The following is a 66,001-nucleotide window of genomic DNA, read 5'->3' on the forward strand; positions in this document are numbered from 1 at the left end:
ATATTAAACCGAATTGTGCTGAAATTTAGTACTGGTTTGCTATGGCGTCAACTGTCGTAGTACGTAGAATGGGTACCGAACACAAAGAAGTACCTGAGACCTTGTCACCGATCTTGCTCCCTTTCCTTGTTCTCGCCAGTTTGCTCTTTCAAGCTTTATTGTCCCATGCCGACGCCAGCGTTAACGAAAACACTCTATACGGATCAGAATTTTGAGGTGTGCGTGCACTGTAAAAGTTAGCAATCTAAATCCAACCTTAGGTGGAGAAGCAGTAGGCTCCTTCCAATTCAGTGAATGCCTCAAGAGGTCCAATTCGATTGAGACATCGACAGCCACCCGTGTATAACTTTGGCCCACAACGAATTCTCTGCTAGTCACATACACACAGATAGATACGACCGCGCATAACCAGGATAGCATAACAGACTTTGCCGTATTACTGCTGGTGCTGCTTCTCGACTAAGTGAAGACATCTAGCTTTTAAAAGCACCCACAAAGTCCATCTAACCAACTCACGGAGCCCACAATTGTGCCCGTCCAAATTGCACGTCTTTCAACTACATCGCGAATGAAATCGTCCATTGCTACGGCGACTGGATTGGGGACGTCCGACCGACGCCGCTACAGCCGCAACGGAAAACCGGATAACTTATCGCCACGACGGGGTCCATCCCCGCGCCCACGAGAATATTAATTTGAATTTACCACCGAACTGTAAAGCCCAGCACGTTCGTCGCCCTCGCGTCAGTCTGTGCCTAGTGCGCCATGACGATGGCCGAAGTGCCGCCGAAAAGGAACGTTGCTGAAAATAGCGAGATCGAGCAGCTTTCCCCTACGTTGTGTTGTTTCGAAGTCACATTACTAAAAGCTAACCGACGGTCGAAGGAGAACCTAACGCTAGCTGCGTACGCATAAGAGAGGAGTCGCTGGCTGAGTCGAGATTTAATACCCCGATTTCAAAAGCCAATACTTGGGAATTTTTATTGACAGCTTCACTGCCTTTGTTGGAAATATGGAAGAAGAAGTATCAGAAAAAGAGGGAAGTTTGGAAGCATAAGGGCTATGAACATTCTTAGCGCAACTAACCGGAAGGCTGGCAGAAGGCGCAGGTCGACCCGTATCGATCAAAGCCCTTAAACTAACATGCTTCTTTGAGTCGAGCGAACGAAGGCCACGAGCTTCCTGATATTTGAGTTAATCAAAGGCTTCCTTTAAGAAGGGAAAGAGAAAAAAAGATTTGATGCTTGCCCTAAATATCTGCAGTGCCTACACAACTAGATACGGTATTCGAAGGGTATATTAATCCCACATGTTATAAAGACAAATACCCTTTTCCGCCAATCTTCAGGTACTTCTTTCAAAAACCTATACTGTGCATGCATACAGACAGAGGCATTCGCAACCGTATCTTAACCTGTGTAATTAGACAGCCAGGTTTAAACAGTATTGCCGCCGAGAGTTACTATAAGGCAAATGGCGCAATTTGTGTATATTAGGAGATTAACAGAAGTTTACAAAGCTGCATCGTCGAAAGGCCTAATCCAGGTGCGACACACTTAGAATCCCTTGACGAACACCCCTTCCATCCTTGGGGGTATTTCTTCTACCAGAATTGCATTGGCACTGGCTGCCGTTTTTGTTCTATACGTGGGCCTGCCTTTTGCTAATTTCCAAGTTCAAGTTTAGCTCTGCCCCACTGGACAGCTAAAGAACTGAATCCATTGTTGTATGCTACGTGTGTTGGAACCAATTTCTACACGTAGCAAGACCATATAATGAGTAGTTTGGAATGCGCACGAGGCTTAATGCAGGGATGAAGCTTGTAGCGATCGCCAGCTACGATAAGCACAATGTAGCAGATGTCGTTGCAGCTGAACCGGTGGAAATGAGTTTACGACGTAGGATTAAGTGAGGTATGGTAAACTGCTTTGCCCCACTGTCGTCTTCAGGGGTTTGTCCATGTTTCGAGCTTACATCCGGTATCGCCGTTAAGCATTCTATCACTCATTCCAGAATGAGCGAGCCATAGCAAATAAGGCACTGAATCCACTTTACAGATCTGTATATTGAATAAATGTTGAAATCCGAGCTGACTTCTATGCGAAATTACGGCTAGTGATACAAATAATATTTTTTTTTAACTATTTTAGCCTACATATGTATCAATATAAGTGAACACATCGGATTTCGGCTTAACAAAAAAAAGATATATATATATATATATATATATATATATATATATATACAGTGTTTGCTACTAGATTCAAATTGCACCTATTGCTTGCCTGTCATAGCTCGATGCGCGTATGTAACATCTTGTTTTAAAAAATTAGATTTTCTTTAATTATGTGAATTTTATGTTTTTGTTTCCTGTGAGAACTGCAGCTTTTATCGCAACTCCTTAAAAACACATGTTTTAATTTTTAAGATAATTTGAGATAAAGGAGTTCTATTCGACGGCAAAAATGCCTAGGAAAATTATGACAGAAATTGAAAAAAGCCAAACGTACTAAATAGAGGGTGACAACACCTCATGCGTGGTTTACGATGAGATTAATCTAATCCAGAACACTATTTTTTTTAAGTAATCAGGATCACACAATCCTAGAACAAATACTAGAGGTAAGCCTACGGTTGGTCATTTTATGGTCTTTTGCCAGCTAAACCTTCGTCAACAAATCAACCAGTCAATTCGTTCAAGAAGAGAGGTAAGTGTAAAGTAGTATCTGCTTATGGGCGTAATTGTCGCGTCCGTTTAACACGTATGCCCGAACATGTGCCAGTACCCTGTAGATTATGTTACTCAAGTCCGACACTATTTTGCCTTTGTCTTTATTGCAGTTACTTTGTCTAAGGCTTTTTACGTAACATTCGAACGTAACTACTTGACTGAAAGACATTTTGCGCAGTATAGAAATCTACGCGTATTCCGTAAAATCAAATTTTCGTAGGTAACCCATCATACCTCAACGGACACTAGTGTCTACGAGAGGCTTAGAGAACAACTCAAGTAACGTGACATACTGAAAGGAAATAATCAGTTAACCTGTATAAAACAAAGAATTTCCAAGCCTTCAATGACGCCTCTCAATGAGAAAAAACACAGCCACTGAAGGTCCGAACGGTTTAATAAGCTGAATGTACTCGGAGGATTTAATAGCTGACTGAATGTGACAACAAATCTTTCATATATCTGTTGTTTTCATGGGTCTGATTTGCTGACATTACGAATAGATTAGTTTTTGCTAAGTATTGATCATGTTATATCACATATCCTTGAACTGCTAGGATAAACTTAGCAGATCTGGACCTAATATGGGTCAAGTGCGCGTGTAGCTATCGTACTTTACTGTTTATAGACGTAAAGCTTCATATAAAAGTGATTTTCTATAAGTCAAGTGTATAGCCTTAGTGGTCATCGAATACTCGTGTCATCTTTTCCTATACTGAACGTAACCTGATGCTTGAATCTCCTTGTTCTTTCTAACATAACATACGCTTTGTTATCGCATCAGCTACTGTAATTCGTAGGTAATGCAATGCCGTGAGCGGCATCGAACGGGCCTCTCTCTCCGTTCTGTTCTTCGGTGTTGTGTATTCAGGCGACCTACTTTAGTACAGCTTACCGTTGGCGGAATAACGAAACACATTTGACGCGCCATCTGAACACCTTGCAGCAGCAGCAGAAGGTGGACAAATTAGGTCCCGCTTTTTCTATTTCGTCCCTCTCTCTCTTTCTGTCTTTGTCCATTGTTAGTGATTAGCATGCGGGACATTATAAGGTCGTGCATGAGCCGCCCTGCTAGACCGGATGCGGAAAAACGTGTTTTTTGATGAGGCGATGAACAGGAAACGGGTCAACTTGAAGAATAGCCTGACGGCTTATTGGCGAGCGGTGGACGTCGTCCTGCTCCTGCCGCTTCTTCTCCTGCTTGAATACGCTCCCTCTCGCATAATCTCTCCTCACGTAGTCTATCGAATCGAAGACCAAACCCTTCTAGCTGCAATTTAGCTCAGTTCAACGGTCACTCGACGACCTATAGAGCGTACGACGGTTTTGGTTCGCGCTGTCCTGCTCATCTGCTGGTTCGCTGCCTATTCAGACGACCGGTCGTGCTCGAACGTCAGTAGCAACGGCCGTAGGAACGGCAATCGCAAGCAGCATACACAGATGCTCGGAGAGGAAGATCCTAGCTAAAATCGAGCGGTCGCGATGCGGCGGGCCTCCGCTGGCCAGCTCTCCATGCCCCTGAAGAACAAACTACCAACTGTATTGGAAGGTATTAGCGTTTGTTGTATCTTCGGTATGTTCGAAAATCACTCTAGCCCAGTCTAGCTCAATTCGAACCTTCGTGACCGCCACGGATACTGCTGACGCTTCCGGCGTGCTGCTGTCCGGATAACGAGTTGGGAAAGAGCATACCGATGACGTTGCTGTACTGCTGCTGCTGCTGCTGCTGCTGCCTCTGCACCTCACCCCCACCCCTTGCCGGCTAACGAACTAAGCCAGGCAGCAGAGTCCCCGAAGCAACGAAAAGAATGATGAAGCGAGGTTCGCTGTAGTAGTGCTGGTCACGGTGGCGGCCATTGGTAGTAGTGTCAATAGGGAAGCTTGGACCGGGGAAATTGGCAGGAAGGGAACGTTTAGGGCCCGGGGATGAATGGGTAACTGACGATCGCTGAGGGAGTGAGGGCAGCAATAAATGGACGAAACGGTTTTCTAGAACAATGCGTGCAAGGCTGAATGCCATCGGCACTAGCGGAAAGCGTTGTTTGCCGTCCGACAAATCAAGTGATCAATTATTCAGAATCATCGCGAACGCACAAGCTCGAAAGGGCCGACTGCCTGTCTGCCTGACAGTTATCCCTAGTCATAATCTTCGTCCGTGTGTTGTATTCTGTTTATCGCGGGGGTTGAGCGATTCCAGAATAGGGATGGGCCACGAAGCAGGCTGGGAATAGCAGAAGGTTTCTGGCTTCTGCGGTGGACAGGAAAGCGGATGCAGAAGCACAAATGGCAGCGTCTCGAACGAGCGGAGTTCGCCTCTTTCGTGTGAGTGAGTAGAGAGACCATAGTTGCTGCAATTAGAGAATGTGTGTCGGGGCTACGAACCGTATTCGGAGACCCCGAAGCAGGAGAACGGTAATAACAGCAGCAACGGCAGTAGAAGGACTAATAATATTATTAAGAACAATCATAATCATTACTACCACTCTTTTGGTTCGGATGATGTCGCGACTGTTGCACATGACCACCAACCCCGTTTTCTTTCCTAGAGGGCATTGCAATGCTATGAGTTTTGACTTGTAATAGTCTGTAGTAATGATAGTGATGACTTTTAGCAGTTCTCTGTTAGGGACTGCTTGAATGAACGATGCACTTCGTGAAAGCTGTTTTGGGAAGCACGAGAGGTCTGCGCCTACGGAGCATATTCTAAAAAGCGCACCAATTCTGACCTCAAGTTAGGATAGCGAAAAATCAAAGAAAAGAAAAAGAAGACATGAGACGATATGGATAGCATACATTATTTACGCACTTGACGATTTCGTAGCTTTGCTAGTAGACGCAAGCTATAACGTAGGAAACATTTTAAGTCTATCATTAATGAGACTCCAGCAGTAAAGCACATATTGCAGAGTCAAGATCTTGCTTCACTGAAGCATTTGCTTGCGTCGTACGGGAACTAAGTTACGTACGTCGCGCAGATACCACTAGCTAACATAACATTGCGCATCATCATACTTTATATATATAGAAAATTGACTAATATATAGAAAGGGCCATTTAAAGGTTGTCTGTACCTAGAAACGGGCTTTGAATTTCAATGTATTCAATATGAATCGATGTTTTTTCGTTCATATGAAAAATGCGCCTTACCTGAAGAGTGGTGTCAACCCATTGGTGAGCGAAGTAATGGGAAAATAGTCGCTCGTAGTGCTGGAACTATCTTTCAGCCGTCGTCAAAAGCTATGGCTAAACATAATATCTCCAAATTCATTAAGAATCAATATTGATAAGTACATTACTTATTATTTAGTCTGTCCCGATGAAACGAAACCGCTACATGCTTAACACAACGGGCATCTGTACGACATTTCATAACAATATACTAGTCAAATTAAAGCTTTCATGCCTATTGTTATCTAGGCCACCGTTGCTGATGCTGCTTTTCTAAAATAATGTCAACAAATAAACCCTTTGTCTGCTTAACTTTTTTCCTATTAAATAGTAAACGTGCCTTAGTAACCTTGTACGTGCACTAGTATTTTGTAGAAGAGTCGAATAATCAGCAGAGCCCGGGGCACACGAGTCACTTGGTCAGTCTTGATGGAGTCACTACGGCGCGTAGCATCGAGCGCGTTCCCTGGCCACCTATGTCCTGACTTTGTGACTATTCCATTTTTCGTCCTCTCCAGCTGTTTGTGGCCTCCTCGAAAGAAAGAAAAGTCAGCCCAGTAGAGATAACGTTCCATTTGATACGTTACTTGATTCGAACCGAATAAACGAATTGAAACAGCACCAACGAAAGAGAGCACAATAAGGAGGTCAGGTTTTTTCCCCTCTCTCTCTCTCTCTCTCTCTCTCTCTCTCTCTCTCTTACTCTCTCTCTCTCGTCGTTTTGGCCACAGCTTCAACCAGCGTAGACCATCGCTAGCGCACATCAACCGTTAGACCAGAACTTTACCGGTGACGATGTCCTCTGGCTCATTTCAGTTCCTTACCAGAATGAACGGCCCACATTCAGCTGCTATAGAGACAATAGGCTTTAGTACCTAGAAATCAAGGAACGATTGAATATGCTGGACATGTACCTAGACATAAGGGAACGACACATAGGACGGCGGCAATGAGTACCAATTGAGATTAGTCTGGACAGCTGATAGAAAGCAGCACCCGTATGATCTTATCCGCGTAATGTGCATGGCACCAAACTATACGTAAAGATTTGCCTACCATATGTAGGACACGACCACGACGATACAAATCAGTAGCTTAGAACTGTCGACGCATAGAACCAAATAGACAACCTTTTTGACCGTGATCGCTGTTAAGGTTAGCATTTCGCGAGCTGAGTCGGAGTGTGCACCATAGCTAATTATTGACCGATACTGTGAAGACGACAATCGTACTAATGTGCGATCACGCACTTGATTGTGTTTCACCGCTGTCGAGACCGTGCTGGTTAGCGGCTTTAAATATCTCTCTGGTTGTGCACTGTTCTTACGCCTTTAGTCAGCCGGCTTCAGAATGGGTTTCCGTTTATTGGGGTAAAAAGAGGGAAACGAAAAGGAACACAGAGGAGTGGAATGGTGAATAAGATTATCCCTTTTTCTCAATCAGTTTGTCGTCTCAGACTAGCGGCCCAGACTCAATCAGTGTCTAGTAGTCCTAATAAGGCTATATATAAGATCGAAAACAAGAGCGTTCGCCTGTGCCAAAAACGACCTGGTCGGTCTCACGCCATTCTGGTTGTAGGCCAAGCAAGCACTGACGATGTGACAACTGTTGCAGGCTGCGAGTAGTAGTAGACACACTTGTAGAGATGGGTTAGTACTCGTCTGCAACATGTGCCACGGTTCGTTATGCTGCTGCTGCTGTTGCCAGCGCCAAATGTAACAACAGCGACGACAACGGCGACAGCAGCGACGCGGGCTTCGACATGCTTCCAACTGCTAGACCATTTTTTCCTTGGTGCATATATTATGTATGTGTTTATAGGGATGTTGGAAATGTGTCTACGTACTTAATATAAAGGCCGAGACGGGCCTTTAGAAGTAACCCGATGGCCAGCAGAAACAGCAGTTCAACTCAAACACGCCTCAATGACTCGTCCGTGTTTGTGTTCAGCTGTTCTGTCACAGTGTTCTACTGCTGCTTCGAGGATTGAAAGGGCAGTTGAAAGGTAGATCGATAGGTGGCCTGCCGTGCGCCTGAGTGCAATGTGTCATAACACAGAGAGCAGCAAGAGTATGCGCGGCGGCGGAAGCCGAACAACTATTGTATAATGCATAAGCAATAAAATGCTGAACGGCCTAGGGATCGTCAAATGATCAAAGCAATAGCTGCTGCCTTCGCAGTCGGTGCGGCTGTTGATATATGGGCGCGCATTGAAACTAACGAACGGACATACAAACAGATGTGCAATAAAGAAGAGACATAAACGGTAACACATATCGCAGAAAAGAAAATCGTCTCCCACCGACTTATCGAGCAGCTTCTATAAGGTGGCAGTGTGTGAGAGGTGTCCGATCGGGCACTGTGAGCCTGAGTTTGGCCATATATTTCGCACTTTGCGTCTATGGTCGTGTGTGTGCGCGAGCGTGTTTGCCAACAGCAAAGGAACGTAATGGCCTTTATGTGCTGCTACCGCGAGACCTTAACGGCAAAACGATAGTTATGACGAATATTGGACATGGTGAAAGCTGTCCAGGCATAAAACCAACGGTGGCTACTGCTGTTTTGTTAAACGCTCGCTAGCTGCCACTGTGACGTCGACTTCTAATGAAGGCTCACTGAATTTGGCTTCATCTTCAACTGACGAAATCCTACCCAACGACGAATCAATACAGCAAGCACTACTACTGTGGCAGCGGCGTCATGCAGTGACCGTGGATACCTGCCACATACCTAACAGTCCTCCGCTGCCCCTATTGTGCTGGTGGAAAGGAACGAGGGCCGTAAAGTACGACGCTCATTTCACGCACCCATCGGCTATATTAGTTGAGCGACGCAAACTCTGTCACACTGCATTAGCTGCGTCGGTAAATGCATTCTTTTTCGCGAAGCGGTAGATGGCAGGTTCGTGTATCTGTAAGACACCTGCAAACAGTAGCAGATAGAGAAGGAACGAAAATGAAATAGAAAGTCATTAATGGATAGTTTCTCTTGTGCTTCTTAGTCGTCGTCGTCGTTCTACTTCCCGTTCATTGTCAACCCCCCATTTAATAGCTCAAGGAAGCATCGTTATTAAAGGCAACGTATAAGCGAACAATGAAATCTGAAATAACTTCGAGAACAATCCTGCGTCGTAGACTTGGCGGCAAAGCGAAAAGAAAATCACCACTGTGAAACTATTGTGGTACATTGATACCATCCTTTCTCAACAGGGTTAAGCATATCGTCGACCGAAGGACAGATAAGCATATATATATAAGGTTGAACATAGCGATTGAATAGGATTGTTCCAAGTGTTCAATACACTGATATTCGGGTCACATAACAGATCGAAGGCTAGCGTCTAAGCAAAAACGTAAACATTAGAAGGTGATGACGACTGCTGATCTTCTTTTCTTTTCCTATTAAAAGATCCTTGGCACTTGAGGCGTTAGTTAGTTATACATCCGATGGGACGAGGTTGCTAAGAACACGTGTGTAGCACGAACAAAGATCGTCACACATGTTTTTCCACAAACTGCTGACTAGATATACTTTTGAGAGGGGGTATTTTAATGTCTGTTGGAATCCAATAATCAATTACTCATTTACGACTAGGTCAAAAAGGTATCAAGGATTTGGCTTTGCTTTAACTGAACATGCCTCGATCGCCTAAATCCCAGAGTTCTCTTTCGAAGAACCTCAGCTGGATTTTGCGTATGCGCACCTCCGCCTTCTCCACTCATTGGAACAGTTTTCGAACCCAAACTACAGATCTTCGGAAGTTAAGATAATCAAGTTTCTTTGCAAAAAGTTGGTGGAAATTATGAAGTGTAGTCCGGTGCATTATCGTGATAAATATCACAAGTTATTCTTGCAAGGTTTAGGCGGATCTCAACAGACAGGATTTTTCAAGCTCCATAGAACTTCTTGATAATAGTACTTAATGATAGTGAACTATTCAGCCTGAATTTATGGTGCACAACTCTCAATAATTGAAAAATCAGCGAAAAGAAGCTCGGCTTTAGACCCTGGCCTCATAACCTCCTTCAGCCACGAGTCAGTTGAGACTCTACGTATATACGTTAATAAAACGTGATTCGTAATAAATATTTTTCTTGCGATAGATCCTGCCCAATGATATCAGCGCGTTCAAACTGGAACGGGGCAAAAATTATCTAAAGACGTATTCCAACTCGAGTTACTGTCCAGTTCTCAAGAAATGTATTATCTCTCATGTATGATTTTTAAAAAGCCTATAACTTTTAAGAAAAACTTTTATAATGACTGCTGTGTAATATTCTTTTGAAGGAAGTCATGTGGAACTTGTGAGTTGCACAGTCGAACTTTCTCTGCGTATAGCTCAGTACGTTAATTTCATACCCACGGTATTAGAATTGTTGCAGGAACGAAGCTGAATTGTTGAAGGAACGAATTTGATAAATAACTTGCTAGACGACGTATGGATCTTGTTTTTATATACTTAATAAACGATGAAATTAATTGAACTTTTATTAACAATCAGTGTACATTCAATATGAACTTTATCATCGCGCTGTTGACAGCAAATATATATATATATATATATATATATATATATATATGAACGCTTATGCATGTATATATTCCGACGATGCTATTAAGAAGATATTTGTTTTTTTAAATAAATTGTGTAATCGTGCCATCTATGGCTAGCAATGGTGGAATTCAATACCAGCTGGAATCTATACGATAGCCTCTTTATATCACATCAACGTTCCACTGTGGACTGTGTTCATTGGGACACATTTTTTGCTGGGTAACAGTAAGCAATTTTGAATCACTTTTTGAGCGCTCAGTGATGCCCTACACTTGTTCTGTACTAGCATGCATAGAGGGCATCGTGGAAGCTTAAACGACGTGCTCGTTTTGGGCACCAAGGGTGTAGATACAGATGTGCTTTCCCGGTGTTCAAATCTCGCCAGCTCTCCTCGCAGTGCTGCTAGGTGTTTGTATGTACATGATATTCACGTCACGAACTCGAGTCGTTGCATTTCTCGAGATCACCAAGCTAACGCTTCTGGGTTACTGTAGACAATTTGACTTTCATCGGGAGATAAGGAACCACATTGATGAAGTAACGCAAATAGGTATAGTGAAATATAGAACTGGGCAAGAGAACTCTGGGCCGTCGGCGACACGGCCCGCAGAAATAGTGCCTGCGCCTCAAAGGATTTGCCCACATACGTGGGCGGTTCAGCCTACCTATTCAGCATTGGCTTCTTCTGATAGTGGTTCGCATTTGCAGCAATAACTAAAAAGCACTAGCGGAGTAAACGCCAGGAAGAAATCCGCCAGAAAAGCCGATTAGGAAAAGGGACGTGGAATGCATTGTGAAGCGAGTACAATCTCATTTCGCTTAGGACAAATGCTCACTACATGGTAAGCTATCTCTTGGTGGTCCACAGTATCAATTCGGCCGCTTAAAAGGTAGGTAACGGAGATTAGATCGTGATAAGCTCGAAACCCTTGCTGTTAATAATTGCTTATGAAATTAAGTTACATAACAATATGCTAGCATGTAGTAAAGACAATTTCTTTGATGCGTTTCCCATATGAGCCACTTATCTACATCATCACGGTTAACGTCGTTGCTGAACTATACCCGACGCTATATATAAGTATATATTGTTGTGCTAGCTCACGTCGAACATGTATCGATCGAACTGACGTATAGAGCGCTCTGTTCGTTCATACTCAGTCAAGGCTAATATTTTACAGTATCATTGACAGAAAATCTGAGCTCAGATATTCCTCAATAACCCCACGTTGCTTGCAGGTATACTGCTTCAGGGAGATCAAACGGTTGCATCTATGTATATTCTAAACTTAACTATAAAAGTAACATTTCAAATCCACGACCGCCATGTTGGTTTTCTCCCCTATGTTTGCCTTCAGAGACACCCTTACTCAAACATAAAACTTATATGGATCATTATTAAGGACGATGGGTGGATTTACGAGTCAATACAACGACCAAAGTCAGTTAGCATGTTGATGCTTCTGGATAGCGTCGAATTATCGCATAGAATTGTTTGGTTAAAGCATTTTACAATGTATTAAATCAAATAATTAGCCAATGACGACGAGTATAATAACAACAATAATAAGATCATTATTATTTTTATAAAGATATAATTTCAAAGTTAAAGGTTTTTAATTATATTCACGTGGCAGAAGATACGCCGGAAGTGGGCCCGGAGGACGGCGTACTTGAGCACTGGGCAAATTTAGCAATATCATGATATATTGAGCTTCACACGGGGTGAACATCAGTGATGAATTTGACATAAGTAAATTTTGCTTATTTGTAATTTATACGACTTACGCTCGAATACAATCAATTCAAATTATTTTTAAAGAATACATCCTCTTTCATACTGATTTTGTAGGAAACTTGTGAGAACTTGTGTTTTACTAAATGACTATTCATTATTCGTTGATGTCTTTTATCCTTGAAACTGTTGCTACTCGATTAGGGATCAATTTTTGAAACTGGTCTCGGCGAAACATCACCAAAGCGATGGACTTTCAGGACAGGTAATACCTTATGCAATAGCATTTTATTGCGCATAAACGGACCATGTTGTTCCTTTAGGTCATCTGTTTTCTTTGCGGAAAAGAGGAAATCCACTGACCTTTCGAATATTACTCTATTGATCTAGCCATAAACAATAATCACGTTAGTTATCATTATAGTGTCATTTTGAATATTTTGCCATATTTGAAAAAGTGGCTCATTGAATGACTGTTAAAAGTCTCGACTTTTTAGAAATCCTTCCGCCCGTAGAAGAGCAATGAAAATGCAAATCGCAGAAAGATGCACGGTAAGAGATTGGTCGATACCTATTAGCTTTTGCTGGTTGGTGGATTCTAGCTAATGTGGCGTGAACGATTCACTTGTTTTGGGATGCAGGCGAGAATAAAACAGTCGTCTATCCATTTTCCTTGCTGCTCTTCGCAGGCAGGGAAGACAGAGAAGCTAGCTTGAAAGTCCAAAAAGGTACAAGCGGTGACTACCCCGTTCGCTAGAAAATCGGCTATTACTATCGATTTGGCGCTTTAGAGGATCAGCCTGTGACGACCATCCTTGTATACAAAACCTGTGTGCTAGAAAAAACACTTGGGACAATTTGGTTAAAGGTCGAAATCTGGACTAGGAAATCAATTTAGAATGTATGAAAGCTTCCGTTCGAAAGGACCTAAGCGCGCTAAGGCTAAAGCGTAAAAAATCGATTTTTTAATGCAAAAAAAAACAAGCCAGCTGGTCTTCTTTATGCCAGTACTACTACACTAGTGGACGTAAATTGAATTTGTAAGCTTAGCTTGGCCGATCTCGCCTTTTAAGATTCTGCGATAGTAAGATGCATTGAAGTTAGTCTAGCTCCTTTGCACTCAAAACCCTAATCTTGGCTAGGTTTGCGCTTTTTTTCTAGCTGATTTTTGGAGAGAGAAATATACCTATTCATATATATATATATATTTGTGAAAGACTCTTCTATTAGGTAACCTAAATGGGCTTACCATACTTCTTTAAGAGAAAATGTCAGTTGGATATACCTATGTTGTTGGTTCACACAGCCTCACGAGGTAAAGCTATATGGGCCAGGAATAAAGCCAGAAATGGGACCACCAATGGGTTTGTGCGGAGAAGTCAGTGATTTAACAAAGTTAGGGGAAAAACGGCTTTTTCCTAGGAAGAAAATCATTTTTAGACATTTAGTAGCAAGTTGAGCAGGTAAAAAAATTTAGCCTTTGAATCGGACGGAACTGTGGTAAAAAAAGGAGCTAACTGTCTTTTATCGTTCACAGAAAGCAACATAATAATTAGCTATTCCCTATTGTGCTACTTTTCGAAATTTGCACAAGGACAAAAATGCAGTAACATGAGTTGCACTCAATTTCTTGGAAAGTTTGACAGTATCTAAACTTAAAACCAACATTTTTTTACTAGAAGAAACAATGTTGTGGTCCATGTGAGTCCTGTCCGCCATGATTCCTGTCTGATCAGTTTTTATAGCTTTCAAACATTACCAGCGAAGCTGAGCCGTTCGATTATAAATTATATGCTTTGTATTATTATTATTCACTTATAACGTAACGTTAGGGTAGAGCTGTTGCTAGGAAGAAACTCACTAGAATTAATTCAAAATTCCCTCCTCTTGAAAAGAAAGATTTTGTTGTTCGAGCCGCACCCTCTTCTTGGAATTGATGCCTTTACTTCTTAAGTGTTCATTTGGCCCACTTTCACATACTTCTACATGCGATAATTCAACGAGGTATTACATATACAGTGAGTGGGAAAATTCTAGGAAATCATAGTCACTCTACGTTCTAACGCTGAAATAGTTACTTACTGTTTCTTAATGTAAAGATATTGTTTTGTTAATTACACTTTACGCTGGCCGGGTGACGGGCGCTTCCAAGCGTCACTGGTTTGTTTGGACGACACTTAATTGTGATGATTATTATTACCCTATTACTATCTGTTCAGTTTATGGTTGCTTGTTCAGCGGCCTTTGGAAGCGGCTGTGACGTTTTTTGTATCCTATTTGGCCATACACACATACGAAATCAATGTCCGGAAATGAACGTCTCTCATTGGATGATGATCTTTCACGAGACACGATTCCATTAGATATTGATTTTTAGTACTCCCCAATTCGAGGAATGATTGGACACCGTTAGATGCATTACATTTAAAGAGTAACGGCCAAGACCTTATTTAATGCGACGATCGGTATTTGTTAAATGAGAAGTACTATTCATCGATTGGGAGAGTCGTCGTACAATATTTTCGAAGAGGAATAACGGCTGAACTTACAGGAACTGAACAGTACAAAAAACAACGGATATCTTCATGTTGAATACGTACTACGGTATATCTCGGACAGCGTTTTCACGTGACGCCCACGTATACGCGACTCCACACGGTCCGGATGGAGCACGCTGTGCCTATCCAGTGGTGAAGTCTGAAAAGTGTCGAGCCTTTCTAGCTTCGACGTCTGCGTCAACCACTAACTACAGTAGAGTCATATCGATTAACGATGTGTACTTATGTTAGTATGTTTTGGTTATTGAAAAGGACTCCGAGGAGTAACTTAGTTTGCTGTTATTTCACTGATTCAAATAGTCAGATGCACCGATTCATGATAGTCAAATGCACCGATTGAATTTAGTATATATTTACGTAATTTTCGACACAAAAGACTTTTCAATTTTTTTCACGCGTTACTGTAACAACTTGTTGGATGCACACGGTTGTAAGTTTGCTTCGAAGTTAAAAGTTACATCACAGTGAAAAAAAAAAATACCTCAACTTGTTCCAAAAAGCCACCTTTGTGCTTCAACATCGTCATCGTTAAGCTAGCGCCTTTCAACTTGAGCAACTGCTGGGAGAGTTCATTGATCCTAAAATCTTGGCCTTTCGCCTGTAATTGAGTAGTGTGCATATGCGGTACTGTAATGCTTATGTTGGCAACTGATAAAAATCTGTACATTGACGCTCCTACTGAGGCCTCTTTGTCGCTTAGTCACTGTAAAGTTAATCTTCATTTTTGCCTGTTTAGGCCAAGCGAGCGAACAACGCATCTACCACTGTCCTCTCGTATTTGTTCGTTCATATACTCGTGCTTCCACCAACCGAAATCGCTTTCTTTAAATGGCAGCGACCCCTCTCCAAGTTGGCGTTCGAGGCTAGCTGTTACACAGATCTTGGCGCTCTGTTTTCCTCCAGTAGCCTGACAACCGTAGCATCCACTTCCGCGACATATTTCCGATCGTTTGCCAAATTTCGTCTTTCTCATGTTTCTATAATGTCCTTTTTCCTCGTCGTTCTTTTTTGTCTCTTATTCTATCCGTTGACATTTCGTAGTACCGCTACGACACACGGCCACATCTTGGCTGACGGTCGCATTTCGCTATAAGACAAGCCGATAAACCGATATCAGCTTAGAGAACATCCCTTCGCCCTTCTCTCGTACGCTTCTGCCAGGCTTTAACCGCACCGGTGAGCAACAGCAGTAGATGCGATGTTTCTCATAAAGCGACCAGTGACGATTTCTTCTTTCGCCGTATTCCTGCCAGTAGCTAGCAGGCAAACCAGTAGCAAACAACAAAGGTAACAAACTGCGGACAAACCGAGTACCGGACAGGTCCCACTTTCCGTGTTCCTTGCACCCTTCCTCTACGAACACGACGGCGGTCGCGGCAGCTGTAACAGCGTCGCCAACGGCGGCAGTAGCTAGTATCTGCTATCCATAGAAATTACCATAGAAAGAAAGCAGGAAGTTTTTTCGTCGATTGCGCGCTTCCGTCATACTGTCACTGATTCGTTCACTAATGTTATTCCCCCCCGCGCCCCTCCCCCCTCCCCTCCCCTCCCCTCCCCGGTGACAACCACTGTCGTTCATTACTGCCGCTAACATACCAAACTCATGTTTTGTACTGACGCGCTCAGACACGAATTCATGCGCACGCCACGCGGCTAGCTAAAGAAAAATGCGAGTGGTCATAGCCTCATTTTAGCCGCCCCATGATTCACACTGGCGCTGATGGTGGTAGCGATCGTGTCGGAAACACATAGACAGTATTCGCAGTGGTAGCAGTAGGACTGAAATGTCCAGGCATTGTCGTTCGTTCAGTTAAGCTAGCCAGCGGTCCGCTACCACAATCCTTTGACTAAGTGTTGTTTACGCTATGGTTAAGCTTAGACGACAGCGACTGCAGGAAACAAAACGTAGATCTAGGCTAAATCGCACTAGCGACGTTCAGGGCCCAACGCCCGCGACAGTCAACTGGTCCACTGATTCGGCAGTTGGCAGCGGCGTCGCCAAATTGCTCGAGCTTCTACTGCCCCATTCGGGAAATACGAAGAGCAGCGGCCGACGATAACATGAACGCCAATGACGCACGTTTCACGTGCTCTGAGATACGTTCCTTCTCTTCGACTCTGTATGTTTTGTCATGACAATCGCCGCTGCTTTGCTCAGAATAGCAGCAGTGGCAGCTGTAGCTTTACCACAGTAGATATTCCGTTTCAGATATGATCACGCGATCTGGCTGCGCATGACACTGTGGTCTATTAGCCGGAGGGAGAAAGGACATGGTGCGGCGCGCGTCATGTAACGGTCGGTAATACTAGTCAGTATTGGTCGGTATACATGGATAGACAGGTTGGTTTGGTAGCAGGCACCCGGAACCTACCTAGTCATCTGCCTATTTCAGTTCTTCTAACGAAGCGCATAAGAGAGAGAGAGAGAGAGAGAGAAAAGACGAACTAATGATGCACAAAACACCACCGATGCTAGTGTTGCCCGTAGTACTGCTGCTGTGTAGAAAAGAAATCACTAGGAAAGCATTAGCAGCATATGGAAAGATGTCAAAACATTAGACAAGCAAGTAACGTGGACAGCCGCGCTAAATGGCAGTTATGACCTGGTCATGAAACGCCTATCCTTTCCGTCTAAGGAATAACGAAGCAAACCTGCCTTTAGGCAAGTGCATAGTCTTATGCACGTAGACTATTCGTGTGTTTTCGACGAACACTGCCTGCACGCAGGCGCACATTTGGGAAACACTGTTGAAATCTTACAATTCTAATGGGCGTATTTGGACGGGTGGTATCCAAAACGACCAATCAAGTCAGCAGCAACGGAGAACGTCCTATGCATGCGTACGATGGAACGTTATAAGCGACATTTGAGCATGAAAATCGTGCAGGCGACTGTTTGTGACCTTTTACGTCCATTTGGCCTCAGGCTTCTAGCAGAGAGCTTATGCAAGCTTTAGGACACAGCTGCACAATATGTAAATAGCTTGACATAACCATATTTTAGATAGTAACAATAATGATATAACTTCTTGTTTTTATTCCCCTGTCATATGTGTATGTAGGTAGTAAGTAGACAGTCTAGATACGATAAACTCTTACTTCATCAAACCTCAGTATAATTTAAAGTCGTATAGAGGATAGCATGCAGATTGATTATGAAAAATCGTATGATTTAAATTCTTGTTTATAAATTTTATTTACAGTTTATAGAACTATAAAAACATCTATGTAGACCAAAGCGCCAATCTTGAGCAGGCAAAAATTGTCACAGCTACAATACGTACTTCTGAATTATGATTATTCACGCGTTTATTTTCAAGATCTGAGCAAAATTATGAACCGTACAAAATAGCACACGCTGCGAACAGGGTACCTTCGACTTTGAAAACTGGTCAAAGACCAATTACGTAACAAAAGCGTGTGCTCCGACTTTTCGCCTTTGATTCAACGTAGTGTTATAACCTAGGTTTCAGTGGTCTGGCTTAATGCTGACTTTTCCGAGACCGAAGTCAGCGCGCCAGGACACAACACAACATATTACACCTAAGTTTTTTTTTGCTGTGAACGGCAGCCAGATTTTAATAAGCAGGGAAACCTCTTTTCACGTAGCCTCAGATCAGGGATTCACACTGAATATTCGTATTAATCCAAGATTGTATTTATCATCGACGCCCTAATAATTTTATCTGTTGACCCCCTATGCAGAAGACGTTCTTCATATGCGCGTCTAGCTGCTCGTGCTCAACTTGACGGCGGCCTTTAACGTTTACTAATTGTCCTAAGCATCAAAGAGCGACGGATAGGAGCGTAATATATCCTTGTGCTAATATATAATTTAAGCGGTTTTTCTACTACACCCGTTCATAATAATTATGTACAGGGAATAATGTCGCCAGTTCACTATATCGGCTCAAATATTGCCCCTGTATGTTGCCCTTGGTTATGAAACATTGACATGGCTATCGATAAGTACAGAATTGCAAACAGATTCGGAAAAATATGCCGAATGTTTGCGTTCGGGAATTGGTTTCCTACTAGCGCATCAATCGAGGTTTTACGCGACTCAACATCTAGACACGAATACCAAAATTGGTGCAGGTACCATTTGTTGAACCCCCAATTGTGAAGGCTTTCTGCTTTGTTAAAAAATACGATTTTTGTTGATCGCAACATGAGAAATGGCTATTCTAGAAATCGCAGGTTCGCAGCCTCTCAACAAAGTAACAGCCGCAATTCTATTGGCTTTATCTAGTTTCTGACCTATCGTTTTCAGAAAGTGATTGGACGAAATAAGTAGCAGCCAAAAATGTTTCCTTATTGATATGTCATTCCCTTCAGATTTGCAAGCTTTATAAGGATAGCGACACACTTTGAAAAGCTGTCCCTCGTTCCAGTCACAATCCTTGAGCTGAGGACATTGGTATTGATCGTCCGACTAAAATTATCGCTAATCGTTCGGCCAGACTGGAGTGATATCAGATATTCTTCTGGCGCTCTGTGTCAGGAACCTTCGGCCATTTCTCGCTTTTATCTTGTCGCTTTTTCATACTTCGTCGGTGAGCCTTTGTCTACTAATTTTACGGCATGATGCCCAGTGAATAATTGTAGCAGTCTGGCAGCAGCTCCTCTACATGCTCTGTTCGTAGACGTCCGACAAGCGCTCCTGTTCAGTACTTGGGCCTTTCTGATTTTTCCCTTGCGGTCAACCAATCTTTCCTCAGTTTCTCCAGGTGATTCTATTAAATTGGCCACTGTCGGTTAGATGATTAGACTCAGGTATAAATAACTGTGACGGGGAGCCACAGCAGCACTTAATAACAGGCGATTTAGTAGTAGGTGAGATAGAGGAGTGTGACCATGGTAGTTTTTCCGGAGAAGAAGAGGGCCTTCATAGGCGGCCGCAGTGGCAGTGGCAGTGGCAGCATCAAGAACAACTAAGACTGCCTCTGATGATAGGCCCTGTGCGCTCCAATAGCGGTTAGCGTGACAAGCCGTGTTAAGCACACTCACGCTTGCAGAATGGCCGGAGGAAAGAACTACTGCAAAGCATGTTGACGGCCTTAAGCAACACAACGTCCTACATGCTGCCCATTAATTATCACGTATCACAGACAACGTCACGTATAGAAAACGGCTTAACTATAATTTCGTTTTATGATTGGAAAAATAGAACCAATGATGGTGTGGCGAGCAGATGCTCGTAGATTATATATAAAAAATGAGGGGCGAAAGGTCTCATACATTCGAAGAGAAGAAAAGTAATGATTTTCTTGATGGTTCGCACCAACAAGTCTGTTTTAGATGACAGGCAAGAAGAAAGGACATGTCGTGTGGCAAAGGGTTAGCGTTTAAAACGTAAAAATCACCATCTGTGTGACGCGTGTATGATATGATACAAACGTAAAGGACCGACACCGTTTCATCAAAGTCAGTTTCGCTAAGCCATAAATTTGGTCGCACCACTTAAATAAAAAGCTCTATTTCTGATTAAAAAAAAACACTAGATTCGCTCCTAAACGCGTGTCTTAGATTTGCCTTCTTTCGTCGTGAATGCGTTTAATTACATTTTATGAACGAAATGCCGCCCTGTCACAACGGAAGCCCGGTAGTTTATCAACAATAAGAACAGCTAACAACAACAACTAATAGAAGAAGAGAAATTATAATAGTATATTATTAATTGGATATTTCAAAAGTGCCCCTCTAAATTTGTAGTTCGATGTACAGGTCCCCAATTCAACCGTTGTCCTTCACCTCTTCTCTAATACATGCGTACAGCTCATCAAATCGTTCCTATAAGTCGTACGTATTTCGACCTAGCACGGTTGCTGTGCACGAGCTAAGTATCATAAAATAATTTTTATTTAAACCCGACTGCGCTCCAGATAGTTCTGTTGCATTGGCGGTTAGGACTTTTCATTATACGCATTTTTCGTTATCCGCAGGACCCTGTTCTGTCGAAGCAGAATTTCGAACAGTGTATCCCTGTATAAATAACCTTAAAACTGGGATTAGGGGAGCGCGGTGGCTGAATTTCAATCAATTCATTGAAATTGTTTTCCTCTGCCTGCTTCAAATAGGCAATATGGGCACAGGGCTGTTACACAATCGATGCAGACATACGCGCAGGGAAAAGTATGCCAAAAGGAACGAGTCAATACTAATATCTAGCAGATTCCATTTGTGGGCTGACGGTGTTACAAACAGACCCAGAGTACATCTTTGTCGTACATCTGAACATGCGCGATACACATATTCAATTAGCATAGTAAAGCGATCCGTGGATATCTGGTTGAGGAGGCTCGTCTAATGGTATTAATAGCGAAACTAGAAATATTAAGCTGGCTGGTTGGAAAAGAAAGGCCGTAAAACAGTATCCGTACTGCTACTATTACTTGTAATTGCGGAGAACTAGCGCAATTGAATTCGATCTACCAACATCGTCAGCTCGATATAGACGCGCCTTTCACGGCAAGGCACGTAAGCAGGCTGTGAACTTATCAATAGAAAGGATAATTGTGCGTTTGGCTGGAATATAATTATATGAACCCTTACAAGAGGTGCTTTTCTGTGGTTGTTTTACTGGCGTAAAATGCAAAGCATATAGTTGATCTTTGGTACTTTTTGGCGCAAATCCTATTACTATTCTTGCGGTTCAATGCTTTATATAGTGCAAAATCAGATAGGCAGGTACGTTTAAAGTGTTCAAGGCTGTTCTATGCGTGCGGCGGCATCCCGTGCATAGCTTACTGCGCGGTGAAGACGTTTCCGGCCCAGGATAGCTAAAAGATACATCTAAACTAATTAATTAACTAAACAATTAAAATTAGTTTAGAGTTTTAGTCTGAAAAGCGATACTTTTGTTGTTTACAAAGAAGCACAAGGTAGCATAAAATGTAGAAATATTGAGTGTGAGAACGGACACTTCAGAGTGGGTAGATGAATTTGGTCTTTTTCCATTACAAAACCCTGACCCAACCTGTTCCGTATCGAACGGCCAATTGCGGTACGTTGTATACAGATTTGCTGCAAAGCACCTTCAGAGCCCATATAAGAGATTGCTGTTAGCGTCACATTTAAAGGCTTGCCAAAGGTTCACGGCACTGGGTCTTTGAACGCAACTCTAAAATCCCGAGAAAACGAAACCGAATCTCAAGAGTGACGTGTCCGCTATTGAGTGCCGTTCTGACTCATAACATAATAAATGCTTTATAAGATAAAGCAGCAACATAATAAGAGGCACATTCATGGCTCAGGTTTTATCTATTGTAAAGAATGCTAATGTTTTCTCCGAAAGTGACATTCTTCATTCTACGTCACGTCCATAACACAACTCCGAACCGTTCGAATTTACTTTCAGCATGGGCACTGCTCCAACAACACCAAAATTCAGTCCTAGATAACAGATTAATACGGGTTTCATTGAGTCCAAACTATAGTCCTGCTATAGGTGCTGCTTCTGCTTACGACGCTTACAAACGCCAGCTAGAAGGGCAGCGTAACTAGCACAAGACATTATGAATGTTGTTACAGTCTGCTAGCGTACTCAACCCTCATGACACCAATAATGCATCCAGAGTGTCCGGCGGTTCAGGAGGCGCGAGTAACTGGCTGTCAGACAGAATGGGCAGTCGCATCTCAAAGGAACGCAAAAAGAAGGTGGGGTGCTTTAAGAGGGGAGAAATAATCAAGAGAGTCAAGCCTCTCGCGACAGAACCGAACGGTGGAGAGCACACTGGTGGATGCGATAGAATAACACTAAGGGGGCGGCAGTAAGAGCAGGAGAACTGTCCCATTTGCCGCCTCAGCGCGTTCGAGGAAGTATCGGCAACCGAAGCAGCGCCCACCAAACGAAGGATATCGCGGTGCACTCGTGCGGCCGAAAACTCAGCGGGTGACGAAGACCCGAAGGACAATGACTCTGGCCAGGAACGGCTGCGATAAAGAAGTGTACTAGCGACGGTGGCAGCAGCAGCGTCTGCATCAGCTACAGAAAATGGAAAACAAGCAGCTAGGAGCATTCGAAAGTGGGGAGTCACAAAAGGCGGCAGGAAGACCAGTTCGAGAGGTAGTCGGCTGAGGGGTAGGGGCTGTTCGAGCATATGAAGCAGCATGGTTCACTGTTTAAGAGAGAGAAGGAAAGCCAACTCGAGCAGAACCGAGAAACTCGGTGTTTAGGTAGACGGCTTGGAGGCAGCAGCGGTGGAAGAAGCGGTATCCAAGACACCGCGAGGACACCGGAAAAGTATTCACTCTTGAGAAACTACCTGGCTGGCTGATGGGTGTTTAATTCAGGTTGGACCGAAAAAGAATTGCGTATAGTTACGCCACTGGCTGCGTAGGCCCTCATTGTCTGTCATTCTTGCCGTCGCTTTCCGCCAGCTCGAAACTAGCGTTCCACGTGCTCATAGACTAGCTCACGATGACTACGTAGATTAGAGCTGCGCACGAATGAGGACCAACAGACATAGAGGTCGGAAGGAGCAGAAGAAACTGTTTCGGCATACGTAATATCGCTAGTGAACCGCAAACCCTTACTAACTACTCCGAACGCGTCAACAGGGGCAGTAACGGGCGGCCGCGGACGGCAAGGACAACCGTTTTCCGCTTTTATATAACTGAATGCCAAGGCCGTCGCTAGTCCATCGTAGACGGATTATGCTATTCCACATAACGACCAACTTTTCCACCTGAACAAGTTAAAAGGTTCACTGAACGGCCGAAACAGCTGTGCCTGAATTGGTGAGGCCACTATGCATAGTTTCATTCGGCTGATGATTGACTTAAAACTCATGCAAAAGTGTGCATGTGTGACTTAGCAATGTTGTAGCAATATGATGAAACGAATTAAATCAGCGGCCTGACACAGCACGGGTATACATGCCTAAATATTAGTATATTTTGTATCAGGTCCAATAACAGAAGTATCCTTGAAAATATAAAAGCTATCGATTTTGTGTTGAGAAATATGGCAGATAATAGTTAGTGTTACGGGTAACACAAGACGTCCATAGAAAATTAAACAGAGTATTCTTTTATCGGTGCGTACAGAGCGATTTTGAACGATTGTTACGTAAAAGCAACCCAAATGTTGGGGCTACTAAGTGACAGTAAGGATAGTAAAACACTGCAATAATTGGACTACAGGTCCTGTTACTTCGACTAATGGCAATAAGCTTGGAAAGTGCCTAATTTGGTCCTGTTAGTTACTAACTGATGAACAATTCTGTTGTTCAATGTGGCCTGCTTTCTAAATTTGTTATCCTCTGATTAATGCACTGATAATGACGTAGTTTAACGTAGAACGATCGAAAAAGTTACTCAATCCCGAATCGTTCACTCTCTTTTTTCTCTAAGTTGCACAATATATAAGCTAAGCGAAATTATGTTTACAAACATAACTTAGATGAAATCAAAGTTAAATTGGAAAGCCTTGACGGGGTCTTAATTAACGTGCGATTCGTTTTTTTTTTTTTACAGACACACGTTTATTTCGGTTCGTTCCTTTTCGTTTTGATATTTCATGTACTATCCATATAATTTCAACGTAAAAGACGCCAAATATCCGGTACGGCGGTAAGTTTGTGTAGCTCTACGTGTGCCTTCTAAACGCCCATTCGAATTGATTCTGTTCTGAATTGGTTCTGTTGTTTTCGAAGATTCTAATCGCACTTTATAGTCTATGTAAGCGTCATTGACTCAAAAAAAAAAAATAGGGAGTGGACGGAATTAGTTTTTGCCGGATATAGGTTACATGTCTGAACTACGACAGGAGAGGGAATCATTATTAAGCATTTCAATTATAAGAGCTGTCTAGAGCAAAAGGCGAGAAACGACCGAATAGCTAACTGTTAAACCCGTAGATACGTCTACTGGAAAGCTAAAAAATATAACAGACTCGCTAGCATTGGATGCGCTTGTTGTGACAAGCGAGTTGAACGAAGCCCGTGTAGAACGATCGATTCGTGCGCACAGCAGAGAACTGTAGTCGGGGGGATATAAATTTCTACTGTGGTCCTTTGTATCTGTGTAATGACTGATTCACTTCACAATAGCCATAACGTAGTACTAAGTATAAAGAAATTATCAGTTTCTCCCTATAGTTTTACATTTGGTTGAATATAAGGCCCGAAGTGTTTATCGGGAAGGCTTCGAGCGCCTTATGCGACCTGTTAAATATGCTACGAGCTTTGGAGCTAGTGACACGAGGTGATTCTCTTGTAAACTGTTGGAGGCAAACGTAACTTGAAAATATTGAGACACTGTATCATTTTCAGTGATGATTGATTACTCTAATAAATAACATAACACGCCATGATTTGGCCACTACACTGATCGGGCTTGTTAGCTAGTATTTCTAGCGTAGCCTATCCTGGTAGTGTAACTAAAGGCCCACTTATTTTCGTTTACGATCTGTTGCCTGTGAATGATAGACAATCTGAGACAGTTACGACCCCATAATGGGCAACATGGGTATCGTCGTTTTTCTCTTGTAAATTTTCGAACAACACGTTAATATGTAGTAATTCTACACTTAAAAAGGTATAGAGTTGCCTGACAAACACACACACACACACACACACACACGACTATATACCATGTTAACTAAGTCCCTCGAACGTCAATGATAACTGTATGCGGTTGTTTTTAACAAAACTCTTCCTTCGTCTTTCTTCATCTAAAAGAAACTCTATCATATATATATATAGCGCAGCATCTTCTATACGAAGGTGACATGCGTACGGCAGAGACGTAAGCGTATCGTGGCAAGCAAAGCTGCCCCAACAAAGTGAATTGGGAGAAAGCAATCACTTCACTTGCACGAATTTACCGTTACCCCTTGCGACCCGGACGACTAGCGGAAGTCGCTGCAACAGCTTCTGTTTAGATTGCTTCTTTATACCCAGCGTCACTGAGCGACACAGACGGTAAAGGCAGTGGTGACGGAGTAAGCACGCCGTCTTTGCCTACAGATGTAAGAGGTTGTGGTGACTGTGATCGCAACGCTGTACGGCAATCAGTCTGGCATTACTCAAATAGACTTTCACATCAGCCGGCAGCACTAGCATAAGAATGATGAAGAAGCTCACTCTGCCCAGTGACTCGATCACAACTTTAGCTCTGACCTTAACAAGTCACGGGGTCGGACATCCTGGCTTCAGATGGCAGTCTACATTAGTCTATGAGCGCCGAGGGTCGATAGCGACACGAGTCGGCGTGGAGTCTTGTCGCATGGGGAAACAAAAATGACACTATAGTGGCAAAGCCGGGAGGATGCGGGCAGTACGCCACGCTGCGGAAACATCAGAGCTTGTGGGACCTCGGGGTACCAAATGGGAATTGGGCCAATTTGTTGAAAAGGGGTTTCGTCTACGCTTTGTTGCCGTACGCCTTATTTCTTTTTGCGATATAGTCACATGTGGTGAACTAGCAAAAAAGTCAAAGTCATGCACGTCGTGTCTCGTTAGAAAAAGAAAAATCTAAATAAAAATGAGCCTGACGGACACCCAATAGACGGGCACTTTTCTGACACGACTCTGCTGATCAATGAATCCACAACAGTTTTATAATAGCTTGCCCATTAAACGCCTCCAAGTGCTTTTTATATGAGCTCGCATCGTATGCAGTGATAAAGTCAGTGCTGCAGTTAGTGCAAGAGACCTAAATATAGCAAGAAATTTAGCAAGATTTCGGATTCTAGCAAAGAATATTAAATCTTAATAAGAAATATTAACTCTTCTTTTTTATTGTGAAATGTATCTGTAGTGTTCACAAAATCAAACATTTTCTTCTAATTCTGTTTGATTTGTTAGAATCAATCTGACAGGTATATGATCATCCAAAAACATAGAATCTTGTCAAAGTACTCAGCGAACAAAGTTTTCAGCGCTTGTAAATGCGAAACAAGGATAAGCAACCCTCACCAAATACTGCGTAAGTGTATATTTAACTTAAGAGATCAAATACTAACTTTTGAATTCCGATATAGAAGTGAGTATCGCTCGAAGTACATTTCCTTCGGATTGATCACGAGATTTCTCAACTTTCAATCTATATTTTTAAAACAATCGCCTAAAATGAGATCCGCAACACCGGTGTGCGCGCAGCGTTTGTGAGTGATTTTATTTCAAATATTGTCGATTTTCCGAAATGTGTCTTGTAACTTCAGATATGGGGATTTTATAAAAAAAATATCACGGAAATAAACATTTTACAGCCTTCAGGCTCGAGCGTAGCTTTCGTCCAGACCAAACGATGTAGATCACCTCAGTTATTGGTTGTTACTGGTTACTCTTGTGCGTGAAGGCGACGATAATCGTGAAGAAAGACACGGAAGAGTTATGATATACTTTTTTCGTAACCGCTAGTTAGTAGCCCCAACAGGCGCACCTTTATACCCTTCACAACAGTACAGCGTCATTAAAGCTAATCGCATGCGCGGCTTTTATCTTGCTGGCTATGTTGTGTTTTGCTGGCTAACAGAGATGGCTCGCTAGTATCGTAGCTGAGGTCATGGTACAACCCAAAACGGACAATCTTGTACAGTTTCGGTCGATCCCGAATCAAATCTGTGCCGTCCTTTACGGCGCATGTGTTCCTCCCATCCCATATGTTTTACCTCACCTCCCCGTCTTCGTATCGTCGCTATCGTTATGGCCCATCGTCGCTCTGTAGGTGTTCTGTTTGTGTGTATAGACGGGGGTGCAGCCGTAGCCTTCTGTGAATCTTCTACGCCCAGTTATAGCCTTTTCGTTTTTGTATGAATGTTCTCCCCACGACGGGCCTGTGTACTCAACTTCTTCGTTGCGTCCCTAGAGAAGAGGTTATTTACTACCAATATACTTAAACACGTACACATATAATTTTTCATTTCTAAACATTTATATACTTGGACAGTGTAATATTTAGCTAAGGTGGTGTTCGAGCTAATAGAGAAAACCAACTTGAAAGCTTTTTTTAAAATCCGCTTAGCTTCCCCAAAACTGTTCGTCGCCCACTCATGTTATTGTTCTACCTGCCGCTCTCCGCTTTCAATTATCTTGCTGTCGTCCGATTTCTTAGCTTCCTTTTCTTTGTTTTGCGTCTCGGAATCGTTATTGAAAACAGTTGTTGTTACCGCCTCAGCCATCAGCTGCTGTGGGATTAATTGCTTAACTGTTTGGCTGTCCGGCCTATTTTTTTAGACGAAATCGACGCTGTTGGCCTTGAACGTGAGTTGCATTTTATGTTGCACTATTACTCTGCATGTGATCGATTTATGGACGACCAGGGGAGAGTTGGTCGTCTACGTGGTGTGTCACTTTTGTGCGAGTTTGGGCCTTTTTAGCCAAACGACTTTGAGCGACGATAATGCTGTTGACTGGTCGTTCTCACCTAGCTAAACATAGAAATTCCGCTATTAGCATCCGGTCGTCAACAGATTTTTTGCCAGGTTACATACGCAACCTCTCATCAGGTCGGATCAGAGCTTTCGTGTCATCTCTTATGTGCCTTGACAACGAATGAACAGGCCGCAACAGCAGTGGCAATGCCACTTTGAGGGGTCTCTATGAGATTCGGACTAAGTATGATATTATGTCACCGCATGAAGCTAGGGGCAACGAAGTATTTATTCGAGTTCAAACAGTCGTTTAGCATTGCTCTGGGCTAAGAGTAAAATGCTACAGTTTCGCAAACTCGCTTTATCATACTATACAATATATGCCCTTATAGCGTGTGTACCATATGTTCTATGTAGGTAGATGGGACCGATGGTTATCTACATTTAGACTTGATCACAGACGTTTGATAGCAGTATAGTATTGTGCTACCAAGAGGGGTGAAAAGGCTCGGCGTGTGCCCCAATATTGCCGAAGCCCGTAGAATCTGCACCTGTTATGAAATGCCGAAGTTTGAAATAAGCGTATATATCCTTGATGCAAAATACGCTGACAGCAAATTGGCCACCAAAAAACGCAGTGGATCTTCGCATAAAATTTCTCTACGACGTTCCCTAGCTGAGCTGTTCTTCCTATCGTTATTAACTGTATAGGATGGAAAACTTGTCAAGTTGAAAGGCTTTCTTCACAGTAATTTAGTAAACATACGGAAGCACATGGATCTTTTGCAGACTTTCGTGTACATAATCCTTATTTATAGCTCATAAAAATACATTAATATTCCATGGTACATTTGATTTTCCCTTCACACCTATATTGACTAGGCAAGACCACTTAAAGACCTTAACATTTCGATTTGGGACGAAACATCAAAATTTGTCTGTAGCTGTTTTACTGCTTTGTTCTTAGATATTGAAACTGGCATACACGATTCGGCAAAATTGAAACCATAACGAATATCAATGATGTAGAGTATTTTGTTAAATTTCAGTCTGCAAAAAGTATAAAACAATGTTCCACAAGCTAATTTACTGGGACTATTATTTTATTTTATCTTATATTTATTATTGTTATTAGATATTTGGCCATATTCGACAAGCGATTCTTGTCAGCGAGGCCAAAACTGCAAAAAAACGAATTCATAAGCCGCTCTCGTCAGATCTAGGCAGGCCAACGTCAGTTGACCTCGAACTAATGGCATCTTGCGACCTCAACTCGACCGTTTCAGCACGAAGCTAACTTCTATTAGTTCAGAATCACGAGGATTTAACCGGTCGGTAAAATGGGAGGGTTATGGGTCTCTTAGTAAGGCTGGAGCGTGTACGTTATGCCTAAATGATATACGGGTCGGGCAGCTGTTGTGCACAGACCAAGAGATTTTGCTAATCTAAAAAAATATATTTAGTCTTGAAGTTAAACGGTACTAAAAAGCATACGAATGCTAAATTTATGTTTAAACTGGATGTATATCCTGCTGCTACGATTAAATGTAGCCTGTTATAATTTCCTTAAGTGCTATTTAGAAACTAGATATATTAGGGTATGAGGAAACGTTTCTAATATTCGAATTCTTGGGTTTAAAAAAAAATAAAGAACATTTGGAACTTCTGTGTGATTCCGAAAAAGACAGAAGGTGATCTTAAAGAGCAGAAGTTGAAAACAACCATACACACCCCGTCTCATATAGTTCCGTTTTAACTATACTATCTTATACTATACTATCTAAAAAATCCAGGATATCGTTAAATGGAAAGTTTCGGCCATAAAATCGGACCCAACGCTATCTGGCGTTTTTCACACCCTTCACACCTTAAAAATTAGGGCATAAATGATAAATTGAAGCAATAAGGAAAGGGAAATTCAAGCTAGGCTTCAACTAAGCTCAACGACGAACAGTCGACGCGGGTCCCTTTTGGCAAAAATGTATAGCTTCGCACAAAGAATAAAGCTTTTATTTAACGAACGACGTTCTCATCGATTTAATTAGTCTCGTGTGTGAATCTATCTCTACATACCCAAATGAAGTGCGTGCGTACGTACGTGCGTGCGTGCGTGCGTACGTGCTGCCCTAATTAAAAATCATTTTATAGGGATGGGGAGAACAAATGTCTTAGCTGAACTGATGCGTGTTATGCTCAATGGCGGCTCATTTCGATCGAGTCTATCGCTTCTAATCGATAATTAATAAGAGTCTCTGTGCTTTCATATGCCATATGGCAATGACAGTTTTCAGCAAATGTAAGGCTAATTTATGGAATTTTATGTTACAAAATTTGATCATAAAGACTGCCACGTTATCTTTTTGTATGTGACTACATATGATATAAGGTATACATTGAGTCAATAATTTCAAGCTGCCTATACATACAAAAACTTGGCAACGGGCTTTTAGTATACTGATAGTCTTGCAAGCTGAGTATTTTTATTTGACATACATTAACGTGGTGCCAAAAGTACATACACAAAGCTCCTCTTGTCTCAGGATTTTGAACTGGGAAGGTTTGTTATATTCTACCGAACCTATTTTCTGTCAGTTATCATATACACATTCAAAAAAGATGTGATTTAAACATTATACGAACCTATCTACTGTTGTAGAAAACCTGAAACTAATTATAAGACTTAAGCTAAACAAAGTCTCGTAGAAAACCAAAGCGCAGTTGGCACCCTTCTTGGATCGGTACACTACAGTATGCGGATATGTCTCAATGCAATGCTAGGCACTTTTCGCAAAGGCCCCCACTATTGATTCAGTCATTATTCTAGCGAATTTAGCTCTGCTAGTTCTTCTAAACGAAACCGTAAAAACCCTATCAGCTATATATGATGATTTCCCGGTCAGCGTCGGTCGACGACGGCTCAGCATTATATGATTATCAACGCAAAAGATAAGCTAGGAACGTGGAAAGCCCTTTGAAGAAGACGTATCTCTTATTTGCCGAGCGATAATGGCAAAAAAATATAGTTCTCTTCCTTAGAAAAGAGCGAATCTGTATGAAGACGAGGACGAAAATTAACCTATCTAGAAGCAGTAGCAGCAGCACTTGACAAATTAACCGGTATCAGTAACACAGGTTCCACGGTAAAGCCGGTGTTCCTCGACCATCTCAGCGGCATGGGTGCGACGGGCATGCTAATGGCATGAAAACAGCTAGAACAAAGCTGGGATATGGAACAATGGGTACGGCCAGTCGAAGAATCGGACAAAAAGCGATAACATTCTCCTAATATTGTTATCGAAGAACGGTCTTACACGAAAAGGGGGCCAATGGGAATGTAATGTACTAACAATAATGTGATTACGGTAGAGCAGTAACAGGGAGCGAAGATTCGATGACGAAAATCACAAAAACCTATTCGCTCGTATTGTAAGAGTATTGTAATAAAAAGGGCGCTCCGTTGTTTTGCAACTCATTATGACGACAAGGCAGCGTTGCCCACGGCTGATGTCTTTTTCAGTTACTCGGCCTTCCTCTATTAGAGCGTTTCGACGAGTATCATTTTCGGCAGTATGCATTTTCACAGACTACGCATAAACATTTCCTGATCGTCTACTAAAACGGTGTCGGGCAATTTTCTGCCTAGCAGCCGAAGCAAGCAGTTATTTTCTTCTTGCCATCATCAGCAACCTGTCTCCTTCCGCGTTCCGTTCGTATACTGTAAGCTGTCTTTGTCAGCTTTTTAGCATTGCCGTAGAACGGAGGACCACTGATTTTTGTCTTCTTTATAGCAGCTCTCTATTGGGGAAGGAACGACAATTACTGGGCAGGATGCATGCACAAGTTTATCACATTCTATTAAAGTACTCCCATTAGTTCACCGTGGGGACACTTCTAGGTCGCCGTATTTTATTGTTGTTGTGCAGTAACATACGTCTTTCGGTAAGTCTTTTACTGACATCCTAAGGCTGCCGGCCATTTTCTTTTTGTATAGTTTCCCCTACGCCAGCTTTTCTGTCAAAAACCTATGGATATTTTTGTGTTCCAGTGATGTAACCAACTGTATTGCCCTGAAGATCAACCTTCATAAAGAGCAATAACAAGTTCCCATAGAGGCTTGACTCACAGATAACAGGGTGACGTGATCGTGCACGCGCCTCTATTTTACTTATTGTTCGTAAAGATTAATTGTTCCCATAGAGAAGATCTCTGACTGCTACTCTTTTACTCCATTTGCCTACTGCTACTTTTCGGAGAGAAATGATAAGGTCAAATCGCTATGTCCGCTGACCCTCTCCAGTCTGTGTTATACCTATCACACATAAAGGGACAGAAACGCCACCGTTGGCGACTTTGCCACGTATTCTGTGGTAACATTTGCGCGAGTGCCTGTATATGCTGCGCATGGTGAAGCTCGTGAGAGTCCCTAGTGCGAAGGGCAATGCTAACGGTGGTTGTGGTGACGGCGGCGGCGTCGGAAAATAAACTGGGCGCGTAAAGGGCATGTCTGCGAGAAGCAATCCTGATTCTTCTTTTCTCTGTAGCGGATGTAGCAGCTGCCATGCGAGCCCCCCGAATAATAAAACGGGGCAATCGTCTGCTCGCACTCAGCGACGAAGCGTGCGCTTATTCCTATCAGTGCCTTAGGTAGCGCAACAGGGTGCAATGGAGAGAAGAATAATGATAGAAAGATAGAGAGAGCAAGAGGGAGAAAGATAGAGATAGATGGATGGATAGATAGACAGATAGAGAAAGAAAGAAACAGAGAGAGAGAAAGAGAGAGCGAACTTATAGGGCAACGTATAAAAGTGCGAGACACAAGTGAAAGAAGCAAGAAAGGCAAGAGAATGGGAGAAGTTGGAAAGTCATTGCTGTCGCATGTCTGCCGGCTGCTCTCTTTATTGGCCGGCTTGTCAGTCTAAGTGTTTGTCGTCCCGTTTCGTGCATCAACCGTCTCCATATCTCTCCATTCTTAAAACGATGCTGAAAGAACAAAAGACAGAATAGGAACATCAGATCTAACCAAGCCATTAGCATCTGTAGGGGTATATGCAGCCATTATGTCGAGTTCTTGTAGCAGGATCACTATCAGCGGAACCGGTTGGATGGCGTCATCCCTTTGCCGAAATATTACGTAAATCGGGTAGCGGCTGGTGGAAAAAAACAAACAATGACAGCCGCGGCCGCCTGATAGATGTGGTGAAACACTGTTTCGACTGGCTTCTTGACGAAAGGTGCTCTGCCAGTACTGTTCGAGTTTACACGGAGGAGAGACACCATCTCGAATGAGTTCATGGTTTGGCATGCATGCAGCCATGGTGGCATATAAGCCGGTGGGTGTATGTGCATGCACCAACGGCTATGACGGGACGTGCAACAGAAGATAGGCATATTGAAAAGTCTCAATTCACACTAGCCAGTAAATAATTTAAGACGTTTAGAATTCTGTAGACAAATGGATGATGGACAGAGCTGAAAGCTATACAAAGAGAGGCAGAGCAAAAATGCTGGAATGATATATGAAAATTTACTGAGGATGGTTAAATATAAGCGGTATAGTGTAAAGGATCGCGAAACTTGCATACTACCGGCACTTGCTGTCAAGTTCATATTTATATGGAATTATAGGTAGGAGGAAAAGAATGTAACAACAAAGATAATTATGTGAAAATGCTCATTGCCTTCTTCGGGAAGACCTAACCAACTTGTCAGTACATCTAGTCAACGAAAGTGTCGTTTAAACAAAGCATTTGGGACATTTTCACGATATGACTCAATGGTACTCAGCTCATATCATCGACATCATGTAGTAGTTCACATACGTTTAGTTGCCAACGGTGTCCTGCAGCAGTAAGCGTGTCTGTGGCGAAATAAAAGTGATACATCAAAAATGATTTTACTTTACTACTAAATGTTAGTTAAGATGACCCATTTTTCAAGGTTCGTAAGGTAGCGTTAACCCTCCATAAGTAGCTTTTCTATAGTTAATGGTAAGCTGTACATGTGATCGTGCTTATCTATAACAACGATACGCTCGAAACCTCAGCACGCGTACTGCTCTGTTGGTTCTCCCTGCAAGAACTGCGCCAACAGGTACGTGGCAGGTTCCTACATATCCGTGCTAGATCCCTGCCTTTGGACGGCGCAGGAGGTGGTTTGATCCTTGAAATCTGCGGAGCCAATTAACCATCGAGTTGTCACTCTGTTGATCGTTTTTGCGGTGTATTCTTTCGTTGTAAAGACTGCGTGCGCGCTATGTCGAAATCTGCCTTCCTTGAGGCTGCAGGCATATGTTGACTTTGCTCTTCCGGAGATGACGCCGTCGAGGACGGCAGTTTCTCCAGTTCGTCGGTTCGGATCTGCTGCTGTGTACTATTATATTGCCTAGTAAGCGCTCGCCAGTCATATTAGTTTGGCGAAATGACTGGTTCGTTAGGCAGTTGACTTTCATCCATCATCACGGTTTATCCCCAGCTTCCCAAGCCTTCTTGCCCTTCCAGCCGAACATCAGCCTACTTTTTAGCCTTTACAGGTTTCCCCCGAGTTGATGGCTGCGATGAAGGTGGCGTCAGAACCTCTCCAGCATAAGAGCTGTCGTGATACGTTATTCCCGACCCAGTGTCCAACAGTAGCAGCGATAGCCTACGGAAGGATCAGTAGTCCAGTCCGGAATAGTAGGGCCTGCAGCCTCAGAGCTACAGGCCCAACTATTAAGGCTTTGAGCATCATCGACAAGCTGGTGAAATCAGTGGCCACGAGCGGCTGTGCAAGATCTGAGGGAAATCTCCGACGGAACGAGCCCCAAGCAGTGAGTATTAAGTGAAATTGGCCCAAGGACCTCTGAAGGCCAAGCTGTGTATGCGGTTTACCGTCGAGGACCGGACAGGCCAAAGTACAAGCTGCAGCAGTAACTCACAGCAATAAATACCAGTTACTTAAATCTTTCTTGGAATAAAGTATCGAAACGACGTTTCAGTCCTTTTAACATCTGACGTTGGTCCAGATTAAGATGTATTTTCCTACGTATACCTTTTCCGCATTGATCTGTTTTAGTAATAACAATATAATAATTACTATAAGATTATGGCTATTGTTGTTATCATACTCGTCGCTAAAAGTTCAATGGAAAATCGGCAAAATGGTGTTGTCGACCTATGACAACGATGATGATGGCAACGATGATAGAGCTGTTGTCGGTGTCTATTATAATACTAACATCGATATATATATGATACTTCTACTACGATAATTGAAAAGCAAATGGGAATAGCTACATACAAATGTTATTATTGTTATCCATTGTTAGCTTAGGCCCTCATGCAGGTATGCGTATACAATTCTGAAGAAAAAACCTATAGCTTTAAAAATAGTAGATTTTCAGCTGCTGAAACAAACGTCGAACGTAGAAAGTTAATAGACATTTGTGTACAAAAGATAGTATAAAGTTCATGACGACAACGTCACTGTGATGCGAAATGTTTTTTTGCAAGGAAGGCCTGTTATGTATGTCGAATTTTCTGCTATTTTTCGCGACGCGCCGATGCAATATATCTGTCTATGGTTTTACCCTGTTTAACATTGTTACAAAACCTGTTTTTGTCTTGTTATGTAAGTTTGAAAATAAATCATCTGATGAGGTAACATTGATAAATAAATACCAGAATTGTATTAATAGCTTCGTCAGATTGGATTCAGCTGTGGTCGCAAATATTATGTTCCTTTACCTAATACGCCTCATCTTATCAAATCACCGTAAACAGTTACGTTCATATTGTGAAGATTCTATACCCAGTGCGAGAAGATAGTTTGTATACCTTATAGCCACGATCAATTGCTGCTTTGAAGACCGTAAATGAATTTTGAAACAGTTGTTAAACAATGAAAAGAAGAAGCCGAAAAACTGGCATTTAGTAATTATAATAATAATAATTGTTTATCTTATAATCTTTAATTATGTGTTAACATACCTTCTTCCACCTGTGCTTTACTTGGGGGTGTAATAATTTGCAAAGTGTGAACTCATGCCCCTTTACATACAATGTCACAGGCATGTCAATTTTAGATTCATCAACACGAAATTGCTTTCGCTGAAGCTTATTTCAATAAAAACATCTTCCCTTGATCTTCGATTCATAATACTAACAACTCTACCACTTGTTCAAGGGTCTTGTAGATATGCACACCTGTTAGTTAGCGACTTGCGACTCATTTCTTCAGTTTGGCGTTTCACCACCTCATGCGATTCAAATTTGATAGCCCTTCTTTGTTGAGTATGATCTTAAATATTGAACCTTTTTGCTCTTACCGTATCACGAGGCCATACGGGTAAAGCAAGTTTTACAGAGGAATATCAGCCATAGGTTGTTTGAAATTCAGATCGAGAGAACTCATGTAGGTTGAATGATGGCATTATATTGGCACCACTGCCGCGTACATTGATATGCAAAAGTAGTGACAAATGGTGCACTACCAAGGAGTTCCATGGTTGGGCCTGATCGTTCCAGATTGAACCCAAGCGGTAAATGAAACTGCACCAAAGAGAGAGCAGACAGAAATCCTTTTCGATCGGCCTTTCAGGCTGAAACGAGGGACAACTATTTTACTAAGCAGACGATGAAGCTTCCGTCGGAAAAGTCAGCCATAGAGAATACGCTTGTTTGCTATTATATTGCTACGGCTGTAGCAAAGTCCTCGACCCTCGGTGCTTAACTGTTCGTTGGTCCATGCGGATAGTTCTACATTAGTTGAAATAGGGTACAGTAATTGCCAATACCTGCAGCATTAGCAGATATGTTGCCGATGGAAGGTTATCCGACCGCTTTCCAGCACCGGACGGCTCAAGATAGCCACGTCAGGACCAACCAAGAGCTGCTGTGAGCTAAGAATTTAAGGGCAAATGGCTTGTGTTGTACCTAGACGACCAGATTTTTAAACTAAATGAGAATGCAGGGTCGCCGGCGTTTAGTAGCAGACAAACGTCGTCAAACCTGTAGCCATCTGCAAGACAGTCGCAGGCAATGGCGGCGACGCCGGAGATGGTAGCTCTTTCACTAAAGACAGAAACGGGAGCGGGAGCATTTCACGCTCGATATGTCAATGAATCACTTGCACATAAAACCTGCTCTTCATTCAGCCCGCCCAGACTTTAAAGGTTATAGTTGGTGACGCTGTTCTTCGCCGAGCATGCCTGCCTGTCTGTCTACGTTCAGCGCTTGCGCTGTTCTGTTTGGAAAAAGAATATTGGTTTGAACGAAGGCACGCCATTTAGCTTTCCTCGCTCAGTGTTGTCATTACGTGGTCTACTTCCTCTGTCGTTTTTATTCCCTCTTTGGACTGCAAACTAACTAATATGGCGGATAGGTTCGCAGCGTTGGTGCACGGTGGAGGAAAGCCGCGGCCAGTCAGCAGTGGAGCTATATGGCAAAAAGGAGAACAAGGCGACAGGTAAGAAAGTATAAAAAGCTGCTCGTTGGGTTCTTTTCGGCGGTGCGACCACTGTATGTAGACCAATAATAAGCCGTCAAACAACCTCTTTTGGAGAGAGACCGGACTACCAACCGAAGAAGCGATTACCGTCACAGATAACCTTATCGGGCAACGAGTCTCGGCACTACGCGCAAGAACCTACTAAGAGAGGCAAGTCCCCCGTTGAACAGAGGAAAGTGGAACCAATTCACCAAGATTTGTTAGCTTAGAGATGTAGGTGGTCGGTTCCGACGCTATCCCGCTGGATGGAGCATTGCCTGATAGGCAAGAAAGGACCAACCAATTAGCTGGATCCTATCAGGAGCCTACGTGCATGGACAACATGGGGAAGCCAAGTGGATGCGGCCACGACACAACCCAACGGCAAACAACGCAAACAAGTGGGCTTTATCTTAACATATTGCGTTGGCAGCACCCAGTGGTTTCTTACAGACGCAGCTATCTCGCTTCTCCTATTTTCGTAAGTCCTTCTTGAAAGACACCGTTGCAGTGGTGGCCGCTGTTGTGCACATAGGCCGCTTTGTTCGGCTGGGTCAGCACTCCACAAGGCGACGGCGTTCTCCTTGTTGTCTATTACGTTAACCAGCAGCGCAACGACAAACTCGGTGGTCGACTGGCAGCGTCTATTTACCACTTACACAGTTGCAGTGCCGTCGTTTTACAGTGGATTTCCGGAGACATCTGGCGTCAGACACGGAAGAGAGTAATTCGACGAAGATTGCAATAGAGGCAATCCCAGCGGGAGGTAACGGATCAGACTGTCACCATTGACGGCCGGAACTACAAGCACAGACGCGGGCAACGCTAACAGGCTTCGACAGCACTAGACGACAATGGACGTTGTCAAAGGTAGCAGATGACGCGTGTCCACGCTAACTTGTCATTTGTTTGACCGTGACACCGTTACTGATGTCTAATGAAGCCTTACGCCAGGCGAACACGTCAGTCGATGATAGATATATATCAGTGAGAAGGCGACCTACTCAACATGTATTTGTGAGCGTACGTAAGTGTATTTGAAACGTGACTATCTGTACATAGTTTGTCTTGGGAAGATGGACACCGAGTAAAGTGAGCCGCTATCGATTAAAAATGTAGGCTATGGCTTGCTCACTCGCAGTTCATCCGTCCTGGCATTAGGATCAAGGAACAGGCGGATATTTGAGAGTGCCTGAAGTGAATTAAATTTGTCGTTTTTCCTCTTTGGCATAAATGGACCTTCTTGAGGAGTGGACCTTGCGGTCGCAGGTGTTTCGCCGCCGCAACAGCGGTATAAGCAGTACCAGCTATCAGTCCGCGTCTGCGTGTGTCGTTGGGATCCTTCTTAGTCACCACGAAAGGACCGCATAGCCTGAACGTAGAAAAGGTCATTACATTCTTTCGAAGCAAGGGAGCAATAAAAACGCAAGAAATTAGTTTCGTCATTTTTGCCTTGGCAGACGAAAAAATTAGTAATTTTGCATAACGACCTCATTAGATTACACGTAGACAGCGTTCCACCGACAATCTCGCTTGCACGTAGAGGACGCGTTTTCTTTCTGCTTTTTGCTTTTATTCTTTCCATGTCTCAGTCGGGCAGTCTATTGCTATATTTAGCTTTTCCGAACTGCCTGTGGCATTATGGCTCTCTTTTGGTTACGCTTAACTGTTTAGAGGGATTTGCCAACCAAATGAATGGCGAATAGGAATAGGCCAGTCGAAACAGGTTGAGCGAATCTACCAGCGGGAAAATGCGAACTAGCCGCCAAAGATGACGAAGACGTCTCCGTAGGGTCGTCCTTGCAAGCGCTTGTGATCGTCGTTCACAGGCGATCACACGCACTCGTAAAGACGAAAACGGGCAGTGTATCTCTCTCAAGCCATACACGCGCGTAATGCACAAAAGAATGCATCGTTGAATGCGCCGGTTCGATGCTGAGGACAAACGGCTGCACGATCGCAGCTGTTTCACTTGGGTCATCGTCGATAGCAAGAAAACCAGCCACGGCAGGGTAGGCGGCCCACTAGTTCTGGCCGAAGGCTAAGCGTGAGACACCGGAGACGACGGGAGCATCTTTCCCATGGCAAGCGATACAACGAATTACACCAGAGCTAGTAAGTGACATGGTAAATTGTTCCTGCTTATATAATGGTGTTGTACGGGTATGCATATTGAGTTCGCCGCTTTCTTCGCACAGTAGCTTTTTCGCAGACTCTTTCTTTCTGTCTGTTACGGGTACAGTTTTGTCTCTTCCCAGCGCCCGTCTTGTATCCCTGGTTGTTTCATTGTGTACACCTATTCAAGGCTTCTGCTTGCTATTACGTTCCCCTCAGCGCGTCAGCCCCATGTTCCTGAGGAGAATAAATGTACATTTCTTCGTTCAAATGAGTCGCTGTTGAATTTGAATTGCGTTTTAATTTCTTGAAATGCGGGCTTGGAGGGGGTTATGGACGAGTAAGCGTGTGTTCTCTTCGCCTCGTCGGGGTCGTCATCTGGGATGTCGATGTCAGCCCTTGCTGCAACTGCCGTAGCTGCTAGGTTGATTGCCCGTTGCCAGAAACGAACGGCCTGCGGCCAAGGGACGGGGCAGGCAGAAATGGAGGTGGCGATGAGAAGAAGACGGAGAAAGGAATTATACTCAATGGCCATCTAAAGCTCATTTCAGCGCCTGACAGGGATGTTCGAAGCTAGGCGCTCAGCGCTCCTCGTCCGCCAAGCGTTTTAGCCGCAACAGGAGCGGCAGGGTGAACCCGCTTCGTGTGGCTGTAGTCACCACGACCGATGCCGCAGGCGTTGCTTAAAGAAGAACAGTGACAACTAAAAGAACACTAGCAGTAGCATAGCAGATCCTCACGGGCTTGGCGCATAAAGACCACATACAATGAGTGCCATCGCCGAAGCACAATCGAGTGTATTGTGACCGTCACTGTGTTTCCACAGGTTAAAATAATAGAAGAAAGTTTGGCTTTCGTCGCGAGACGCGCCAGGGCTCCACCTCATTTTTGTACAAAGCTAAACGACAGTGCTTGTTTTGCTTACTATCGTTTCGTGCCTTAGAGCCGTCGTGCTGGCCCGTGATTTTTTGCTAAAAGCTAACAGGGCAGCGACCTTTGAAATAACAACAACGACGACGACGACGACAATGTCGACAAAACGCAGATTACCTTGAACAACTTTTTCTCGCGAATCTGCAGCCGACGCTCTTAATTTCTGCAGCGGTTCGGTAAAGAAGACAAGCAAGTAACGGCAGGCAATGGGAAGCGGTACGTTGCAGTACAATGGGAGCAGTTTCTAGCATGTAAACCGGCTGGCCTGAGCAAAAAAAAGTAAAGATTGCTTTGAAACGCGCATGCGTACCAAGACTGTGCGCACTCCGAACAGATCGCGGTGATATGAATCGAGAAAGGGTCAGGAACCAGTAAAAGAAAAAGGAAGATGGAAAAACAGACAAAAGTCGAAAAATACGAAAGACGGTGCGGCGAAGCTTCCTATCATTACCATTATGGCGTCATCGTCGACGAGGCTGATGTGCCGTAAAATAGCTCCGCTGTTCAAGTCAATGGACAATCTTTTTGTGTACGACGGACAAGCGGGACGTGTACGTGTCTTTTAAAGTAGTAAATCGCCGTAACTTGCCCAAGGAAGGCCAACATGAGCTTAATCAGATAGGGCAAAAAAGCACAGGAGCAAAAAGGCCAGGCGGATGGACGAGGTGTGCGTAACTGCCCACGTTTCGAAAATTTAGGAGCCGCTTGCCGATGGTCATCGAATCCTATCTGAGTTGCCACTAGAATGGTAAAAGAGTCAGAGGTTACCACTTTGGACTGACGATTGGACCGCAGAACGCGTGCATGGAAGAACAGACATTCGGCTACACGCAAGCCACCCGCCTCTTTCGATTCTTTTTGTATAAGTTTCGTACAGATTTGATTGACGGGATCTCTGTAGAGCTGCCTAAGATGACTGGGCTGGCTAGTGGCCAGCGTGAAAGCAATATACTGGTCTGGAATAAGCAAAATAAGCTAGCGAAAATAAAATTTCACTTTGCAAGATAACCCCTTCCTTTCTTTCGCGCCCTTTTTCTATCGTCTTCGAATCTGCAAAGTCCGGTAAAAGTCTTGTGCACTCACGCTTGTATGAAACTCCGACCACAAAGTACCAGGACGAGGCGAGAGTAGATTCTGACGAAATGTCATGAATAGAAAAGAAGCAACGAACGACTGCTACGTCCTCACTTAATGCATCACAGCGTACAGACTGCAGTGAGTACGACGGGCTATGAACGAAAGTATGTTGGTTCCTTTCCGTGTCCGTGTTATAATGCCCTAGCCCATGAGCCGAACCCGAGCGTTCAGAAGTTCAAAAAGAGCCACTCAGACGTGTTTCGTAATTTTCAAGCAACGAAATAAAGCAGTTGTATGGCTTTGGGACACAGTGGGGTGTGGCAAACGGGACGAACGACTCCATTGAAGAAAACGGCACGCGTGACATGCACGTAAGGAAAGGCAGATCGGCTGTGGGTTTGAAGCATGAAGTTATAACACTACCAGTCGCTGCGTTCCCGCTGAGAGGAATAGGACCTGGCTATACTATCAGCTTCCCTGGCAACTAACTCAGTGGCTGGTTCGTTCGTTGACTGCAGCGGGCAGGCTCTATGGCAGTCTCGATTGAACAAAAGCTTTAACACAGCACATTTGCGGATTAAGGCTTCGTAAGGGATGTTATTCTGTAGGAAAAGAGGATGCGACACGTTTCGTCAGGATTTGCGCTACATCGTTTATTCCATGGTGCTCGAACGCATCCCCGCTTTTTGTGTTGGTCCTGGCTCTTCGATAACATAGTGTGCTTTCACCCTATTAATCGGAAAGGAGAGGTTTTCATCTATCCAAACGAAAAAAAACCTGATAGTGACTACCACTAACGATCGCCTGGCTCCAAGTCAAGAGAGGAAAAAAAAGTTGTTACCGGCCCGCTGCATGACAACAGCAGCCGTTGATATTTCGTCAATCGAACAGCCAGATGTAACCTGTGTTTTCTGTGGACAGCAGACTGTGTTCCAACTAACGCCACAGCAGCGCCGACATCGCTAACAATAGCAACGGTCATCTTGGGAAAAGCCTCGGCCACCCCTGAGGCTGTTACTGCTTCTCTGCTCAACGACTATGTTTACAATCGATGATGTTAAAGTAGTCAAAGCACTAACATAGATTTCTATCTCTTTCTCTTAGACAGCCAGCGAAGAATCGTATAAGGGATCTGATACCGGGTGTGTTGCTAGCAAAGTTTTTGGCGTCTTAAATTGCGATATGTGTATCTGACAATCGTATATATGCGTAGATGCAACTATACTTATGCTTCTTACATATATATAAATCAGACATAAGTGAGCTGTAAGTGAATATTATAATTAGCTATCTTTTGCCACGCCCTAAAGTGTGGCATAGTATGCTGATCACGGCATTTCAAAACTTGTATTGAACGTTTCAATAGTTTGAAAAAATGCTTGCGATATCGTTTTGATAGCCGCTGAGCACAGGCATTCATAGAAGCAGAACTATGTGTAAAATAAAACCAGCTTTTGTTATCGGTTATCTTGCAAATACCCCCATGTCTGCTGACTAAATGTATTTATATATGCGTTACATTTACAGTAACCCAATGCAAAAAATTAGGTTTGAAAATAGCCACTGCTCGGAAAAACACGTAGTGATGTTTGTTTCCAACATGTCATCTTGACAACCAATACGCTCTATAAGGAATCCCACAGATCGAACAATCGCGCCAAATTCCGGCGCTGCTTTCGTGTTAAATATTCAAAACACCCTCGTACTTTTTTCACGTAGTGATAGCGATGGCCTATTAATGACGAGGCAGAATTTTCAGGAAGCGTGAAGACGTGTCGAACAATATTACCCATTATACCCATCTGCCCACCTATTATGTAGTTATACATATTGCGGAGTGGGCAGATCAGTGTCGTCGATGCGGAGGTGTATCACACCAGACGATAGTTCGACCCTTGCTGCTACAAAGGATGGCTTTGAACGGTTATCATAAAGATGGCCCGATGAGCGGAAGAGTGAAACTGGCTCTGAGACATTTCTCAACTTAGGCTTTCCTGATGGAATCCTCCTTTCGATGACGGCGGGCCGATGATGGTTGATGGTGCTGCCCGCTGATGGAGGGTTGTTGAGATGTTGAGCCATCATCGTGCAGCCTGACAAAGTTTACCCAACGCAGAAAAACAGTCCGACCAACCCTATCACCGCTGCTGACCTTTGCTTCGAATGACCATCGCATAGCCGTACGGGTAGGCAGGCCTGCAAACAATGCGTCATGACTTCGGGCACTACGAACCATTTACGTATCGTCCGGCTTTCATCGTAACAGATCATAGCCACGGACTACGCGACGGCTTTGATACGACGGCGGCAGCGTGCTAGATCCAGTTGTAGCTATTCAACGGAGGAGAATGAAAGACGTTCTTTTCCCTGTAAAAAGCCTGCTATGTCTGACCTGTCAGCAACTCTCTTTCTGCTCCGAGCTGTACATATACCTTGGGACAAATTGTGCACTGCATCGACATGGATGTGGGTTAGATTAGGTTGAATTGATTAAGCTACTGTCTCCATTGGCCAACTAGGCCATTTGATGCCAATGAGTTACCATAGTGAGTGAGCTCAGCCGAAGATTGAAAGGAATAAGAAACGCAAAACGAAAAATAGATCTGGAAAGACTATCGCTCTACTAATCCGACTGTTTGCTTCCCACCTGCTTTACCCATGCTTGCTTATTGGCCATACAGCCCTGTGAAACGGATGCGTTCGATATGGACGCGCTTCAAAGTGGTCGCAGTGCGCTCAGTCTCACAAGAGAAGAGTAACCAAGTGAGAAAAGTGCTGATTTTTGCCGACGTATTACTGATAGTATTGTCAAAGCGTACTGCATAGACGAGTCATGAGGGAGGCTGGGGATGGCCCTAAAGCGCTTTCGCTTCCTCGAAAGTATCGAACGCTGACCAGGGACTATAAGGCCTCTTGGGTCGTGATGGAAGGTTCACAAGAGCCGCATGGCCGAGGAGGCTCTGTCTACTGCTTCGTGCAAAAAAAGGCTCAAGTCTACAAAAACAGTCAACATTCCTTAAAGTAATTATGCGAATAGGTTATCCAGAGGTGCAAAAGAGTAGGCAGAGAAGTGCTTGTAATGCTAAACTGATAAAGCTGGGTTCTTGTGGGATACGCTTGTGGGAATAGGCGCATTACTGTTATTAGATTTGTCAATACTGTTCTCATATTAACTATTTCTATATACTAGGCGTTGTTTGGCTTCATTTATATATACTTGAGAAGTATGAAACGCGAGGAACGAGGCTGGAGAAGAGACATCATCGAGGTTGCAAGGATGACTTCAAAAGTCTTACTTGAAACTTGTGTGTCAATAGTATTAGTATTAATCTTTGAGAGGCTCAAAATAAGAAAAAAAAACAAATGATATTTTTTTACATACAGAAATATGAACAAAAGTGAAAAAAAAAAAAACAAAAGGCTGTTGCAGTCTTTTTTCTGTACAATGTTGCCAAAAATATATCAATACAGGTTAGCTCTCTTTTGGCTGTAAACCTGATTAGTAACACAACCATACATTATCTTAATTAGCAAAAAAAAGGCCATCAATAGCTCGGCTTAAAGGGTAAATGAATTAGGCAAAGTTATTTTCTTTGTAGCAAAATTACTTTGACAGCGCTTACTGCCGTTTAAGGCTAATCGAATCACATAAACGGTCTGTTTGTGTTAAAGATCCAATGGCTGCATTTTTCCGATGGCAGTAGATATGATGACTAGTTAGGACGGACACTGCTCTCTCTCGTTTCACTGTTTGCAAGCCTGCTCCCACTTACCACCGCCGCCTTCGGGTTCGATGAGCGCCAGCAAGTGTCTATAGACGGAAGGTCTAGAACTGAGGCGGCCACAAGCATGCAGGGCGATACAAGAAGCAGCAGTAATGTTACAAACGTACAAAGTAGCTTTCCCACGCGTGAGCGTCTAGCAGCTGCTTCTCCAGGTCTGAGTGTCCAAAGCGAGAGCAGCGGTGACGGCAGCAGCAGGAGCAGTACGTGCGTAAGCAGGATAAACCGACTCAACCGCGTGCAAAGTGCTTTCCCATAATCGATTGCTATGTAGCTGCGTTCAATGACGCAGGAATGGATGCCATCCCAACATGGGGCCTCCCGATGGCTCTCAACCATCACCATCTGGCTTTACGAATAACCCCTGCTGCAGCAACGTGTACATCTCTGTATGCTGACTGGGACGTTAAAACGGGTAAAGGAGGGAAGGAGGTGTGACCACGTCGCTTGTCGGCGGACTATTGAGAAAAACAAGAAAACTCGTTTCTTTGGTAATAGTTTGTGGCAGAATCAAAGGATAAGGTTTAAGGACAAAACCTTGCAAACAAAAAGTCTGCTTCAGTGAATTAAACTTACACTGGACTAATATAACCGTACGTAATCGCTCATACATGTATCCACGTATAGTCACCAAATACTTGTGCAGCTACCAGATGTTTTCAACTACATTCAACAATAGTCCAGATCCGTATGGATGCACTTTCGTTTGTACTGATGCCCAGACGTTTGAAGTAATGCTAATTATGCCAGGATTCAAAACTCGAAGCACACATATAATTCCGAATAGTAGGAGTAGGGGACAAAACAATTGTAGCAGAGTCTCTAAATGGACCTGAGTCAATGCCTAAATAGACCTACCGGGATCAGGTTTGTAACTAATGCTTGTCTGAAATATCGGTCTAGTTATAATGCGCCCCTTCCATACGATTGATGATATCCTTGGAAAACTCCTTAAGTTAAGGGCAAGTAACTTTAAAAAACATTGTAACCGTCACCAGACTCAGTTGCGTACAAAGGAGTTACTGACCTGGTAGACGTTAGCCTAGCAGGCATACTTGAACGAAACACTAGGAAGTAAGACGTGGTAATAAAAGGTGTGGGACTTGAAATTTGCAAGTGAACCCACCACAACCGACTTCTACAGAATTACCTATTCGTTATCCTTGGTCTTAAGCGCCCGAGGATCGAAGATAGTTTACCAAATAAATTACAGTTCAGCTCTTTGAATTGCAGTGTAGGATCGCGGTTAATAGCTATTCTTTAAGCTCATTTACAACTTTAACGCGTGATTGAATGGCGTTAATTGGAACCGGAATTTAAATAGAGGTAATGTTATAGCTCTAGGCGAATAATATTAGAATGTATCATTGAGACTCTTGTACGTATATACTTTTATAAGGCATTGTCTAGTATATTCCAATGCCATAAAGGTCTTGAACTTGGAAATTCACTGACGTTTGTAAAGAAGCTGAGTCAACGGCTACCTTGTTCACCGTTAGGTATAATTTCAGTGGGGTAATGGTGGGTAAATGTAGTTAAGCAATGAGATGATATTAAGAACTCGAAGAATTAAAAAAAATACTGAGCCTCGTCTAGAAATGAAAATAGTTCGCCGCTAACGCTCCTTTGACGCCTGGAAATTGTAATGTAATTTTCCGTGTATAGTTATCTAGTGAAAACGCTGCTCTTATGAAAATCCGTATTAACATCCCTGTGCGAAACTTAAAACGCTAAATAAACGAATCTGCTGTAACGTACATAAAAAGTAAAAGAGCAATAAACAAAGTCGATACGTATGTATTGGTTTGTCCTGAAACTATCCTGAAATTTGGCGGATCAAACATTTCCAATAACCTTTTACGTATACCATTAACACACAACATCATGTAGACGTTTACATCAAGCCTTTGACTGAGAAGCACCCTGATGCAAAATAGATATTTTTTATCAAATGGGTCTAGGGCGAATACAAGTAAATGTGGTGTACACTGCGGATATTTCTTACTAGCAAATGACCGTCGCCATAGATAAGGCATGGCATAGTATTGTGCAACCTATGTCGTTCGCCAGAGAAAGATCAGGCGGGATAATGAAGCTAGACAACTTTTGGTGGCAGTGTCAAACAAATTATGTTGATGTGCATGCTAGCAGTAAAAATCCGAGGTATTTGTTGTGTGTCGCCCGAGAAAAAACGGTCAGTGACTATACTTTGAAGAGCGTTATGGATACCTAGCGGAGCGATCAGCAGTGTGCAGTATGGTTACTGAACGATAATGTCTGATTTAATCGTCACGCTTCAATTGAGGCTTGAACTGGGAAATAAAAAACTGAGCAATGGCTTCAGCACTCGTATCCTCTAGATTTAGGTCTTCAGGATTTCGATCGTTTTCATCCGTCAAAAAAGCCATTGCACACAATTATTAAGAAGCTTCAATGTGTATGCAATAAAGAAATGTATACGTGAAACATAAGGACTGTATACTACATGGACTAGCTAGATTCTTCGGTAGCTTAATAGTATTCATATCATATCATATTCTCTTTCTCAACTTACGTTATGTACACGCTTTAATATGCACATCTATAATATCTTTATCTACTTTATTATGATCACGCATGCAGCCTTTGTCCCCGTGGGTACGATCCATCTATTCCCTTACTCAGCATTTCCTGTCCCCTGGGGTAGTGCGTTTTAAGCACAATTTTACTTTCGGCTTGTTGCTTGTTCGCGCATATGAATTGGCAGACGGACAACATGCTCTTACTGGCACATGAGTCAAGCGTTTTAGTGTGAAGCCCTTCCCAGCCACCAGCTAAAACTGCGCTACTAACCCATTGAAAAGGCTCACGAAGGGGGAGCTTCCCAGCGAATCTTAAAACTGGTAGAGTCGAGAAGCAATTCGCTTACTTCGTACGTTGACATCTCATGTTATGTACCTCAAGCAGTGACTCCCTCTTTCTTCCTGATTTCAGTCTTTCCATTTATCGTTTGCGTTCGGATTTACTACCTAGCGCTTCACCCAAGTAAACCAAACCGCTAAAAGCAGGACGCTCGATCAGGCTAAGAGATGCCGGTCTGTCATTTTCATTGACGAAAAATCAGCAGGCACGGCAAAGCCAGAGGCGTAGCGTCGTGACGCAACGGTCGTAGTTATGGTAGTACTGCAAGGATTACGGGACAACGGCAGGATGCACACAATTCTATAGAGCTTCGAATATGAAGAATGAATCGGCCAAGACAGACGACCACCAGCCTCTGCTCCTATGGCTGCTGGCGCTGCCATCGCAGCTACGGGTGCCTGCTGTGCTCCTGCTGCTGTTATGCTAAAATATGTTCAGCAGGCCAAGCAAGGCCGTACCAGGCAAGCCTGCAGGCGACAAACGACCCGACCTCCTCGGGAATCGACATCCCGCTAGTAAATCGCGAGTGGCCGGGTCCATGAGGTTAAACCGTATGTGAATAATAGGGATAAGCGGGGAGTCAGAATAAGAAAATCGGGCCGCTCGGTAAATGAGCAAAGTTGCATTGGGTTCGCAACGTCTATTGTATGCACATAGGACACTGCTAGTAGACCCTTAAAACCGTCGGACAACTCTAGTAGTAAAGATAGAGCCGGCAATATTAAAGGTGTTGCAGTGCTGTGGTTTGCTTTATGGAAGATAAAATGTCTTTAAACTGTTTTGGAACGATCGAGCAGCTTATGAAGTTCGTGCTGCTACTTGATGGGAAGCCTGCAATAGAGAGAGTTTGAAGGGTTTCGGCGCTACAAGAACGAGACAGGTCGTCATCAGACGCGATCATAGTGTCACGAAGATACAACGCATCATTGTGTAGCCAGAGCGCCTGAATGCGTGCGCGCGTTCTACCCTTGTGTCTTCGCGGGGCAATTCGTTTCCCCCGCGCGCTGGGTGCCATCCTTTTTATTGCAGCATTTTATCTTATACTACCTATACATCGTATCCCGTAGTGATATTCAACTTTCCGCATGCTTATATCGACGGGACCGTCGACTACTCCGGCTAAGCATACGATAGTCAGTTTTGCTGGTTTTATTAAAAAATACAACGTCGTTTTGTTGTTGGTGCCAGAGGAAGGACACATAGCAGGCGGAGGGACGCCATATCAAGCCAAAAAGCGGAAGAGCTACAAAATCGTACCCATAAGTAATATACAAGAGGTACGGGGAATATTACTATTCTTGGTCGTGATGCGGTTTAAACAGCACAGAGACGGTACGATTAGGAGATCGCGCTGCAATGCACCCCACAATATGGACAAAGCAACAACATCGAAATGACTGGGGTTAGCTAAGAGCGGATGCAATTTACGATACGTTCGGTTTGCGGGTTCATAGCCCGCCATAGGTATTCATTATATGACAAAGGAGTAAATGGATTAGCGGTAATTAGATTAGACAGTGACTAAGATTACTGACGCTTATTTCGGCCACTTACTTATGCCATAGGGGTATGGTTACTTCGATCCATTTGAGAGCGAGAGCTATTGATGTTGCAGGCTAACACCGATCCTACCGATGCAACAACGATGTACGTGAGGTTAGGGCACACATCGGCGACGATGTAAACATGTGCAGACATGAATCTTGGTATAGTGGCGTCAAGAAAGAATCTAATATTGTTTAGGAATATCTACGATTGATAATTGTTACGGCTTATCTATGTGATAATTCAATTGACAGGGCAAAATTGTTATTTCTTTTAAAGGTTCTATATGTGAAGGGCAATATTTTTATTGGCAACATGTTATCTAAAATGACGAAAAGCTTCTACATTAAAACCTAAGCAGTAGCTGATTCACTTCTAAATTGTTTACCCTTTTGGGAAGTTCTATATGCACCCCCTTAATAGATATATGGGATTAGTGCACTCTACGCACTTTATTCGTATGTGTAGCTCTGTATTGTGGTTTACCTAAATATAGTTCCTCGAGCTGTCATCTCAGTTTGGATCTCATTACCCGGCTTGCGCCTTCTACTACGAAAGCTTAGCATACTTCTGTCTCTTTTGTTTCTATAATCAGCTATGGGTTTGTAGCCTAATACGACTTTAACTATGGTGTATGGAGTCGCGTTGTGAACTGATATCGCTATAACTGGAAAAGGTAAGATAGGTACAGCTGGGTTCAACACCCTTCTATCCCTTATATCGTACATTTCAGACGCAACGTATGGGTAAAAACCGAACATCTTCCGTTTGAATACAGTCAGGCAGCATCAAAGCTCATTTAAGTGGAGTACAAATATCCTCGTCTAAGGTCCGCAACGTGCGGCCGGTGCTGTTGCTGCCATTCTTGCTACCTCTACTTGAAACCTTCGAATAAAGACGGAAGGAATAGAGCACTTCGCAGGTTCTTCGCACTGCAAAACTGCGTAGATTATACGAACCCTCAAGAGACTTCTCCCGGCCAACAAGATGTAGTATCGGTTTTGTTGGCGAGAAAGCGAGCAAGCAAACCGGCCAGCAAGAGAGTTACGATTCGTCGAGCAGGTAAAGGCTCGATGTTGAAGCTACAGAAAAATTGTGAGACGAGAAACTGGTCAGATATTTACTGGCAGCCAAACGAGACCAAATTCTGTCTAGAGAAGTTGCGATACGTCTTTCGCCTTTAGACGGAAAGAAAGACTCGCTGGCTGGCTGACTAGCTGGATGGTAAGAATAGGCAGCATTGGCCATGCCCTAACTCCCACACCGAAGTCGGATTGCTACCAGTTTTCTAGCACCTTCCGCCTATGCTTCCGGGCGAAGAAGGTACCTGCTTGTTCAAGCCATCGCTAGCCGAATAAGTGGAGCAGGTAGTTGCGAGCAGCAGACAAACGTATGCCTATAGTGCAGTACGCTCTTTACGAAGTTGACAATATGTTCAAAATTAGGTGAGTTAACTATAGAACTGCAAGCCGGGGCTCTCCAAAGGGCTGCATCTGCTGTTATAGAATCATGTATTTGGGTAGACACCGAGCCAAGACAAGGAAGAAGGACACTAAAAGATGATATGAAAAAGGGATACAAAAGTTTAAGCACATCAACAGCAATAATGACCCTTGGCGAGAGACAACAATAATTTAGACAGTTCGCTGTGCTATCCCGGCCCGTACCACCCGACGCAGTTTATCATTGCCTTCTCTCATTCGTCATCTTCAAGAGCGCTATAACATAAAACATTTTCCAATCCTTTCGGCCTTCTCTAGTGATACGCTTTCAGTTTTCGCAACGGTTTATCATTTCCGACCCGCTGAATGTGTCGTTTGTGAATGTGTTGTCAAATGGAGGCATATAGGTATGGGCATGTTTTGAGGGCGTGGTTTTCGTACGAGCCAGACGAACGAAGAGCTTCTCTTCCCAGAAAGGTCGCAGAAAACGGGATGCTCGAAGTCGAACGACGTTCGTGGCCTTTATAAGATAGCCTTGTATGAAGCAACGAATGTGGTTGACTGACAAGTTTCTTTCTCGCAGTGAAGTCCGTTTAAACCTGGCTCCGTAAGCCAGTGGCCACAGGCGTTGACGTCGTTCACGCGCATTTAATTAGTTCAAAGCAACGCCTAATTGAGTGTATGAGGTCGCAATACGATGAGAGACAAGAGAAGTCGAAAAGGGAGGTTGAAAAGGAAGGCGGAGTGAAAACAGAGGATACGCTACATTAAGCGTCGGGGTTAGACCGTGCTCGACTCGTGCGTACTTGGACGGTCGTACGCGAAATTGTCGCGTCAGGAGGCAAGATAGCAACGCTGATAGCTAGCCACGCTGTCTTTGTAGCAGTGCTACGAGCGGGGCTCCTGAAGCAAGATGCGAGTAGGGTGAATGAAAGGATAAGGAAGGATGGACACTGAAATACAAACCCTTAAATGAACTTTATTAACAACGACCGCCGTTACAGTCAGCTGGCCTAGAACGGGGGAGCAAGGGATGGGATGAGGCGACAATTGAACTGTAGCGCTGTCATCGTTATGGTTGTCGTCGCGGTCGCCGACAAGTTGATAGAAAGCGGTTGACGAGCGTAGGGCTGATTATGATCCTGGGGCTAACGGAAAATGGCCTTCTGCCATGGCGCTTCTCCTCAGCACTAACGGCTGTCGAATAGACTTGGCAGGCGGGCCATTCCTTCGCTACTACCTCCAGCAAACCGCCAGTCACTAGCCCTAGGTACGGTACCGTAGCCCGCCGTTAAATGTGTACATCCGCTGAAAGGAGAGAAAGGGGTAATGAGGACTGTAGGAATATAGTGATGGTAGAAGTGCATAGGCTAACTGACGTTTTTCCTTCCCATACCAGCACATCCTTTCGGACTGAATGAGCTTGACGTACTGTTTGGATTTCTGGGAAAGTGTGTATAGCAACCGGGCAATATACTCGCTTTGTATTTATTTCCCTCTTGCTTTGTCGTTCTTCCGTCTTTCTCTTTCTCTGGCACTCTGCCCCTTCAAGCAGTTGGAAAAATGTGTACGTAACGCCTATCCTGCTGTACAGAACCCGACACTCTTCGCGTTCACGCAAGATAGCTTCCACCAGAGCATTAGGGGAGCTGCTCCGGCTACGGCCGCTGCCGTTGCTTTGTCCCTCGTTGAGCTGCGTGTTCAATGAATGAACTCAACCCGTTCACCGTCATACTGCTAGGTACGTCCAGCCGTGTCTCAAGCGCCAGAGCCAGCCAGCTGAATAAAAAGTGCAAGATAGAATAAAAAGTAGAAAATGACATTTACGACGACTGGCGACCATGAAAAAGAGTTCGATTCCTGTTACACAAATTAGGAAAACAGGCCAAGAAGGAATGGGCGACGGGAGGCGTGGGGCACCCAACTGCATAATCGCTAGCGTTTGGATCCATGCTAGATTCTACCAAAACGAAAAAGCGATCGATGAGAATCGAAGTTTCCTGCTCCCTTACGCAAGGCCGGGTTAAGCATCTGTGGTTGACGTTACGTACGAACGCTTGAGTCGCTCGCTTTAACATCGACTGCAAGGGCTTTAATAGCGGCTATTTTTATCGTTATTGTTTATTGCTGCGGTGGTTGCAGCAGTTTATTGTATGTTTAGAGTGATATGGAACCTGCTTTCTATCGTAATTACTGCATAATGAGTGACATATGTCACGGCGGATAACCGATAGTCATGAACCAGTATACATAGGACAGAAGCTTGACCTCGTTTTATGCCTTGCTTACTATACGTACTAGGTTGACACAAGAGCCAGATCACAGGATGAAAATCATAGCTTTGACCTGGATCTATGGCTATTACCTTTTCCATCACCGACATTACCCGAACGTCCTATTATTCGTAGCAACACATAACGTGTTTCGTCGTCGTCCACTGTGAATGTAACCCCTAATTTTATTTGTCGGTAATAGACACAGAGCGTACATGGAAGCCATTGCATATGCGTAACTGTAGGAATCATAGCGCCTTTTTGCGAGGTAGCGTGTACACCCGCCTATGTCTATTAAAGTATGATCTGTACGGTGCACATACTCTCTGGGGACAACGAAATGATCAATCTAATCTGACTCGATGCACAATACACAGCTAGGTTCTTTGGTGGGTTATGTGTCATCTTTATGGGCGTCTTTTTTCCCTTACCCTCCATTCACGTTTTTCCTGTCTTTCACTGACCTGTCGCAGGCGACTTTGTTTGTCCGTCAAATGTGACGACTTGGCGATCTTGATTATTGCTATTGTTCCCAACGTGCGCATGTAAACGACACGGCACAAATGCATTCAGCCTCCATTCGCGTGTACTCAAAAAGGGACAATTTTGTTCGGATTTTAGTAAACATGTTGGCCGCACTTAAATCCATAAAAGGTTACAGACGAATACAGACATTCGACACAATAACAATAATAACTCTGTTATCGCCTATTCGATTTCTGCTACAATCTTCACAGTAAGTCGCTAGAAAAGATCCGCTCTGCGCAAGGCCAAATTGTCTGGCCGTATTCTATGAGACGACCAACCAATAGATTATGCAACCCACACGTCGGATGGCTTGCATAATTTATTGGTTAAGCCTGCTGGAAGAATTGCCTTGTCGTTGTACCGGCATTGTTCCTCGTAAAGGGCAACTTTGTTGCATGCATGGTTGACGGATGAAGCTAGTAACGCCAGTAACGTGGCCCCCCTGTTTCGTAAGCGTTGACGACGACAATACCTTTGTCGAGGGACATACAACTGATAAAAGGAGGCTCTGAAAGTTAGAAGCATCACATACAACAGCCCGGTTTACTCATCTTGACTGTTCCGTTACCTGGATGTGGCTTGTCGGAGCACTTCACACTTTTGAGGCCAAAATGCCAAATCCCTCCCCAAGAGCCAGATCAATCATGGTGTTAGCAAGGGAACTGAGTTCAATTAGTTCAGTTAATCCGCCGTTGCTGAGGAGAAGGGAAAAGAACGACTCGGATCGCTAAAGACAAACGTATTTACACAGATTAGTTTCTCGATGTTTCCTCGATTAGAACATAACTCACAGCGGCGAAGAAGGTAGCCAACAGTTCACCGACTGACGGAATGTCCAAGCAGCCAGGGACGACCGTTCGCCCGCTCTATTCATACATCCATACTAGACACACCTGTCGTAAGTACGGAGCATGGAAGTTGTTGTACGGTCGTCGAGGCTCCGTTTCCGAAGCAATTTCCCCTGCCTTCGCTTAGTCATAGACAGTCCTCATATTTAAGAAGATTCGAGGGCTCGACCAACTCCAGGCCCGCTGTTCGAAGCAACCTATCCTCCCTGTCAAAACCCCAAAATAATCAAAGCGTAGCATAAGCGTTGAGCTAGACAAAACATTGCAGCTATATATATATGACTGAAGGTTAGTTTGACATTTTTGAAAAATACGCACATATATTGTTTCTTACGCGCACATAGATATATTTGCTTGCAAGCTCGGTGCCCATGATGTGGTAGGATTGATTTAACAAGATGTCACCTTACAACGGATCGTATGAAACAGAAATATTATGCTGCACTTTAAATCAATATACGCTATTCGTCATATTGAAACTGAAGCGACGCACTATTTCGTCTTGAAAATACTTATATACTATATTTAGTCAATATCTTTACCTCTTATCCAAATTTGTTATCTTACAGGTACATAAAATGATTATTTTTTCTAAAACCCATTTTAATAGGCCATACATCGTTCAACTCCAAAAAAGGTCATTTCTGCGGTTCTCTATGTATTCCTTCTTATACATGTTCGTGTATGCAATTGTATGTACACAACGTCTCCATATAACTTTATGCAGCCTCACTCACGCTACCCACGACGTTCTTTGCCGTCATCTATAGGCATCACCTGTACGAAGTGCTGCAAAACGGGCCAGTACTGATAAGGATTTTTGCCCTTTAGCTACCTTCGTTACTGCCACTACTAGTACAGTTACGTCTTTTTCTATGGCTCCAGCGGGGGGATAGCCGTTACTTTTATCGCGTGTACGTTGCCCAACGTCAGCGTTGGGTCCAGAAGTGAACAGTGCCGGGTATCTCCCAAGAGTCGTCGAGCGGAGCAGGTTGAACGCATAGGCCAGGAGACGGCCAGTGGCTGATGGTCGGTAAAATATACTACGCATAGTTGTACATATCTAGTGGGCCTTCGGAAGTCGGTGCATAGAAATGAGAACACATCCTCTATTATTGTTCTAAGATACAGGCCCTCTGAGGCCGCTCGCCCACTCGTGCTCACGGCTTCTTGCACCAGCTTTTCTCCCCTGTCTGTATGAATAGAAGTATAATAAGCCGCTTGGTTCTGACCGAGTGGCCTGGTTCGGCTCTTTATTTTTTCGTGCACCAGTCATCTCGTGAGTTCGGGAGCAAATTCCTTCAAAAGAGTAATAATACATGTCTAGCCAAAAGGAAGAAATGTCCCATGGTCACCGGTTGTCGTCCATTCTTCGAAAAATAGCGCCGACGTCAGAGATAACGCCGCTAAGGTAGTTGCATGGGCGGGTATGGATGGGCACAGGCAACGCGGTTAGTCAGTTGCTCACTCATTCGCTTGTGCTTCATGATGCCAAGCGTCATCTGTTCTAGCATTGTTTCTCCTTCTCTTTCCCGTTCTATTCTTATGCTTCGTCTCTCGCAGTTTCTCGCAAGAGTCAAGCCGTATCCATAATCATAACGTTCTTCTTACACTGATATATTTAAAGTTTGATAGAAAGATTGGTTTCGTCTGGCAATTTACCAGCACTCGGCGGAAGTGGTGAGGTCTTGTGTGGGTCCTACGAGCCTTTCTCGATGCTAGTCTGCAAGCTACAAAAAAGCAACGCTGCAAAACGCCCAGTGGCGGCAGCAGCAGTTGCCGCCAAACCGAACATTCAAATGGATATGCTGCTAGGTTGGGCTCGGCCGATTGGTAGATTTAGAAGTGATTCGAAAACGCATTCAGGCGGGAAGAAGAGGCAAGAGCGATTAGGGGTGCGAGGGAAGCTGATAGCAAGCTAAGGCGGCCGTATTCGATGTTTAAAGTATGAATTCCTAAGTAAAGCCCTAAGCTAGCTAACTTGGTAAGCTGACGGCTGGTCGTGGCTGTACGCCGTAGATTTCTAGGCAGGCAAGAAGATGTAAGTGGTCAAAGACGGCCTAGTGAGAACGGCGGCCGAAGCGCCAGGCCGAATCTCGAAGGGAGGAGCCCTTATTGCCTCGAGTCGAGCGTGCGTTGATTGAGTTGTCCGTTGGCCGTTAGGCTGGTGGGTCGCTCCGTCAGTTCACTCAGGGACTTCATCGAGAGGGGACATAGCCACTGCTGTCGGTGCTGCTGATTGGGGATCGACTCGACTTAGGCCGGCTACTTACGTAGTTAGATTGGATAAAGCTTGCTGTCTGCTCTCCTAAGCGTGGGGTTTGCTTAGACTCGGAGGTATAGGCAAGCAGTGGAAGCAGCACCCAGGGGTTCATATCGATGAAGGCTGCTGTGTACGGTGCCGAAAGATGTTTGGTAGAAAGTAGGAGAAACAACGTTAGCCGCGTTATAGAGTCGAAGGAGAACCTTTGGTTAGAAGAGAAAGTTCGTAGGTTTCGGTATGTGAGGATGTACCAACCGATCTAACTGTACACAAACTTTTAGAGATTGCGCACGCATGAAAGGGGCAACGAACTTCTCACGTCGAAGCAAAAAGCTTTGTCAAAAATCTAACAATGCACGATTTGCCGATGGATGGCTGGAACTAGGAAATTAACGAAAGCTTACGAAACTTCCAAAACGGGAAAGTTTAAAACCGAGTGTATATATTGTATTTATGCAAATGTGTATTGAAATTCAATGCCATGACTCTGAATACCACTGAATTATATGCGCTACTTGAGTGAAGACCATGACGGATAATGTGAAGAATGGTTATACCCACAGCGCTCCAAGTCAGTAAGTCCTTGAAAAAACAAATATTGCAAAAGTCTGACACCGATTCTGAGTGTACGTAAGAAGAGATACATGTACGCACGCTTTCTGCTGCCTGTTCATTGCTAGCTGTCAGACGACCGGTGAGCAACAGTATGACCTTAAAATTTTTTACTACTATTTGCCGTGCGATATCTCAAAAGTTCAAAAAGATTTTATCTAAGCCTGTGACATATAATGGGTTCTTTGGCAAGCGTAACGTTTCGAAATTCAAGATGATAAGAGGAACCTTCTATGTTCGAAATCGCTTTTTATTAATGTAAACCCTTCAATCGTTACTCCAGAAGAATTATAATCTATTAGCTAATCCACACACAATAAAACTTCGCATTTTCTTTGCGAGCTTAGAATACGGTTGAAAAATTGAGATATTCTCAACTCAAAATAAACAAGATTTGTCGGCATCTGCTGAGCTAACTTGAATTATGATAATATCAGCAATCAATTAATAGAACGATTGTATATAGGATAGCTAAACAAGTAGAACTTAGATTAGGTATAAGTTGAATTTGTCTATAACTGGGTATAAGTGATATACATCGTCTAATTTGCGAACTATTACCAATGTACGTAATTTATGAAACGTATTTCTTAGAAATCATGCAAACCCATCTAAAAAATGGTCTTAAATTAAACTGGAACTGTATACGGTATTTATACCCTTACAGTCGCATCTGCACCCTACGCAGACATCTTAGTATAGCTATCTTCGTTCAGTATAAAATCAGTAACATACATCATTGGTTACAGATCGTTTTAACTCATGTTACCAGAGTAACATTGTTACAGAATTTCAAAGTAGTGATTAAGCTGAATGATTTTCGTAGTGGTGATGATACGGAAAACTGAAAAAGGGCATTTGCAATGTGCGCAACAAATCAGTAGGCAGCACAACGAGGCATCAATTAATCCAACAGACAGACCACCAGGGGGACTGGAAGAAGCAAACAAAACTAACGCAATAGATAGAACGTACAGCTACGACAAGTGCCTCATAGTGCAGAGATGAATGGGCTCACTGCTAGCACTTTTCGCACCAGTTTTAGAGATGCAAAAAAACTAGGGACAAGGAAGCAGGACGGCGGACACGACAGGCAGCAGTTCAATGAGGACTGTCCGCTGAGCCCGAAGTGTTTCTCACCTATCGGTCATTTTTTCCGTTACCACCTAGACGCTTACCGCGTTTGCAGAAGACATTCCTTTCTTTTCTCTTGTTGATTTGCCGTTCGCCCCCACACGTATCAGCGCCAACGACAGTGCCAGCAGCGAGGTCATTGTCCTGGATCTACTTTTTCTTAAAGCTAGTTAAGCTTCCACCCTAAAGATTTTCCTCTAAGAACGTAGAATGAAGAAGGTGAGAACAAACGAAACTTCCTACTCTACCTTTTGTCCTGCACCTACACTGCAGGTCTTCCCTTTTGTCCTCCTCGAAGCCAACTTACACGAGTGAACAAAAACTCTTATTGCTATGTGCACCTGCAAGCACCTGTTGCTGCTGCTGCTACTAGTGGGGTTTTCGTGATGGGAAGCAACATGAGAAATACGGGACCTGAACGGATTTGCGAACAAGCATGATTCTCCTCAGCTAAGCAAATGAGGACCCGCCTCAGCTGCTCTTCGCCCATCAGCTCCCCTATCGGGAACAAAAAGCGATGCTACGACTACAATAGATGCGTATACAATACAAATTTGAATGGACAATCAGATGATAAAGTATTATATAGTGTACACGCATCCAATATTATCGATGCATATCTTATAGGTCCAATAATGTACAGGTAGAGAGAGAGAGAGAGAGAGAGAGAGAGAGAGAGATCTGTCAAGCAGGCTGAAAATAGATCGGGAATGGCGTACGCGAAGGGATGTACTTGGGAGTAAAGACAGACTTACCTGTATTCGATTCCAACGATGGCTCTAACGTATTTCCGCCCCGAAGTGCCGATTAGACAGGAAGTTGACCATACCAATTGGATGCAATTATTTTTGCAGCTGCTCTTGCAAATTTACTCATTATGTACGACTACAGCGTTAGTGGTAATGTTCGGTGTTACAAAGGTTTCAGGCCTGTGTCAATTTCGATGATTACATTACTAAAAGGAGCATACTTGCCGACAAATACGTGCGCCGCAAGCTATCAGAAAGGTTAGAGAAATAAAACATCTGTTGCAAGCTACAATATTATACTCAACATGCTTCTCCAATGTAGGGTTATGTTCAACATTAATTAGGGAACAGGACTTGGTATGGAGAAAATGACTAAGAGCTCCGTTCTATATATTACATACTTTGTTGTTGGCCACGTCATAGGTACTATGGGAAATTGTATAGTGCGGATATTCATCAAGGACCACTGTACCGTTGCATTCGACAAGCACAAAACAACAAGTAACGATTATGCAATACATTTTTTTAATGACTGCGAAAAAGGGATTTAATTATGTTCATTAGTATAGAAGCATTAAGCTGTTAATATAACATCACTCCAATTTCTAGTTGCACCGCGACAGCTTTTTTTTTTTAGGGCCTTCGAAGGCCGTAGGCCATTTTCGTAGCAATGCAAGGCAGTGGCAGTATTCCGGTAATAACAAGCAAAAAACATTGGAAATTGATTATGTTCGTCTTTCGCAGTAACGCCACTACCGCTGGAGTAATCTCGCACGCCTCATATCCGCATTCGTTCCCCACTGTGAGGTTTAGTAGATTAGATAATACATTCGATTCACACTATGCATTGGCTCGATCGTTGGCTGGAGCATCTATGTATAAAGCAAGCATCTCGGGCTGTAAATTTCCAAGTTGTGCAAAAACGTTTACCGTCGGTAACACAATGCACATACGGGAAGTATACCAAACACTGCACTACTATCTGCTTTAAATGCAGGCGGCATTCACGTTGGAGGTAAGGGAATAGCCTCGAAGTCGAGACCCATTCAGGCTTTGTAATACTCCGGCCGCATGCATGCGGCTGCAGGTTGCTTTTGTCAAAAAAACAGCAGCGGTCTTCGTGATAGCTGCAAACTGGAATTGACAGTGAGATGAGCTTAGCTTAGCCAAATGATAATGACGCAAAAACTGTGTGTACGAGAAAAAGAGAGCATGGGAGGCGCATGAAGAGCGACTTGGGTTGTTTGCAGAGCGGCAAGGATATGAGCCGCGGCATAACCGCTCCGCCATGAAATGTCGATTTGTACAAAGTGCTCGTGCCGAAAAAGTCAGCTTTCAAATTAGAACACATTTGTAGACATAAACAAGTCTTAAATATCAATGTTTTTTGCTCATTGACTGCATTATAATGTCTATCGATTCACGTGTATGGAGTTGTTATCACATAACCGCACCTCCAAGGAATAGAACGAGAAGGTGCAGCCTAGTGTCAGTTAGTCAATGTGCATAGCTAGCAGAAAAAGGTGCCGTTGTCCTTTTCTATTGCAAACCCCACCGAGTGACGAGGTGGTCGTCCTTTAGGTTCGTGGAGCACTGAGGCCAGTGGGGACATATCCCTCCACTCGTTTTCCTTAAAGTCGTCCGTACCAAACGGCCCAATGTTATCGAAGCGATGCCTATTATCTGCCTAGACGAGTTTAGCTGACCGGGCTTTCGAGACAACTGCTGCTGCTGCTGCTGCTGTGCTCTACCGAAAGGCATTCGCCTTGCCACTTCAAGTGAAGGACATAGTTATTTTCCACTACATTGGATCTAATGCGACCGCCAAGGGTGCTGGCCATCCCCTAACGCCCCTCAAACCGGAGCAGGTCTCACGGTCCGCATCGTGTCAGTAGTATACGAGCAAGCGACGATAGCAAACCGCTAGACGTTATGCTTAGAGGATGACGAAGTCTTGAATAATATGGGGTTTATTATATGGAGGCAAATGCAGGTGACCTCGACCGGATCTGTCAGAGCTACGATATCATTCAGCGCTCTCTTTCTATATGGCCTTTCTTTTTACGAGATGCCGCCTGCCGGCTCGAACCGGGTCCGAATACAGAGCAAGTAAGCCTACGAGCCGAAAAGGGGCGAGGATTTCCGGCGTGAAATCGCCCGTCCCACCTTTGATGCGTTCCTTCCATCGCTCGTGATTGCCCTGTCGCGCACGTATCTCATGCGAACGTGGTGGCTGTTCACTTAATACGACAAGGAAGAAGCCGCTAGACAGAGTCAGCAAGTAGCAGACGCAGTAAATCAAGCCAGAAGGTGTACTGAAAAAAAAACGACATAAGGTGCTGTCTTTAGAAGGGTGTGAGATATGCAAAGTTGACCAGTAAATAGAACATCGTATCATGGTTATGGGTTTTATGGCGTGAACGTACTGATCAAAAGCAATAACATTTATCTTAAGGAAAATCGTTAGAGAGTTTACAGAACTCACTTGATAGGTTCTGTTATCTGATAACTTCTTATTAGGCGACGCTTGTTCACGAAGATTTGCTAAGACCTAATCATGCGTGCCTGGTATCTTCACTATGCCAAAAAAAAATGTATTTTCAGTCCTTAAATCGAGCTTGACGCTAATATCCCATATCTTGTTGTTTTATTTACATACACATTTATTTAATACTTACGAGTTAATTTTCATATTGCTAGTAATAACACACTGTATATGAAAATTGCGTTTAAATTACTATTCCACTGTTAACGTGGCGCGATGTCGCCATAACCCATAAGGAATAGGGGGATAAATTTATGCATGGCAGCGATGGAAGCTGTTACCGCTAGAGATGGATCTTTGGTATATTAATTAATCAGTCGATTTCGGAAATTTATCATGGTGTTTCAGCAGAGCTCATAGGACAAATAGGAGGCTCCTGGCCTGGCTTTAATAATAATAATAATGGTAAAGTAATCAAGGACGCTCATGGAATTCAGCTGTTGATAGTATGTCGATCGTATACACACCGATCATAAACATGCCGTATTTGTGTATTGTTATTGAACTAAGTGATTGTAATTCACAAGCAAATAAATACCATCTCGTTGGTCTCAGAAACAATAAACCCATTAACTAGCTTATATGGGCAGCTGGAATATAATAGAACAATTTTAATCACCAGAGTTTAAGTTTACGTTACAAATTTGTCGCAGTACTTTTTTTTACAAATTTGCCTTTAAAAACTGAAAAAAAATTCTGCTCTGTTTTCGCCTAATAAATACAATATACAACTATATTGGAAAAAGTCCTCGTAATTTTTAAACAACTTTAGGTTCTCTTTTCCTTTCAGTTGTTATCCAATTCCGATACACCATCCGAAAACGTTCTTTTTGCTTTACAGTCGTACTGTAACCACATTGTATTATTTGCCAAATTTGAAAACAGAGTCCGCGACCTAGAGGTTGCGCTTCACTCTGGGCGACTGTCTGATTTCAATGACGATCTTCTAAAGTCGCTTATGAAGAAAAACAGCTCGAAAATTGGGCCGCGGTTACACAGCCATCGCTAGCTACCTCAAATCCCTCGAATTTACGCAGAAACATGAAGTTTGGGTACTTGCAACAATGAATCATGGCTTAACGTTGCATTTACACATCTCATCCAGTATCTAACATTTCGAAGCCACACTGGTCAATTTATGCACAGAATCATCACCGAGTATGAGAAGTGTATGTACGTCAACATGAACCAGAGGTCGAAATGGATGGCTGGATCTAGAAGATTAAGCGTCTGCGCGATAGCTTCGTACGCAACGTGTGTGCATGCCAGTCCTAGTGACACGCTGTGGTCTAGGTTCGAACCCGGGCATAGGCGTACCTCGTTTGGTGCTGGGTGCCAAACGGAATGTCTAAGGGCAAGCTCTGGACTTTAACTCGATCAACATCGAAGAGGGAAACCGCAGCCTAGGGTACAACCGAATCTTCATCCAAAAAAAATATGCTTTGCGTTTGGCGAAACTGCAACAGCCCAATTTACTGGAATTGTTTCCTACAGGTTAGAAATTTATCGATACAAACTGTATTCAGTCAGTCAAGCTATTCAAAAGAAACGACCCAACTAAGGAAACTAGGTTAAACTGCTCCATGACAGCGCAAAGCCACACACACGACAGACATCCTCGAAGCCGTTTCCAGGACCTCGTATAATAGGTTTTGTTGGACCACTAACGTTCTCCGGATCTTGAGCCGACAGATTTTCACCTATTCATTCACTAGAAAATCAAATGAGGAATCACACAGGACAGTGAAGTAGGCTTCAAAATTTAGCTGGACGAGTAACCTAACATCAAACCTGAAAATTTCCTGGCTAGAAAAATAGATAAACCGCCTGACCTATGAGAGAAGCTAGTGAGAAAGATACGTATTATAGTGACGTATAGTCACAGCGTAGCATTTTCTATTAAATCTAATATATTATCATAAGAACAATATGTATATAAGGATCATATCTTGTAGCCGACATAGAAGCTGATCGCCGCGGGGATTACACTTTGAACATGGTGTCGCAACGAACTAGTTTAACATGGCAACGATAGGTCCGGCGAGATACGCTAAAAGTGCTACTCCTGCTATAAGCGATCTCCGGAAACAGCCGTCTTCATTTTTTCTAAACTATCTTCTTCATTTGAGCACGGAACGGAAGCAGCGCTCCATGAGCAGCAATGGCTCCGGGCTCACAAGAGAGCTTGAGGAAGGAGCTTAGAGGGCGGAAAACTGAGGCCCTAGATGGCCTTTGACTCAAACAGACGGACGGACAGTGATGAAATATACGATGTAAATGATTCTACTAGTAGCAAGACGATTGGGGGGCAGAAATAAAGCAGTAGCGAGACGGGCATGTTGAGGGCGCCGATGTTGAAAGTGAGAGCAGACTTTTAAAGATACGTGTTTGTCTAAAAATATCTGACCTTTTTTAGGTTTATATGTGTTTGTATTGATGATGCCTGCTTGATACTGAAGGTGTATTTACCCACAGTTGCAGAGCATTAATGCGTCTTTAACTTGGAAAGAGTTGACGGATCGACAGCATGGTCGTACCAAACGAAACGTTTAAACACGTTCGTCATGACAGAAAATGGTCAAAGGAAAAAGTAACAATTCGACTAAAATAAAAAAGAAGGATTAGTAGACAGATTTTGTTTTCAGACTTAAAACAGTTTCTTTCATGTATAACAAAATATAGGCCATATAACGTGTAAACTAAACACACAAACAGCAAAGTTGTTCCCCAAACATAACAGAGATACCGTAAAAAGTTGTCATCCAGGAATGTGTGTCACTTTGTCTTTCCCAAAAGAGTTTTACGCGTTCTTTAAGTGTAGGTCTTTATTAAGTATAAATTGCAATTTTAGAATGGGGGGGATATTTAGCCAGGCCAAGTGACCCCGTACACACACATGCTTTATACTACCTAAATAAACAAATATCTTTTTCATATTCGCATTGAATTTCAAAAAAATAAAACAAACACAGCAGTAAAACCTGCATGAAACTTTTTAGGACTTTTTTTTTTTTCGCCAGACGACAGAAAATAAGAGTCCCCAGAATGATCTTTTATAAATAGCGTTCTTTCAATAGTGCTCAGTAACGTTTCTCAGACCGCTGGTGCTATCCACTGTCGGCTGTTGACGTAATCAACGTAATGTTATTAAAAGACAGACTGTCTTACCGGCTTCTTCAGAATACCTCCGGTTCTGGTGTCGATATGTCGGTCCGCTTACTACAATGAAAACAAGCATGCAAATTAAACTGAGAAGAGGTTCGTATTACCCATTTCGAAGACGCTGACTGTCCATAGGTGTACACATATGGCTTACACGCGACCTGGACTGGCGAGAATTGAACACTGCCCTATGGCGATCTATTTAACATACCCAATCATTAGCTTTAGTATGACGGTCATGTGAATCAATCAAAAAACATGGTCGTACTACGTGCTTTATTGACTATACTAAAAATAAACAAGCTAGTGCCTACAACGAAATATCTTACGACTCTATTTATCTACGACTCTTATATGTATCAACCGTCCTTACTGAAAAAGTTACACTTCGAATAGCGAGTTACGTACCAATTCTCTTGTCTTGCAAAACAGTTGTAGTACACATAAATAGACCAGTACATACATTAGTGTGTGTTTAGAACAGATAGCAATTACTAATGCCATAGAAGCAATGACATGAAGCGCCACAACCAGTGCTTGTAAAAGCATACATATATATATA

The 66,001-nt window shown here is 43.4% G+C and overlaps 2 long non-coding RNA genes across 20 annotated transcripts in view; one reads left to right on the top strand and one right to left on the bottom strand.

Moving 5' to 3' along the window:
* Positions 1 to 6,907, bottom strand: part of LOC111251428 (uncharacterized) — a 22,202-nt gene extending 15,295 nt beyond the window's left edge. For 2 of the 19 annotated variants that reach the window (XR_015325548.1, XR_015325565.1), the window contains exon 1: positions 6,240 to 6,618. This is a non-coding gene — a long non-coding RNA (uncharacterized LOC111251428). The other 17 variants (XR_015325560.1, XR_015325537.1, XR_015325534.1 and 14 more) reach the window with 16 other exon arrangements.
* Positions 6,908 to 17,567: 10,660 nt separating this feature from the next.
* Positions 17,568 to 35,748, top strand: LOC147758725 (uncharacterized). Its single transcript, XR_015318493.1, has 2 exons — positions 17,568 to 17,722; positions 34,589 to 35,748. It is a non-coding gene; the product is annotated as an uncharacterized LOC147758725 (long non-coding RNA).
* Positions 35,749 to 66,001: the final 30,253 nt, after the last annotated feature.

The sequence above is a fragment of the Varroa destructor genome, unplaced genomic scaffold, assembly GCF_002443255.2.
Source record: "Varroa destructor unplaced genomic scaffold, Vdes_3.0 BEIS01000001.1, whole genome shotgun sequence".
In the NCBI taxonomy this organism is placed as follows: domain Eukaryota; kingdom Metazoa; phylum Arthropoda; class Arachnida; order Mesostigmata; family Varroidae; genus Varroa; species Varroa destructor.